The following is a 72089-nucleotide window of genomic DNA, read 5'->3' on the forward strand; positions in this document are numbered from 1 at the left end:
TCTCAATTAACTCAAAACTACATACTTGAGTTTCTCTTTCACAACAACCCTGTGAAGTAGGTTAGGCTGAGAGAGAAGTGACTGGCCCAGGGTCACCCAGCTAGTATCATGGCTGAATGGGGATTTGAACTCGGGTCTCCCCAGTCCTAGTCCAGCACTCTAACCACTACACCACATTTATACATATGCTACATGGAAGATGCTGAAAGGCATAATATCATACTGCACAGGAGATGGCAATGGTAAACCCCTCCTGTATTCTGCCTAAGACAACCACATGACTCTGTCCTCTGTGGTCACCAGGAGTAGACACCAACTCAATAGCACACTTTACCTTTACATGTCCAGAACTGAATGAGGAGTGTGTGTGTGTGTGTGTGTGTGAGAGAGAGATCCGTATGTATATTTTTTAAACTAAGGTGTAACATATAAGTAAGGTATTCATTTCACAGCAATTCACTGGCCAGTATGAACAACCACCTTCACAAAATCCTTTTTCCTCTCCCCTCTATCTCATCATTGAAACTTACACAAGATCACACACAGGCTTTTTTCTTTGTGCCAATTAATCTCAGTTTTGTGCATACACTGACTCATGATTAAGCAGGCAAGCAAAACACTCAAGTAGTCCTTGCTCCTTATTTTCACCCTTTAAAAAATAGTCCCTACCTATGCCTGTAAATTCTACTCAATTAACTCAAAATAATAATCATACTGAAAATTAAATTGAACATTATACTGCATTAAGCAACTAAAACATACTGCATTTTTGCATTTTTGCTCTGGATTCTACAGGCACTGCATGTTTTGCATTCAATACTCTGCCATCTCCAGAATCACAGACACAGAGTGATTTCATGCCTGGTATCTCCCCATTTCACAAAAGTAAACATTCCCCATTATATGCGCACCCCTCCATTTTTGCTTACTGTTTTTGAAATATGAATGATAAAGGATGCTTCCTCTTTGAAATGAGACTGTTCCTGTGCTCTTGCTCCCCATCATGTCTCCTTTCTCCTTACTCTGATCTGAAGAGCCTCCCTCACACATGAGGTGAGGAGTGAATATGTGCATGTACAGAGTGAGAGTCTAGAGCCCAGAGAGCAAACGAGGGGAGGAGAGCCTCTTTCTACATGGCTCTGGTCAAGTTTGTTTGAGAGTTCCTTTGCAAAACAAAGAGAGTCCCTTTGTTTTGACTTGATGACTTGTTGACTCAGACGAAGCAGAACAAAGGGAAGCCGAGTCCACCCCCCACCTCTGCTTAGTCTGTCTATCTTTGCAAACTGCAATCCACTTGTAGTATGCAGATTCCCTGAAAGAGACAGGCAGGTGCTGGGGACACAAAGGAGAGGGTCAGAGCTCCCACAGAGCGTGTTGTGTGAAGCGGGGGAGGGGGGGAAACAGTGGCACAGGACACTGAGACTGTTGTTGCTTTTCTTCAAGTTCCATTGGCAGCAGTACCTTCCCAGCCCAGTAGGTGGCGCCCCGATGCAATGCATCTGTTGCTTCCTAGAAAAAGCCGACCCTGCCCGTTTGTGAGAAGCTTCAGCCAACGCTGGGTTCCCTCCAGCCTGGCTGGGAACACATCTCTCTGCCTTTCAAAGCAGGGAAAAGCACTCCCAGCCAAGCTGGGAACCAAGGCCGTCAGGGCGACCGCCCCCAGCCCCGTGCTGGCAGAGGCCCCACTCTGGGCACACTGCAGCCAGCCCTGCTCTCTCTCCCAGTCCCAGTAGTTTATATTTCTTCATGCAGCGCAACTGACCGTGCGTGTGTGTGTGTGTGTGTGTGTGTGGGCAGAGCAGGCTGGCTCCTTCCATCATCAAAAAAGTCCTATAAGTGGCTTGTTTCATGGCAGAAAATTAAAAAAACATTTGGAATAAACTATTATATTATATTATATTATATTATATTATATTATATTATATTATAGGTATATGCACTATGCTGAAGTTGGTTTGCAACCCAGAAGGTCTGAGTGAGAACTGTGAAGTATGTGTTGTGCTTTTATTTTTATTTTTATTTCTTTAGCAATGCACTCTATGTCCAAGCTAGTTGGACATGTCCAAAAACCTCCCTCACACTATTTACATTGTACGTCATCAATCAATATGATCCTGCAATGATATGAAAAGTTAAGGAAGCCCTGCACATGCTGATTCGCCTCTAGCCCCACACCCCACTAGGGACGGCCCTGCCGAGCACTGGCTGAAGTGCCTTGCGGAGGGGGCCTGTTTTCGCATATAGCCATGCCTGCTTGGTGGCTAGAGGAGCACCCAGTGCTGGGGACAGGGAGGGCAGCTGGCGGTCCCTGGGCAGTGGTAGGGCAGTGGTGGCTCTGGTGCAGCTGCAGCATTTGTCTCTTGTCTCTACTCCACTGCATTTTGTGCAAAATAATATAGCATCACTAGCAATTTTGTTATATAAAATAATACTAGCTGAACCTGCACAGAGCATCCTGTCCGGACCAGAACCGAACCCTGGGACCAGTTCACGATAATTTTTTAAAAAAAGATTTAAAACAATTTTTAGTATCTCCTAGCCCCTTTGGGGGGCTTCCTAAAGGCTGCGTGTGTGTGTGTGTGTGTGTGTGTGTGTGTGTGTCTGCAAAGGTTCCCCCCCTCATTTATCACCGCCGCAGCCCGTAAAATCATCCTTTTGGGCCCATTCAGGCCTCTATTATTTGGTGTGGTGGCCATTTTGCCTGCTGCCACACATGCTCAAATGGCCTCTGCAAGGCCTGGCATGGCCCATCTTTTGAGCATGCACGGTGGCCATTTTTTAAAATTGGCCATGCCAAATAACAGAGGCCCCAAAAGGCCAAAAAGGATTAACTTATGGGCCATGGTGGTGATAAACGAGGCCAGTGGGGGGAGGGGGGACCTTTGTGGACCCCCCTGTGGCCTTTAGGGAGCCCCCCCAAAGGGCCTAGGAGGTACTATTTTTTTAAACCCATGAACCCCCCCCAGACTGAAACGGACCAGGCGGGGGGTTCGATGGGGGCTGGACCAAACTGGCCCGGTTAGGTTCGAGTACAATTTGCACTTGAACCAAACCAGGCTAGCCGGTTCCATGCACACTCCTACTGTGCGCTAGTACTTCTTTGCTCCCCTTGCTTTCCACCACAGCCCTCTCATCCCAGAGACCTCCTCCCCACCCTTCTTCTCTCTCTTCCCCTCTTCCGTCCTTCCTCTCCCTTCTCCCTGCCGCTGGTCTGCTATGCTCCATTGTCAGCAGCCCCACATGCAAAGAGGGGCTGCGTTTGCTTTCCTGTCCAGCTCCCAGCTCACCCTTTGCCGCACGCTAGTTGTTCTCCTCACCCCCTGCCACAGCCTCCTACCCCTCTCCCACAGACCTCCCCACCCTCTCTCTCAATCTCTTCCCCTCCCCCACAGCTCCCTCACCTCCGAGACATCCCCACTGCTGGCCTCCGATGCCCCACCGAGTCTCCTCATGAGGAGAACGGCTGACCTGGGGCTTCCCGTCCAACCTACATGGACGGCCCTCAGTGTGTTCTTCTGCTCAGGCCATCCTCCTCGTGAGGAGACCTAGCAGGGCAATGGAGACTGGTGGATGGAGCCAACCTGGGCTGCCACCATGATCCCTGCTCTTTCTTTGGCCCTCCATCCTTAGTGGATTCCCCATTGCAAGCACGAGAACTGGGTTAGAACTGGTTTGACCTGGTTCAACCCTGATTCTGGGCATGAACCGTACCACTGGTTGGTTTGTTAGAACCAGTACGTGGACCAGGTGGTTCAGTTCATGTTCATTTTGAATTCAGTCCAAACTGCCTGGAATGGTTCTGTGCACACCCCTAGACATAGCTGGTGTATCAGTCGAAACTAATAAAAAGCATTCCTGGCCACTGGCTCAACCTAAGCTATCAGGGAGAGATTTGGGTCCAGAAGTACTCCCAGGTTACGAACCTGATCTTTCAGGGGGAGTGTAACCCCATCCAGGTCAGACAGATCTAAACCACTTCCTAAGTTCTGGCCTCCCACAACAAATACCTCTGTCTTGTTTGGATTCAACTTCAGTTTGTTCTCCATCATCCAGCTCATTACCAATTCCAGGCAAGCATTTAGAGAGGTCAAGCCATCTCCTGATGAAGTTGATATGGAGAAATAGATCTGGGTGTCATCAGCATATCGATAACACCAGTAGTGACCACTGAGGGCAGTGCTGGGGTGGGGGTGGGGTGAGAGCTACTTTACTTGCCATTACCTTTGATTCCACTAGCACCTACAAGCCGCTGCAAGCGGTGGTGCCCCACCTGGCATCCCACGTGGCAGCTGCCGCATCTGCAGCACTCACCTGCCCTCTGTGCATGAGCAGAGGCCATTTGCATGGTCAGCAACCCTTTGCTGACCAGGCAAATGCTGACCCGGCATGCATGGAGGCCAGGTGAGTGCTGGAGCCAAGGCAGCTGCCATGTGGGATGCTGGGGTGGGGGTGCCACTACTTGCGGCAGCTTTCAGGTGCAGCCCTATCGCAGATTATGACTTTTTAAGCATACTTCTGGCTGCCCCACCCCCACCCCGCCACATCGCCCTTACCGGCCACCACTGGATAGCACAAAATCTCCTAATGATTAGGTTCCTTTGAACTTCATCATGCTGTGATTCTCTCTGCAGGTGCCATGGACTGTGAGAATGGCACAGACATTGTTGAGTTTGTCCTTCTGGGTCTCTCCACTCAGCCGGAGCACCAGCCTCTCTTCTTCCTCATCTTTCTTCTGATGTATTTGGCAGGACTTCTGGGCAACACCATGATGATCGTTCTCATCACACTGGATTCCCGACTCCAGACTCCTATGTACTTTCTGCTACGTAGCCTGTCTGTGGTGGACATGGGCTTCATCTCAGTCACAGTGCCCCAGATGCTGGCTCACCTCATTTCTTCTTCCAAAACCATCCCTTTCTATTCCTGTATGGCTCAGTTCTTCTTTTTCTATGTGTTTGGTGTCACCGACCTTCTCATGGTAAGCGTCATGGCCCTGGATCGCTATGTGGCCATTTGTAATCCACTCCACTATGTTGCAGTGATGAACCAGAAGGTTTGTGGAAACTTGGTGGCTGGCTGCTGGATCGTTTCCACTCTCCACTCCATGCTTCATTCTGGCCTCCTCTTACGTCTCAGTTACCAGGGGAACAACCACCTGTCCCACTTCTTCTGTGATCATGAGCCATTGCTACAGTTGTCCTGTTCAGACACTAGCATCAATGAAACAGCCATCTTCTTTGAGGGTGGACTCATCATTCTTGGGCCTTTTGTTTTCATCATTGTCACCTATGCCCGCATTGTGGCAGCTGTGATTAAGTTCTCTTCTTCAGGTCGTCGCAAAGCTTTCTCTACTTGTGGCTCCCATCTCACCATGGTGGTGCTCCTCTATGGGGCCATCATTGGTGTCTACTTCCAACCTGCATCCAGTTACTCAGCCCAGCGAGGGGCTGTTTTTGCTGTCATGTACACTGTCATTACCCCAATGTCCAACCCCTACATCTACAGCCTCAGGAATAAAGATGTAAAAGGAGCCCTTAGACATCTTTTGAGGAAAAGAGTCTTTTCTCAGTAGTAGAGATTGGTTGGTTAATGTGCACACCTCACCACCACTACCCCTACATTTCGAAAGGCACTGCCTCTCATTAGAAAGTGGATGGCTCAACAGAGCAAAGGAGAATGGTTTCTTTCTACCTTGTAAGTGTCAAATGGCTTTGGGATAGTTGAACAAAATGTCTCAGTCAGAGGAAGGGTCATTCTGGATCTTGAGTTAATCCATGGAGTGCACCTGATTCCACCCAGCTATATGGCAGCCATGTGCACCTTGCATGGATCCCATCTCGCATCTGTCCACAAGGCAGATGAGACAGGTTTCTTTATCTATTAATTTAAAAAAATTATATCTCAGCTTTAGATTAAAATTCCCAAAGCATCTATCTTAAAATCCACAGTATGCAGTAAAACTGTTCTCACAAAACCAGGCAGAAACATATTAAAACAGCTTTTTAAAAAAAGTATCCCCCATTAAGCTGAAGAAAACTAGCAGAAGCAGTAGAATTCTTGAACAGATGGTTATTTCAAAAACCCTCAAATGTTCATGAAAATAAAAGCACCTTTGCTTGGTGCTGAAATGTCAACAGGGAGGAAGCGGAGTTAAGCCCCTGAAAAGGAAGTTCCATATATTTGGTGCCACTGCTGAGAAAGCCCTTTGATTAACCCCCCAATGTATCATAGATGGTGCATGGATATGGAGCAAGACCTCTGAGGAAGATCTTAAGGTGTGGTAGTTTTCTATGGAAGAAGACAACCTTTAACGTATTCTGGACCTAGACCATTTAGGATAAGGGTGTCAAACTCAATTGGGTTGTGTGCCAGATTTGATCCTGATGCACCTCTGGGGGCCTGCAATAGTTTCGCACCAGCTTTGGTTGCCTCAAACCAGTCTCACACCATCTTCTGTCTCGCACCATCTTCCTTCTACTCCCTCCTCTTTCTCTCAATCTTTTCCTTTCTTTCTCCCGTCCTTGCCCTGCTACTTAAATTAGCGGAAAGCATTACTTTTACACTGGAATATGCTCAAAGAAAATTTAATTTTTTGTTAGTTTTTAAAAGAAATTCTACCACATCTTCTGATTAGAGCTGTGCAATTTGATTAGACACAAGTAAATTTGAGCTTGAATCGGGATGATTCAAGAGGTTCAAGTTCAAATCAAATCATCCCTAAAGTGAAGGAACTGATTTGAGGTCAAATCAAATCATCCCCAATTCACGTTTGAATCTATTTGAATGATTTGAGTAGTGGGCGCCATTTTGTCTCCGTGTTTTTCCCTTGCTGGTTGATTTTCTAGCACTGGCTTACAATTGGCTTGAGATCTCCTTACTTCTTGGTTGGCTTGTTGTCATTTAGATCAAGTGTTGGCATGGGCAACTGTGCCCTCATTGGCTGGAGGTGGGGAGGGAGCAGGAAGTGCGGAGGCCAAAGTAAGAATTTTCAAAATGTATTTAACGGGCTGCTTGGAGACAGAGAGACAGAGAGTCTTTTGTGCCTCAGGAGAGAAAGATCAAAGAGAGACTGCAGCAGCACTGAGTGGAGAGCAGAGACTGGTGGTGGTGGTGGTGGTCTGGGCCGGCCAGCCTGCCTGCCTGCCTGGCCTGGCCTGGCCCAGTGAGTGGAGAGAGAGAGAGAGAGAGAGAGAGAGACTAGGCATTTTTTACTCTCTCTGGTTTTGTTTTTTAAAAAATCCTTTTCATTTCAATTGCCAAAAACTGCTTTTATTTTCTTCTTCTTTTTTTAACAGCAGCCCCAGGGGCTTGAACTGGGTGCTGGCTGATTGGAATTTTCCCGCCTGTATGACTCTCTCTCTCTCTCTCTCTCTCTCTCTCTCATTGCTTGCAGCCAGCCCCCAGTGGCTTTAATAACTGGGGTGCTGTGTTGATTCCCCACACCCATTTTTTCCTTTAAAAATTGTATCAGCAGCCGCCAGTGGCTTTAACTGAGTGCTGCTTGGAATTGTATTCCTTGTGTGGTCCCCCACCCTTCATTGCTTGTAGCAAACCTCCAGTGGCTCTAATAACTGGGTGCTGTACTTTTTAAATTTTTAATTTATTTTGCAGCCCTGCTGCTGCTGTTTGTGTGCTGCCTGGTGAATGAATGATTGATTGATTGATTGATTGATTGATTGTTACATTTTTATGCCACCTTTCATTAAAATAATCTCAAGGCGGTGTTTGTAAATCTTTTTTTTTTTTTTTTTGGTAAGCTGTTGTGTAGTGCCCAGCCTGTCAGGCACCCTCTGTTTCCCTTTTTGGGTTTTTTTTGGGGGGGTGGTTGTTTATATTGTTTTTGCCCACCTGCTGTAACCCACCTCCCCTCCCTCCAGCTGTTGAGGCCCAGTGACTGCTTGGCCCACAGTGCCTTAGAGAACAACACCTGGCAGACTCCAGCCAAAGACGCCGGAGCGGAAGCTCCCAGCTGAAGACGCCTTTTACGTGTTGAGCAGGTCCATTCTTTGGCATTTTTAAAGGTGTCTATGAAAATCCTCCTTTTCCATGAAGCCTTTAATTGAACTATTTCACAATCTGATGACTATTAATAGCTACTATTGTCTGTCTTTGTTTGTTTTGTTTGGTAGTTTTGTGTGTTTCATAAAGTATTTTAGTTGTATTTTATTGTGTGATTGTCACTTTTGTAGGCTACCCTATGAGGCTGTTAGGCAGGGTAGAAATTTTTCAAACAAGCAAGCGAAACACGGCTCTCTACTTCACTCACTCAGTTATGCCCATCCTTTTCCTTAGGCAGGGACAGCCCCAAATAATATTGGTGACTGAGGCAGATTTATATTTATATTTATTTATTGTTGAATTTATATACCGCCTTTCATTAAAAACAATCTCAAGGCAGTTTACAAAAGTTAAAAAAATACAATAAAATGACAATAAAATATTAAGCTAAAAATATAAAAACAAACCAAATTAAAAACCTATAAAATACAAGGATAAAAACTATACACAAGTAAAAACACATAGAAGCAGCAATAAAAACAATCATGTAAAAGCCTGGATAAAAAGCCAAGATTTAACAAGCTTTCTAAAAACTGTGATGGAGCCTGAGGAGCAAATGGCCACTGGGAGAGCATTCCAGAGCCTGGGGGCATAGGAAACATAGGAAACTGCCATTTACTGAGTCAGACCATTGGTCTATCTAGCTCAGTATTGTCTTCACAGACTGGCAGTGGCTTCTCCAAGGTTGCAGGCAGGAATCTCTCTCAGCCCTGTCTTGGAGAAGCCAGGAAGGGAACTTGAAACCTTCTGCTCTTCCCAGAGCGGCTTCATCCCCTGAGGGGAATATCTTGCACTGCTCACACATCAGGTCTCCCATTCATATGCAACCAGGGCAGACCCTGCTTAGCTATGGGGACAAGTCATGCTTGCTACCACAAGACCAGCTCTCCTCTCCAGCAGCAACAGAGAAGGCCCTGTCTCGAGTGCACGACAGCCGATCCTCCCTCATTGTCGGCACCCGGGAGCAGAGGGAGCAGAGCCCCCTCAGATGACCTTGTCGAGCGGGCAGCAACCCTTGGGAGCAGGCAGTCCCTCAGATACCCCGGGCCCAAACTGTTAAGGGCTTTAAGGGTCAAAACCAGCACCTTGAATTGAACCCGGAAACGAACTGGCAGCCAGTGCAACTCTTTCAGAATGGGTGTGATGTGCTCCCATCGGGCAGCTCCAGATAATACCCTAGCTGCTGCATTTTGCACTAGCTGCAGTTTCTGGATATTCTTCAAGGCAGCCCCATGTAGAGCATGTTACAGTAATCCAGCCATGACGTGACTAAGGCATGGGTAATTGTGGCCAATTTCTTGTGCCTTCTCGAGAAAGGGATGCAGCTGGCGCACTAGCCAAAGCCGTGTAAAGGCACCCCTGGCCACCGCCTCCACCTGAGCTTCCAAAAGCAGAGTCGGGTCCAGTAGTACCCCCAAGCTGCGTACTTGCTCCTTCAAGGGGAGTGCAACCCCATCCAGAACCGGTAAAATCTCCTCATCTCAATGATCCAAATGCCTCACCCCTTGGTGGCAAAAACATAACATAAATAAATGACAATTTACTAAAGCACTTCACACGATTATTAAGAGGATAGGACAAGCATTCTACCCAGCCTTGTGCACGCCCGATTTTCAAATGTGTGCTAGCTTAAAAGGAGGGGAGAGTGATTGTCTGTGAGAGAGTTGCTGGGTAGGACAGCACCATCCTACCTAGCAATTGTACCTAGCATTTTAACAAGGTAGGAGAAAAGTCCCTCTTTTGCATATGATCTCTCCCCACTCTTCCTCCCTACTTTTTTTCTAGCACATGGTTGAAAACCGGGAGTGTGCACAACTCCCAAAGCTGAGTAGGACACTTGCTCTATCTAATTAGCAATCATGTTAACTGCCTTACTGCCTTTTAAGGGTATTTCCTGCTATTTTAAATGTGTCTCTTTGGTCTCCTTCCTGACAGTATTCTGTCCACTAGCCAGCAAGCAATTCCATCTATTTTACTGACACTTAAAAATAGTTTAGTGGAGGAACGAAGCCTAGACCTCTTAGTTTGTAAATAAGTCCTGATAAATGAATTGTATTACATTATATTCCTAAAACTTCCTTATTGTAAATAGGATTTCTGTGTACAGAATGCTGGCTTGTCTCTATGCAGGCTCAAAAGTTCATACTTGTTTTTCTGTAGTTTCACATTTGGGTTAGCAGTTTGACATTTGATTTTTGGAGCGGGGAATGATTTTGAAAAATGGAGGGAATTTTTACTTGTTCTGATTGGTTGGGTTGAAAAACTGTCGGACCAGAAAAGTGTATATATTGAAAGAGTCGGCAGTCGAGACTGAGCAGCAAGAGAGTCCTGGAGAAGAATCCTGGAGAAAGTCAGTGGGCAAAGATGGGCACATGCACAAAACTGGTTTGCCTGGTTCGGTTTGAGTCCAAACCAAACTAGAACAGAACTGGGCATGTTTGGTTTTGTGTGCCCCGCAATCCCCCCTCCCCCTGGCTTGGCTCAAATTTGAGACCGTTTGGGGGTCTGAAAGTTAAAAAACATTTTTTTAAGGACTCGCCATCTCTGGGGAGCACTGCCATGGCCACAGGAGGCCCTTCCCCCAGTTTTGAAACAGCCCGGTTTGAACCCTCGAACTGGCCCTGAGCCAGCTGGTGGGTGGGGGGTTCGGCTTGACTTTCGGCTGAACTGGGGCCAGGCCAGCATTGAACCAGCTCGAGGTTGAGCTGGTTCACACATCCCTAGGCAGAGAGAGAAAGAGAATCTCTCTGAAGATGCCATCAGTGGACCAGAGCTGAAGAATTGCCAGCAGAGGCTGAGAGATTCAGTGCTGTGGCTGCAATCAGAACTGAAACTGAAGAAGAGCCAGGCTGGATTGAGCCCCAGACCTGTGCTGTGACCAGGACAGGAGACTGCCCAGCAAGCCAGATGCTGAGAGAAAAGAAGGTACAGTGTAGAGCAAGGCAGTGGATGTGTTTTTCGAGCCTTTTATTTCCCCTGATATGCTCTGTTGGTAACTGTTTTGAGTTTGTATTTTTGCTGTAAATGTTTTAATTGAACTGATTTTTTAAAAAGTAAGCATTCTTGTTATATAAAGATCAGAAGCTTGTTGATTTGTCTTCACCCCATGCCTATATGCCTTTCCACTCTACTGAGAATTTTTTTGTAATTTTTGGTAAAGGTGAAGGGAGGAGCTGTTGTAGTGGACCCGGCCATACAAAAAGTCCACTTGGTGGCAGTGGTAAAAAGGTTAGGAGAAATAGGCAGCTGTCTCTCCACAAGTTTTATTTATATTTGTTGCCGCCAGTGACCTCATTCCCCCTGCAGGAGAGGAAATCGGCTTCCCAGGCAGACCCCAGGATGAAATCCTGTGTGCCTGTTTGTCTGCTCCTGTCCCCTGCTGTTTGATGTCTGCCCCAAGGGACTGGCTGTGGAGCTCTGAGGAGTCTGTGCAGGATTGGGGCCCAGGAATGAGTCTGTGCAGGACTCAACTGCCTTGACTCAGCAATTTTCCTGAATGCCATCAGCTCACAGCCAGCTGCCCTGGGCTATTTAGGGTTGCTGCCAGTGACAGCCCCACAGAAGCCCTGCAGGAAAGGAAGAGGAACATTGGCTTCCCAAGCAAATCCCAGGGTGATAGATGGTGTGCCTGTCTGTCTGCTCCTGCCCCCTGCCTTTTGTTGTCTGGCTGTGGGGAGTTTGTGCAGGACTGGGATCCAGGAGGTGACTCGGCAGTTTCCCTGAACTCCATCTGCCCCAAATCAGCTGCTCTGGGCTATTTAGGGTTGCTACCAGAGCAGCGGGTCCACCACTGGTGGGGTCACCACCAAAGGGGTGACACCAAAAGGGATCACCCCTTTGGGGAAACCACTTTGGGGGATGAGGGCGAGGAGGGCCAGGCTTCCTGGCCCAAGAATTTGCACATGGGTGGGCATTTAATAGTTTGGCATCTGTTTTAAGTCCTGGGTGAGAGTGTTTTATAATGTATCATGGTTTTCCTGGAGATGGGGATATAGTGGGTATATCCACTGACTATGAGGCAGCTATTCCAGTGGTTGTGGGGAACAGAAGAACTAGTTGGCAGGTCAGCACGCTGTGACAAGGGAAAGGAAATCAGAAATGTAATCGCTGTTTCCCTTCCAGCTGTCCTGCCAGCTCTTTGACCTTGGGGAGCAGTGCTCACCCACAGAGCCTCAACTTGCTCCTTTGTAATGCCAGGTCAGTCCAGAATAAATCAGAAACCATCCATGATTTGATTCAGGATGAAGGGGCCGACCTGGTATGTATCACAGAGACTTGGTTGGGGGAGACTGATGTCCCAGTCTGGTCCCAGTTTCTCCCTCCAGTATTCTCTGTTGAGGAACAGGTGAGGGGATGTGGGCAGGGTGGTAGAATGGCCCTTACTAAGATCCCTGTCAAAGTGTCTGACCATATCAAATGTGTGTACTTAAGTTTGGGGATGAGGGATAGACTGGGACCTGGCTGCCCAACAGAGTCCCTAACTGAGCTGATGGACTTGGTCTCTGGCTTTTTATTTATTTATTATTATTTATATACCACAGTTCCAAAAATGGCTTGGTGTTGGAGTCCCCCAGGCTTATGGTGGTGGGGGACTTCAATATCCACTTCGGGACCAATTTGTCCGGGGCGGCTCAGGAATTCATATCGGTCATGACAACTATGGGCCTATCCCAAGTAGTCTTGGGACCAATGCATGTTGCTGATGGCATACTCGATCTGGTCTTTCAGTCTGATCGGGGTGGTATTCCGTGGGTGGGGTTCAAACCCTGTGATTTCTCCATTGTCATGGACAGACAACCATCTGGTTAAGGTGGGACTCACAATCACGCCCCACCTTCAAAGGGTTGAGGGGCCTATTAGGATGGTCCACCTGAGAAGGTTATTGTATCCCTTAGGATTTCAAGGAGCTTTGGAGGGATTTAGTGTTGGCTCTGCCGGTGATCCTGTTGATGCCCTGGTGGAAAACTGGAACAGCACACTCACCAGAACAGTAGATGGGATCACTCCCAAGCGTCCTCTCCAGCCCACTTCAAAATTGGCCCCTTGGCATATGGAAGAACTACGGGGGCTGAAGCAGCGAGGTAGATGACGAGTGCAAATGGAGAAAGACTCAGTTCACATCCAACAGATTGCAACATAGAGCGCATTTGAAGATCTATGCTCAGGAAATAAGGGCGGCAAAGAAATTATTCTTTTCTGCCCGTATTGCGTCTCCAAGTTCACATCTGGTGGAGTTGTTCAGGGTTGTGAGAGGGCTAGTAAGTGCCCCTCCTCCCTTGAATCAGAATTTGGAACCATCTATTACCTGCTGTGACATATTTAATTTTATCTTTGTAGATACAATCTCTCGTATTGGAGCTGACTTGGATTCAAACCCCACAATTACAGCAGTGTATGATGAGGAGGTATCCAGTGACTCCTCTAATGTGGTCAGTCTGGATCAGTTCCAGTTTGTAACTCCTGAGGATGTATTACAAGCTGCTTGGAATGGTGCAGCCTACCACCTGTTCTCATGACCCTTGTCTGACATGGCTTATACTATCTGGCAGGGAGGTTGCTGTAGAAGGCCTGGTGGAAATCATAAATGTTTCTCTGAGGAAGGGCAGGATGCCTCCTTGCCTTAAGGAGGCAATTATTAGACCTCTTTTGAAGAAGCCTACATTGGACCCCTCAGAGTTAAGTAACTATAGGCCTGTCTCCAACCTTCCATGGTTGGGCAAGGTAATTGAGAGGGTGGTGGCCTCCCAGCTCCAGTCTGTCTTGGAGGAAACTGATTACCTAGACCAGGCCTGCTCAACTTAGCCCTCCCCCCAGCTGTTTTTGGACTACAGCTCCCACAATCCCCAACCATAGTGGCTAATAGCTGGGGATTATGGGAGTTGTAGGCCAACATCTGCAAGAGGGCCGAAATTGAGCAGGCCTGATCTAGACCCATATCAGAATGGCTTTCGGGTGGGCTATGGGGTAGAGACTGCCCTGGTTGGCCTAATGGATGATCTCCAATTAGGAATTGACAGTGGAAGTGTGACTCTGTTGGTCCTTTTGGATCTCTCGGTGGTCTTCCATACTATTGATCATAGTATACTTCTGAAGCATCTGAGGGGATAGGGGATGGGAGGCATTGCTTTGCAGTGGTTCTGCTCCTACCTCTTGGGCAGATTCCAGATGGTGTCCCTTGGAGACTGTTGTTCTTCAAAATCTGAACTTTTGTATGGTGTCCCTCAGTGAGCCATATTGTCTCCAGATGTTGTTTAACATCTGCATGAAAACGCTGGGAGAGATCATCAGGATATTTGGTGCAGGGTATTATCAGTATGCTGATGACACCCAAATCTATTTCGCAATTTCAACATCATCGGGAGAAGGCATAACCTCCCTAAATGCCTGCTTGGAGGCAGTAATGGGCTGGATGAGGGATAACAAACTGAGACTGAATCCAGATAAGATAGAGATACTTATTGTTCATGGTCGGAACTTGGAAGATTATTTTGATCTGCCTGTTCTGGATGGCGTCACACTTCCCCAGAAGGACCAGGGATGCAATCTGGGGGTGCTTCTGGATCCACACTTCTCCCAGGATGCAGCAGTGGCCAGAGGTGCTTTCTATCAGCTTTGGCTGATATGCCATCTGCGTCCATTTCTTGAGATAAATGACCTCAGAACAGTGCTACATATGCTGGTCACCTCCAGACTTGACTACTGTAATGTGCTCTATGTGGGTTGCCTTTGTATGTAACTGCAGTTGGTCCAGAATGCGGCAGCCAGGTTGGTCTCTGGGTCATCTCAGAGAGCCCATATTACTCCTATAGTAAAAGAACTACACTGGCTGCCAATATGTTTCCGGGCAAAATACAAGATGCTGGTTATAACCTATAAACTCCTAAACAGCTTAAGCCCTGGGTATTGTGAATGTCTTCTTCACTATGAACCCCACTACCCGTTGAGATCATCAGGGGAGGTTCATCTGCAGTTGCCACTGGCTCATCTGGTAGCTGCTCAAGGATGGGCTTTCTCTATTGCTGCCCGGAGGCTCTGGAATGTGCTCCCTGCTGAAAGAAGAGCCTCCTCATCTCTGATAACTTTTTAAAAGTCAGTCAATACACATTTGTTCACCTAGACCTTTAATTAGATACTGTTTTGATAGTTTTAAACATTGTTTAAATTTTAAATTATTGTGATTTTATCCTTTTTATTTTGTTGTAATTTGTATTTATTGTGAGCTGCCCAGAGACTCAAGTTACGGGCAGGATATAAATATGCTAAATATATATTCTTCCTTTCCCATCCCCTGTCTCCTTGTGACATGTGTAAATTATAAACTGTGGGCAAGGACTTGCTTTCTTGATTTGTAGAGTGCCTAGTCAACATTAGGTGCTTCTGAAACAGATAAAGTAAAATAATGAGGATAATAAAGTATTCTTCACATATTGGTTTTCTTTTTTTCTCATTACATTTTGGTTTATATTGCATTACATGTTCTTTTTAACTCCATTGCCTATTTGAACTTTGCATTGTCTTCTCACACATTTCTTTTCACAAAGACCAGTCTTCAGACTCAGATGTGTTGTGCTTTTTGAACTCATTTGTTTGTTTTTGAACTTTGAACCAATCTGCTCTTGCACTCGCTTATGTGTACTGAGCCCCTGGTGGTGCAGTGGTAAAAGCCCCTGGTGGCGCAGTGGTAAAAAACTGCCGCCCTGTAACCAGAAGGTTACAAGTTCGATCCTGACCAGGGGCTCAAGGTTGACTCAGCCTTCCATCCTTCCAAGGTCGGTAAAATGAGTACCCAGAATGTTGGGGGCAATATGCTAAATCATTGTAAACCGCTTAGAGAGCTTCGGCTATAAAGCGGTATATAAATGTAAGTGCTATTGCTATTGCTACTGCACCCATCTAGCTCTGGGTGCTGATGGGGCAACCCCCTCCCCGTCGCAGCCTACTCTGGCTTATAAATGGTCACAGAAAATTGAACTCCTGTCTCCTTTCACCCACCCATATATTATACTAACACAGTTGTGCCAGTATAGTTAAGACAGAGAGTAAGGGATCCAGCAGTCAAGAAATATGCCGCACAGTAGCACATAATAAAGTTGCCATAAGGTCTTGGAAAGGATATTTAGATGCCGTGATGTTTCTATACCTACAAAGATTGGAATCATTCAGACAGTGGTTTTTCCCGTGACCCTCTATGGATGTGAAAGCGGGACTTTGAAGAAGTAAGATAGAAAAGAGTATTGACGCTTTTGAACTTTGGTGCTGGAGAAGACTTTTGAGGATACCATGGACAGCCAGGAAAACAAACAAATTGATCATAGAACAAATCAATCCAGAATTTTCACTTGAGGCACAAATGACCAGGCTCAAACTATCATACTTCGGACACATTATGCGAAAACCAAACTCCCTTGAGAAGTCCATAACGCTGGGAAAATTTGTAGGAAAGAGAAGAAGAGGATGACCAGCAGCAAGGTGGATGGACTCAATTATGACAGCAATGAATGCACCACTGAGAGACTTTAAAGGCCTGATTGAAGACAGATCATCTTGGAGAGAATCTATCTATGTGTTTGCTAAGAGTTGACACTGACTTGACGGCACTTAGTCAATCAATCAGTTTCAACATTTCACCATTGTAAGCCCTGGATATTATATTGCTTATAAAATCAAAACTATTTGTCCAATATGTCTGGCCATTCAGTACACATTTAGTAGGAGACAAGAGACACATCCCCTGCAAATTTGGTGAAGATCCATTGAAAAATGGCTTAGATAGAACAGTTTACTCTTTTGAACAGGTTCTTAAAGGCATTCAAACAGGATGGGCAAAAGACTAACAGTGGAGGTACGGTGTGTAGGTGATCTACTGACAACTAGGTTGCAAATGGCTGGGGTGTACATGTGCAATATTAATTAACTTCTGCACCATATAACATCTTAACTTCCATGCCATATAAACTGTAAAGACTTCGTACAGTCTGGTATACGATGGCTTTAGAAATGAGGTTTCTTGCACTTTGCCTTGGTCTTTCAGTTGGATATTGGGCTGTGGAGGGATGCATCCAGGCAGACATTTAACAGGTGCAGTTTCCCTAATCACTTCCTTGAAGTTCTGCCTGATGCATCTCTGATCAAGGCAAAGTGTGGGTGTATGGAGCCTCATTTCTAAAGCCATCATCATATAGCAGCCTGTACAAAGTCTTTACAGCTTGTATGGTACGAAGGTTAAGATGGGTACCTTTATTTGCAATTTCCATTCTCTTTAGAGCATGAATGAAAATGTAAGGCATCTTAATTCTTCTCTTAAACCAAAGGTTTTTGGATTACGGAATACTCTTTTTGCTGAGTCTTACGTGAGGCCACAGATGGGATGCAGCTGGGGCATAACGGGAGGGGGCACAAGCAGGATGGGCAAAGAATAACAGTGGAGGTATGTGAGTAGGCGGCCCACTGGTGCTCTCCGTGACAACTATCTTGCGTTTGGCACACTGACAAGCTTATATACTGCAGTCCTAAGAGACAATATTGGAACTCTGAAGGAGAAACACCCTTTAGTATAATGTAAGCACAGCCTCCAATCCCATGAATCTCTGAAGACACAGTAGCAGTGGTGGGTGGTGGTGGGTGTTCTTTAGTGTAACAATTTTAGGGAAAGGCACTCATTGTGTCCCCACCTTCCTGCACAGAGCTCTGCGCAATGCACCTTTGACATCATCATTCCTCAGGCTGTATATAAAAGGATTGAGCATTGGAATGACAGTGGTATACATGACTGTGGCCACCCTTCCCTTCTCAGCGGAGTATCGAGCCGTGGGCTGGAAGTAGACACCGGTGACCGTGCCGTAAAAGAGGGTGACCACAGTCAGGTGAGCCCCACAGGTTGAGAAAGCCTTGCGCCACCCGGAACCTGAGGGCAGCCTCAGTACCATGGCCAGGATGAGGGCATAGGAGGTCACAATGAAGACAAAAGGACTCAGCACCACTAATGCCCCTTCAGTGAAGATCAGCATTTCGATGAAACTAGTGTCAGTGCAAGACAAGCCCAGCACAGGCTGGTGGTCACAGAAGAAGTGAGGGATCTCCTGGGAAGCACAGAAAGAGAGGCGGGTCATCAGGATAATGTGCAAGAGGGAGTGGAGGTGGGAGACAATCCAGGAACCGGCCACAAACCCCACACACAGGCTCCGGCTCATCATGATGGCATAGTGCAGGGGGTTACGGATGGCCATGTAGCGATCATAAGCCATGGAGGCCAGGAGGAAGCTGTCAGTGACCCCAAAGGCAAAGAAGAAGTACATCTGGGTCAGGCAACCAGCGTAAGAGATGGTCTTGGACTCTGACACCAGGTTGGCCAACATCTTAGGCACAGTGACTGAGGTGAAGAAGACATCCACCAGTGAAAGCTGACTCACAAAGAAATACATGGGAGTGTGGAGATGGGCATCCCAAAGAATCAGCAGGATGATCAAGAAGTTCCCTAGGAGACCCACAGTATACATGACTAGGAAGATAACAAAGAGGAGCTTCTGCTGTCCAGGCTGGGAGGACAAACCCAGGAGAATGAAGTCAGGGTGGATGGTATGGTTTTCGCTGCCCATATAACTGGGAAATGGGCCTGCAATGGAAATTAAATTAACATTCATAAAGCCTATGCAATAGCTCACGTAGGATGCATGTGCCATGTTTTCAGGGCCTAAGAAGTCACTTTCTCCACAAAAAGTGTCCCAAGTCAAACACATTTTTACAAATAGGAAAAAACAGGTTGAACATAGTAAAGAGAAAACCACATACTATATTTACCTGAATAGAAGGAGACTCTGAATTTAAGACGTCTTAAAAAATAGAGGGTAAATACAGGTTACATCTGTATTTACACAAAAGAAAGAATACTCAGATTCAAGATTAAACACCAACACTACCCCATGTTTAAGAGGAAAGAACTGGGGTTGGGGGGGAACTCATCTGAATTAAGGTAAATACAGTATATGAAATCAGGATAAAAGTAACACTTGTCAGCCTAAAAGCATATAGTATCCTAAAAACAGTATTGAATAAGGCAGTGAACAAACGAACAGTGAAAAAAACATAAGACCGTGACACTATTCAGTTGTCAGTGGAAAATATATCATAAATATATCTTAAGGCTTCCCTTGGGAGTAGGGTTGCCAACATTCTGTTGTCCAATACGGGCAGGACACAAGTAGGAGAGAGCATCTCAGGGGTGGAGCAAGCACCAGGTGCAGGTAATGGGGGATGAGGAAGGAGCTGAGTGAGGATCCTGCTGCAGGATGAGGAGGTGATGGTGCGGCTGGAGTTGCTAATGATGAAGGGAGCAGAGGAGAGCTGTTGGAGGGCGACCAGTTGCCCTCTCCCCTCCAATTTTGTTTTTTGTTTTTTTGCATTGGCTGCTGCTTGCACTGGACTGGAGGCTATGCAAGCAGCAGCAGGCAGTCCTCCCCTCTGCTGTTTCAGAGGTGAGGCTGGGCTGCGGGAACCTGTAGTGTGAGGGATGGACGAAGGAGCCCTCTAGGCTTGGAGGCATCGCTATGGCTCTTCTGTTTCTGAGACCTGCAAGCAGCTCACCACTTCTTCATTTCCCTCATGACTGGAGGTCTTTGGGGGGCGCCAGTCAAGGGGCACCCTCTCATTCTCACGCATCCACTCCAGTCATTCACAAAGCTAAAGTGCTGGTCTAGGCAAGGACTGGAAACAGGACAGGCCAACTCATGTGCCTGTACACATGGAGAGCTTAGTGATATAGGCCCCCTTCCTGTTGCTGTGCGGCCCCACTTGCCACTCCTGCCTCCCCTCAGCTCATCTCGTTGCCATGCTGCTGCTTTCCCAGGGCACCATCTCCAGGCAGGGGAGCCTAAATATTGTCCCGGATGCAATGACACACACACACACACGGAAATACAGGACATCCCTGTTAATCCGGGACCGTTGGCAACCCTACTTTGGAAAATAATTTAGAGTATGGATGCTACCTCTGTGTGGTTTCCAGATAGCGAGACTTACAATGCAAAAAGTGGTGTAAACTGCAGCGTTTTGTGTACCGCATTCAGAGCCAGCATGGTGTAGTGGTTAGAGTGCTGGACTGGGACCGGGGAGATCCCATTCAGCCATGATACTTGCTGGGTGACTCTGAGCCAGTCACTCCTCTCTCAGCCTAACCTACTTCACAGGGTTGTTGTGAGGAGAAACTTAAGTATATAGAACACCACTCTGGGCTCCTTGGAGGAAGAGTGGGATAGAAAATGTAATAGTAATAATAATAATAAAAACCGGAGTTGAAATCCATTGTAAGTTACATTTTTACATTTTTCTGCAATGCATATGCAACGTTATAGGGCTACAATGCAGCAACAAAATCCTAAAGGAGTCATTGGAAATGTGAACCGCATCTTGCTTACAGCGCAGGCAGTGCGCAAGCACACTTAAGGGATACGTTGTGAGACTGTGGTAGCGTGCAATCTGGAAAGCACCCTGGAAAGGCCCTGTTCTCCATCTGAAAACTTCACCTTTTGGTCCTTGCAGAACACCCCATAATAAAGCAATGGAGAAATTAAGGATTTTGAGGCAGTAGCCATGGGTGTTTGTGGTGGGGGAGGAGACAAGGGCGCAGTTGCCCCACCCAGTTAGAGTAAGTGTTACATTTAGATTTTTTTTACATGCAGACGCGCGCCCCCAACCCCCCCCCCCACATACACAACATAGAAGCAAAAGCAGAGGTTAATGTGTTTTCTCACTCAGGTCCAATTGTGTGTTTAAAAAATGTTGAGGGGGTGGAGTTTTAAACATTTAAAAGTACATCACATCTGCTTGCAGGTCAATGGAGTACAAGGCTTCTGCATGCAATGAGTGATGGATTTGTGCTGATGCCGGTGAGTAGACTGACTTTGGATACAACCTGAGGAGCTGTTTCGTATCTGCTTTGGCTGAAATCCATATCAGCCCCATTCCCCACTATAACCTGAAATATTAACAGTTGGCTCCATTGTGAGGATTGTTGTGAGCCAGCTTCTCTCAACCACAGCTGCCCACCCCCCCAGCAATAACAGGAACAATGGACTGTGTTCGCACTGTTCTCTGAAAATAGTTGCTTTTGACAAAAGTGAACCTTCTAGGTTTCCTGGAAGATGGAATAAAGGGGGAAACACAGTTACCTAGAGGCATTCAGAAATCTGGGAGGTCCACTTCCATAGACTCAAGAGTAACTGTGGGAAAAGTTGAAAGGTTTGTGTGAGCCTAAAAAGAGACAGAAAGAAAACAGTGAGAACACAGCTCATGCAAGATGTTGCAGCACAACCGAGTGATAAAGATACTGAAGGACAGTTGTCAACTGAGTGACAAAAATATATCTTTAGAATAGGGATGTGCACAAAACCAGTTTGCCCGGTTCGGTTCGAATTTGAACCAGGTTCGAACCAGGAGGGGGTGGTTCGCTTTTGGTTTTGCTCAAGCCTCCCCCTGGTTCGGTTCAAATTCAAACTGATTCAAACCGGTTCGGACACCCAAAAATTGGTAGGATGGTAGATGGCACCCAGGGGTACCTGCCACCCAAACCCCAAAGCAATCGGACACTCGTACGATTTTTTATGAATTTTTGAAAATTATTATTATTTTTTTCTCATAGGATATAATGGGACTCTGTGTTTGTCACAGCGTGTGTAGGGGGATGATGCTTAACTTGCAGTGGCGGGGGGGGGGGTGGGCTCTAGCAAGGGGGAGGGGGAGTCCAGGCTCTAAAAATTACCTAAGTGCAACTCTGAGGAGATGTATAAATCTCCTTATACAATAAGATGTTGAAATCATCTCCTCGTTTTCAAAAGTTCCCTAGGTTCTGCAAAAAATTCTAGGTTTGCTTAGTAATAGATGCCAGACCTTTGAACCAACCAACCACATTTCATAAGGTCACTTACCCAACTGAGTTGAACTGTGCAAATGATGATTTCACTAATGAGGGGGAGTATTTTGGGGCACTAGAAAATCCATAAGAAAGGCATGGTTGAAAAGCCAGATAACTACACCAAGTGGTAGGCAGAAGTTGTGTACTGTGCTACAATGTAGCAATAAGGGGTTATATTTACTGCTGCCATAAAGCCTTCCAAGAAATCTTCCCTGGAGCTGCAATTCTGCAGTAAACACTAATTCTTCCAGCATTGGTCTGGGACCAACCCATGTGGGAAAGGGAGACAGACCAAACATGTTTACTATCTATAATTAGTTTACTATCCAATTGAACAATAAAATAAAATCTATAGTTTTGGTTGACATTCCCTAAGGAAACACCAAATGAAGAAGGCCCAGCTGGATAGTTCAGAGCCGAAACGTCTTATCTTTTGGGAAACATGCAAGTGTTGGATTTACAATGGGTTACACAAGGGATAGGAGGAGGAATGAGGACTGGCTCCTGCTTTGGGATAGAAATTGGACTTGATAACCTTCTGGCCTTGCTAACCACCTGTTCTGTAGTTTTTGTGTGAGTGTGTTGTGTGTGTATGAGTGATTATATGCACATGATGCAGATTTACATCATGATGCAACCACCAAGAAGAAAAGTCCCCCTTTATTTCATGTGCATTTTGTGTATGCACAAAAAGGCTGGTTGCATTCTGCACATGCTTGTAGGATTGCTACCCTATCAAGGGTGGCTCCAGAGAGGGGTGAGAGGGGACAAGCACCCCCTCAGAAAAGTAGTTGCCCTCCCATCTGCCGCCATTTCTGTGTAAGAAAACTAACATGTGGGACACAGCCCACTTCCCCCAAACTGCACTTTGCCTCTTCTGTTCCTCCCTCAACTGTGTCCCCCCCCGGGGCTGCCCCGCTACTGTGCCCAATTTACAACATGCTCATAAACAAGTGTGATGTGCACACACTACGACGTGCACACACACAGGGGCAACTTCTGGTCCAAGGATGCACTGGGGCAACAAGGAGGTGTGCTGCCACTCCACCAGACCATTTTGAAAGCCAGCGCCAGTGTGGGAAATGCCATGGGAGGGGTAAGAGCCCCCTCCCCCATCACCAGCCAAACCACCAGTCTTTCAAACCAGTTTGGAGGCCCATAAAAGGCCTCCAAACTGGTTCCGTGCTCATCCCTAGATCAGGGGGCCTACCAGAGTCCTTGGAATACCTGGAAACTGTTGGAGGGTGTTAATTTTTACCCTCAATAGGAAAAACAGCAGAGGACTAAGGAATGAGCATACTCCAGTTACAGTGTAGGTAGCAAAGGATAATTTAGTTGTTGCAACTATTTAGAGAAAAACACATAGAGATCCTTGTAGAACTAAACACTAAATATTTATTGGTTAAATACACTTGGATAGGAAAGACCTAAACCTAATCTAAAGGACTACATAATGAATAGGTAAGAAGGGAGAGAGATGTTTCCATCTTCTCTCTAGGAAGGAAGGAAGGATTGTGACTCACAGGAAGTGCAGAAGAGTCAGATCAGGGGTCATAGAACAGAGACAGGTAGAACAGTCAGGGAGATCCTTACTCACTATCTACTCCCAATGCCCCTAGTGGTCATTAGGATAGTTGGTGCAAAAGGTTAATGCACTGGAAGTCCATCTCCAACAGAAGCACACAGGAGGCAGGCTGTGCCAGTCTAGAAACTACAGCAGGAGACCCACTTAAGCAGATCTGTGGCTTCAGGCAAGAGCGAAGAGTCAGAGATCAGGAACACTGAATACAGGGAACTGAGACTAACAAGCAGAGCAGCAGCTCAAGGAGCAGATACTCTAGAGAAGCTGTTGCTTCCAGCCAAGACTTTGAGGACCGAGAAAGCTTAAGTAGGCCTGGAAATGGCGACACCATTTCCTGCCTGAATGTGGTGCTGGAAATCCTCCTCACAAGTAGACCTTTCTGGATCTTACTCCTCCTCTAGCGGAAACCCATCTTGTGGCAACGGCCATGCTGCCGAATGTGCACTCCTCCGCCTCGCCTGCAGAGCTTCCTGATTGCCCTGGTGCCTGCAGGTTGGAGGACTGGGTGATGCCTCCTTCAAGGAGTGCGGAGTGGTTGGTGGAGGCTGGGAAGCCCCAGCATTGGGGGTCTGAGTCTCTTTCCTCCTCTGGAGCAGAGCCAGGGTCCTCAAGGGTTCTGGAAAGAGCTGAAGTGTCCATGAGTGACAATGCCTCTGGATCTGGTTCTGATTCTACAAATTCCCCAGAGTTGACACTGGGTCCCTGAGACTTGCTGGGGCTATCTGGCCATGCGGGAGTGAGATGATCCTTCATAGGGCTGCTGGGGAACAGATCATCATCAGATGAGGAGTCCTCTTCCTCTGGTGGGATGTTCAAGGGGTCAGGACTGATTCCAGAGGGGGTCCTGACACCCTGCAATCTAATTCTGGAATGTGAGACCCGGCACCCAGCTGATTGGCTGGGTGGTGGAGGCGCCTGGTTGGAAAATTGGCGGGCCTGGCTGGGGTGGTTGCGGCGGGCCTGGCCACAGAGGCGAGGCGGCAGCGGGCCACGGAGGCGATGCGGCAGCAGCAGGCCCGGCTGCTGAGGCAAGGCCAGGTGGGCCCAGCTGCAGCAGCGGCACCTCGGCCACCACAGTGGCACTCAGCCGGGCAGCCTGGGCCTGGCCGGAGACTGGGGCAGGTATGGGGGGGAGAGGTAGCTGGCCCCAAAGAGCGCACAGATGCTCTGTGTGGAGGTCGGCTAGTATTTCATAGTTCACATAGTTCCCCCCTCCCCATGAGCCAAGCTCAGGATATAAGGACAACAGTCAACAAAAAACAACAACAAAACAGAAGCCAGGGAAGACAAAAACAATGTGAGAGAGATTGGGAGGGCAGAAATGATGAGTGGGGAAAAGGGTTGGAGAACCAGTATCATCATGTTGCTTTTCAGCTCCAAATCAAACATAAATATGCATACACATGCACACGCACACGCACACACACACTTTTATACAGATGTGAGAAAAAAGGGGGACTATCACCCAAAACAGTTGCAGAAAAAATGGGGAGACAAACTCAAGAGGTTGCAGACAATATAATATTTATTGTGCTTAAGCATTTTGGTATAGATTGGCTGACATCCTCCCTGACTGTGTGGCAGTGTGAAGAAGCATCTCTGCAGCAGAGCATTTTCTTAACTCTTCAAAACTAATCATGTGTGGTGGGATTTTTGTAGATTTCTTTTTACTCTGGAAGTACCCTCTGCCACCTGGAAATATGTCCCCGAGGGTTGCACAGCCCTCAGGGACATATTTTCAGGTGGCTCGGGTCACTTCAGTGGGCAGGAGGAATCCGTTAAAATCCTCCCCTTGTGTGATCAACTTTGCAAAGGTAAGGAAATGCTCTGTTGCAAGGATGCTTCTTTGTGCTCTGACGGTGCACAGTTAGAAAGGATGTCAACCATCACCTTCTTCAGGGGCACAACAAAAATATTAACAATGGCATAGACTCAATTAGCTATGATGGTCTAGTAAAACTTTAGGAGTATACAATCTACTAGAACCAGCACAGCTGTTTGTGTCTCTGAAGAAAGTAATTTGGCCCAGGTGTCTACGATGCAGCCAGACTAATTTACATCAGCTAGAAAACTGCACCCAAGACAACTAGATACTTTCCCCCCACCATGCTCATTTGTCTTTCCATACATTTTAAGGCTCAGTTCCCCAAGGGCTTCTGTTGTCTTTAAGAAAAGCACTATGCAATTAATAATGGAAACCAATTTAGCTCATTAGAAGATTTTTTAGCAACCAATTTAGTTAGTGACTGTTTCAACTCATCTGTGACCATGTTGCCTGAGACAATTGTCTCCATCTCAGCAGCCCTGTTGTCATTATCTTTACTGAGAATTTCAACGAAATCCCTATGTGTCCCTAAAACTATACCAAACTTGGTCAAAATCAGTTAGACAATGGTCATGTATGTGTCCACCACCTTGAATTGGGGTAGATGACATCATCATAAACTACACCATTGAGTTGTCCCTATGTGTCACTACAGCTATACTAAATTTGGTCCACATCAGTTCTCACTTCCTCCTCAAACATTCACCCACCTGCTATCTTGAATCAAGGTGGAGGACATCATCACAAAGTATGCTGTTGAGGTGTCCCTGTGTATCCCTACAACTGTACCAAATTTGGTTCAAATTGGTTAGGCAGTTCACAAGTTAGCCCACTTGCACCTCAAACATTCACACATCTGCCATCTTGAATAGGGGTGGATGACACAAACTACACCGGTGAAGTGTCCCTCATCACAAACTGCACCGTTGAAGTGTCTCCATGTGTCACTACAACTGTACCAAATTTGGTCCAAATTTGGCATTGCGAAATTAATAGGAAGATGAGATGAGATGAAAGAGAGGAGAGAGAGAGAGCACACTGGGTGATCTCATTAGCTTACTTTCCTTAAGGAAAGGCTACAGATTAACCCACTCATGATAGAGTCTGTTAACCGTCATCTCCTCCCTCCAACATTCCATACAGGGTTTCCTGGGCAACTCAGGGCCTGCTCTACCAAAAAGCTCTGACTGCACACCTTACACTCTATTAATTTTTAAATGACCAAACCATACTTACCAGATCTTTATACATAAACAAACCAGAACTTAATATACATATAAACAATACAAGCCTTACACAAAGTAAAATACTCATTTCTCCCCGGAGACCTGAAACTCGTGTTTGGAGGTTGGGAGCAGCCGTGATAGCGGATGGGGCAAGAGCGCAGGTGATGCTTTCAGGCGCATGGAGAGACAGGGGCAGAAAGATGAGGTGGACCCAGAGCAGACTTGGGGTGTAAGGCTCCAGGGTATAAGAGGGAAAGGCCCAAGAGGGAGACAGCAGAGGAAGGGCTGGCACTGCAGCATGGGACTACCTGGCATGTGAGAGAGTGGGGCTAACAAGCCCATTGGAGAGTGTGTGGCCAGCAAGTCTTGCTGTGAGGCACATGGCTAAAGAGGAGGACACTGGACTCGGTAAGTGAATGGGTGCCAAGGAGGCCAAGAGATGCCCAAACAGGGGCATAGCTACAATTGGACAAGGTGTGTGGGGGAGGAAGACCAAATGTCCCTGGGCCCCGAAGCAGGAGGGGACCTTTCAGCTAAACAGCAGCTTGCTCTTTGCTCCCCCCCTCTCTGAAGAAGAAGGTGGGGAGGTGGGATGGCAGGGGTCCATCTTCTCTTTTTATCCCAGAATCCATTCCAACCCTGCTACGCCTCTGTGCCAAGGGCTGAAGCCTGGGAGGAAGTTCAGTCCATGTTTGGGGACAGAAGGGACCTGATGGAACAGGGTGCTACAAATACACTTGCCTGAATTTTGTAGAATGCCCCAAACTCCCATCTCTGGGTCATTTACAAATGCTGATGTTTTGTATAAAATGGATTTTCTTGGGCTCTACAACACTGAGTTGCCCACTGGAGAGACAAGGCAATGACAGTCCCTTAAAGAATAGCACGTTCTGTGTTTAAAGTACCAGAATAATACTATCTTTTAATTTTTCTTCAACAAACTAACACAGGTACCCCTCTTAAAGTTGTAAGAAGTCCAAAGGAAGATGGAAAAATGGGAGAAGCTATGAAGAAACCAGAGAACTGCCCTTCCTTATGCTGGCAAGGAATAACATATTACTACCACCACCACTACAACAACAACTATTTTTAGTATTATTTTATTTTATTTTTATTTTTATTTATTTCTTACATTTCCATACCACCCCATGCAAAAGAACCCTGGGTGGTTCACAGTCTAAAAACCATTAAAACATTAACACAATTAAAACAATTTTTAAAAATACAAATAAAAATTCTAAACTGGAAGCTTTAAAACTATAAACTAAAACCCTGGCTAAACAGGTATGTTTCCCAGTCCTTCTTAAAAACATTCAGAGAAGGGGAAACTCTAATTTCATTAGGAAGCGCATTCCAGAGTCACGGTGCAACTCTAGAAAAGGCCCAGTTTCGAGTCATCACCAACCGAGCTGGTGGTAACCACAACCAGACCTCCTCAGATGATCTTAATAGGTGGCGGTGTTGATGAAGAAGAAGGTGTTCTCTTAAATATCTTACCCAAGCTGTTTAGGGCTTTATGGGTGATGACCAACACTTTGTATTTCTCCCGGAAACTTATTGGCAACCAGTGTAGTTCTTTTTTAAATGGGTGTAATATGATCTCTTCGGGCAACCCCAGAGACCAACCTGGCTGGTGCATTCTGTGCTAACTGCAGTTTCCAGACTACGTACTAAGGCAGCCCAACGTAGAGCGCATTGCAGTAGTCAAGTCTGGATGTTACTAGCATATGTACCACAGTTTTAAGGTCGTTTATCTCCAGAAATGGAAGTAGCTGGCAAATCAGCTGAAGCTGATAGAAAACACTCCTGGCCACTGCTTCAGCCTGAGAAATCAGGGAGTGGTTTGGGTCCAGAAGTACTCCCGGACTACACACCTCCTCTTTCCAGGGAAGTGCAACCCCATCCAGAACAGGCAGATTTAACCTACTTCCTAAGTCTCAACCTCTCACAATGAGTATCTCCATCTTGCTTGGATTCAATCTCAGTTTGTTCTCCCTCATCCAGCCCATTACCACCTCCAAGCAGGAAATTAGGGTAGTTAGGCCATTTCCTGATGAAATTGACATGCAGAAATAGATTTGGGTATTATCGGCATATTGATAACACCCTGCACCAAATCCTCTGATGATCTCTCCCAGCGGTTTCATGTAGATGTTAAAAAACATTGGAAACAGTATGCAGCCTTGTGGCTCATGTTTTGAAAAGCAACAGTGTCCAAGCCATACCATCTGGAACCTACCCAAGAGGTAGGAGCGGAACCACTGCAAAGTTTTGCCTCCCACTCCCAACCCCTTCAGGGTACCATGTTACCAAGGTACCAACCCCAGTAGGATACCATGGTTGATGGTTTCAAAAGCTGCCAAGAGATCCAAAAGGATCAACAGAGTCACACTCCCCCGGTCGCTTCTTAATCGGAAATCATCTAACAGGCCAGCCAGGCTGACATATAACAATTTCTTTTGCATGCATTTCATAAGTCAGCATCAGCCATTTCCAAAGCTATGTAACACCAGTGTGTGAACCTTCCACATGTATAAACATAAGGACTTGGAGGCAGGCCTGACCTAAGGTATGAGGTACCCTCCTGTTGCAGCTCATCCTGACAAGCCAGTGGGGTTCCAAACAAGGCGCAGCTGCCTCTGGTTCCTGGCAGCTATTTCTCCCAGCCCACCCCAGCGTTAGTGAAAGCTGTGCTCTCTGCACGTAGCCATTCATCAGGTAGAGCGATGTGGGCTAGTTAATCATCGGCCATGTGGAATGGAATGTAACTTTAAATCAAACAACCTCCAGAAACTCCAGGGAGACTCTAATTGCCCATTCTATAGCCAATATATGCATTGATGTCAATTGCTACCTTCGCAGTGCAAATGATCATTAATTTAGTTTGCTAAAAAGAAGAAGTAGTAAATAGAAGTTTATTTCTGTTGTCTTGTGCTCAAGGGGAATCATGCTCAGAGAGATGCTCGTCAAGGGGCGCTCTCTCCATTGGATTTCTGGAGAAAGTCCAGAAAATCTGGAGAAAATCCAGAAAATCTGGAGAAAATCCAGAAAGGCAATTAAAGCCTAGTTCCACGCCAAGCAGTTTGCTATTGTCTTTTCTCTAGCAACTGAAGGGAACCAGCTTTTCCTTCCATTTGATCAAGACACCTGACTTTCCTTTGAAACTGTTGATCCCAATAATGCAACAAGCTCAAATACAAAAGATCTGGACAAGCTGTGTTCCTGAACAGTTGTCTCTTCCTTACAGCAAAGACATGGAGTGAGTGATTCACCTAGAATCCACGCCTGAATTTTTTCTAGACTGAGCAAGGGCTATCCAGGTAAGCAATCAAGTGGGTCTGAAATCTAGATGGGGTTCCACTCACCATGCAGAAGTTAGAAGTCTGATTCTGATGGGGTTTTTTGTTTTAACATTTATATCCCGCTCTTCCTCCAAGGGGCCCAGAGTGGTGTACTACATACTTTGAGTTCCTCCTCACAACAGCCCTGTGAAGTAGGTTAGGCTGAGAGAAAAGTGACTGGCCCAAAGTCACCCAGCTAGTATCATGGCTGAATGGGGATTTGAACTCGGGTCTCCCTGGTCCTAGTCCAGCACTCTAACCACTACACCACGCTGGCTCTGTTATGTTAACATTTTTTGTTATTGTTAACAAATATCTGCAAAGGAGTAACTCTGGTATCATGCCAAAATGCAAACTCCAGGTGTTTTTTTGCGGAAGAGAGATGTGAACATAATATTGGGTCTCTATGTTCCTTCCCATTAATCTTGTTTACACAATCTCACAAATGTCTCCCACAAATGTTCCTCCAAGGAAGAGAATCATTACATTAGAATGTCCCCAGTGTTTGTGTGAGCTTGCTTGCTTCTTTTTTTTAGCTACAGTGACTCTTTGTCTCCAGGTTGATTGACACACACACAGGCAATGGCTGCATTCACACATAACGGGAAACCGCAAGTTCAGTGTTCCTGCGGTTTCCCTCCCCTGCACCTGCACGCTTCGTAGATGTTCAAAATTGCAGTCTCAGAGACTGCAGAGAGGAGGGGATACTTGCTGCATGGGTGGGGGAACTGGCTGCATCAGCTTCCTTCTGGCATGAAGGACAGCCCTGACAGCCAATCACAGCTGGAGTGAGGGAAGAGCTTCCTCTCTCAACTCCCGTTACAGCTCTCTGTGACTCCAATTCTGCCTTTGGACATTATGCTGCTGAATGCATTATGCTGCCAAATGTATCTCAGGTAGGAGCACTCACTACAACCTGAGGGTTCAAACCATGGGTTACTTTTCTGATGGAACCAGAGTTGCAGGCATTCAGTTGTACAAGAAATTCAACCTCAGGCTCCTTCACCTCTGGTTTCCCATTATGTGTGCATGTGGCCGTGGCTTGACTTCTTAAAACTTGATGGCTAGCAACTGAATGTGTGAACCATGAGCATTTCTAGATTGCGGTTTATTCCCATATGAACACAAATTGCCGTGAGGGATTTTCTACACCATCTAGTTTGTAAAATCCAGAGAATGAAGAATTGTTACAAACACAGATCAGGCAGTGGGTTGCAATTTATGGGGGTATGCAGTTTTATACAAGTGGAGAGGGCTTTTGGAGGGAGGCTTCCTGTGGACCCACAGTTCTCCGTAGCCTACCTTCCATCACCAGAGAACTGTAGATCACATCAGCCAACACTTTTATTGCTGTTGTAAACTGCCTTGGGTTCTAAAGACAAAAAGTGGTGTGTGTGTGTGTGTGTGTATGTATATGTATGTGTGTGTGTGTGTGTGTGTATATGCCACAAACTGGTGTTGCAAAATAATTTTGAGTTAGCAAGGAGAGTCAGTGACATCTCTTACGAATTGGGATCAGCTTTGTATATCTAATAATTCTTAGGGAAAACCAAAGCTGAAGACGAGCTGGAAAGCTTTTAGTTGTGGATGCAATCTATATAGTAGCCCGAATCTCACAGTAACCATTGGCTATGCACATTGCTAAAAACTCAGTCCAGGGGTGCAGACAGAGGGAGGTACAGACTTGAGGAGCATCTCCTCACTTAAATTTTTTGGGGTGAAGAGGAAAGATCCTTGCTGTGGGGGGATATGTGTTGGGGACAGAATATATGGGTTGTTAGGTTTTTTGGGGGGGCGGCAGTTCAATAAAATGGACTCTTTAAATGCTTAGGGGTGATGTGCAGCCCTGATTCAGACAAAGACGCGGAATAAGATACAAAGGTCCAAACTTTGTATATGACATGAACATGACCAAACTTACTGGTAGGGTGGAGGGCTGGTGGGCTGTTTCCCCACACTTTATCACCCTCCCCAGTTTGCTCTGCCACTCGCTGTAGCACACAAGTGGCACTATGCCACGCAGCAGAGCAGAGAGCCAGAGGAGGAAGTCCTCTGGCATCCCTCAAAGCATCCCTCTCGCCGCCCAGCTCATGAATCACATGACTCTGGTGCTGGGTTTGGTGGCACACTGGCACTTGCACTAGGCTGGGCTGCCCTAGCCTTGGTTGGGCTGCTCATGAGAATAGCCTCAAATGCTTTTTGTCTAAATTGGGTACAGAAAATACAAAGCACTTTAGCCTGGGCCATCCTTGAGGCACATTTAATCCCAGTTTTGAACCTGATATTGTAAAAACAATAGACTAACAAATCTCTTTTAGCATAAGTTAAGAAATACAGTCCACTTCATCAGATGCATGAAGTGTCACTCTCATGCATCCGATGATGTGGACTGTAGTCCACAAAAGCGTTTGATAAAATAATTTGTTTGGTCTTTAAGGTGCTACAAAACTCTTAATTGTTTTGCTACAACAATGTGACTACCCCTCTTGAAGCTGATACCAGTCTGTCATTCTCTCCTTCTCACCCAACAGGGAAATGACATCATGAGAAATCAGACTGGCTTCTCTGGATTCATCCTCTTGGGTCTCTCTGTCCGTCCAGAGTATCGAGGAATCCTCTTCCCCATTTTCTTGTCCATGTATCTGCTGACTCTACTTGGCAATGTCCTTATTATCCTACTGATCTGCACTGATGCTTGCCTCCTTCATGCTCCCATGTACTTCTTCCTAAGCCATCTCTCACTAGTGGATGCATCTATGGCCTCAGCCATTGCCCCCAAGATTCTGGAGACGCTTGGAGAATCTGGGAGTGCATGCATCTCCTACTGGAGATGTCTAACGCAGATGTATTTCTTCATTGCCTTTGGCAACATAGATAGTTTTCTTCTGGTCTCCAGGGCATATGACCACTATGTGGCCATCTGCCACCCACTGCACTATGCCACCATAATGAGTCACAAGCGCTGTCTCGTGTTGGTTGCAGGTTCCTGGGGACTCCCCAATGTTTATTGCTTCATCCACACACTTTTGACTGACCAGCTCTCTTTCTGTAGCTCCCGGGAGATCTCCAATTTCTTCTGTGATACCTACCCACTGCTGCATCTCTCTTGCTCTGACACACACCTTGTCCAAATGTTGATCTACACTTTTGGCATGATGTTGGTGATTACTCCATTTTTCTGCATCCTTCTGTCCTACATCCATATCACAGCTACAGTACTCAAAGTACCATCAGCTGCTGGGAAAAGGAAGGCTTTTTTGACTTGTGGCACTGTGGTGACCCTCTTCTATGGGAGCATCATTGGAGTCTACTTCCAGCACTCTTCCTCCACATCAGTTGGGAAGGGGCGGGTTGTTACCATTGTGTATACTGTGGTCACTCCCATGCTGAACCCCTTCATTTACAGCCTGAGAAATAGTGAGATAAAAGCAGCCACGAAAAGGTTGCTCACCACTGTCACTTCAGTCTGAAAATAAGACGCTAAATGGAAAAAGATAAGAATTGTGAATATGAGATATCTTTCACTAATTTATTTACACAAAGATCAGCACAGGCAGTGATCAAGAATAGAAAAACAGATTCTGTCTAATTTCTATCATGGTGTTTTCTCTCTTACATTGCTGCCTACAGTGGCATAGCCATCATTGGACCATAGGGAACAAAAGTCCCTGGGCTGCCAGGGCACCCCCTCGACCTCTTCCTGCACCCAGCTGGTGAATGAAGGATTCTCTGGCTGAGAGAACAAGGCACAGCGCCAATCCCACTCCTTCCTAGTTGGTACTTCATTTACCAGCTGGCTGTTTGTTTTCTCTCCCTTGCCCCAAGTGAGGGAGGGAAAGGAAGCACTCAGGTGCACCCAGAGAGCACCCAGGTAGCACTTCTTTCTCAAGTGTTGAAGGTGCGGGAGAAGGGCCATACAGCTCCCCCTTCCTGGTGCTGGCCACACCCCATGTAACAGTATCAGCATGCCATCACATGCTTGCATGCTTTTTCTCCCTTGGTACAAGAAAACAAGCAGCTGGCGAACCAAGTGCTAGACGTTTTTCACACATGGCTTTTAGTTTGCATCTCCTCTGGAATGGAGGTTGTGCATTCACATATTGGCCAAATTTACTCCCAAGTCCATCTGAACTATTGGGGAGCACATCACACACAAATCTGTGTTTTTCATTGCATATTAGACTGTAGGCCGCTTTATTTCTGGGGTAAAAAAAATCCACTTTTGTGTCAGTTTGGGGGGGGCGACTTTGAACTTGCAGTAAAACCTTGCAGTAAACCCACAGTAAAGCCTGCTGTCTGAGAAAGCTCCTGGCTAGGAAAGAGCAGGAGAGGTGTGGGTGCCATGCAGACTCCTTCTGGGCACTGGCCCTGCCCCCTGCACCTGACATTGATGTCAGGGGCATGGCTGGTACATGTGTGGGCAGCAATGGGGGTGGGGGTGGGGGCTGTTGACAAGCTCCCTAAGCCCTGGCTGCCTAGCCAAGATGCATTTCTTCATCGTCTTTGGCAACATGGAAAGCTGACCTACATGGCATAGACCAATATGTGGCCATCTACCATCCATTCGACCATGAATGGTGATTCTTGGAATTTAATATTAGAAATTTTATTCCATATTATCCCACTTTCCCTCCAGGGCAGCATACAACTCCTTTATTCCGATTCCAGGCTCACAACAACCCTGTGAAATAAGTTAGACTGAGAAACAGTGACTGGCCCAAGGTCACCTTCATGGTTGACTTCAGTAAGGGTCTCCACACCACAAGTGCAACATTGTGTTCATTACATTACACTGCCTCTTTTTCTGAGTGCTTTAGATTTGTTAGTGATGTCTTTAATATATTTTTATTAAGTGCCTTACACCAGTAATATTGTCGGGAGTTCACCATGTGCATTATTGCCAGAGCATGCCCTGCAACTTTGGCTCCATTTCATCCTGGCAAACTGCAGCAAGAACCAGAGCTTGTGGCCCCACTTCAGGCAAGTGAGTTGGTCACATAGGGAGGGGTGTTGTGCTTTGAGCCTGGGAAAATAGGGATGTGCAAACAGGTTAGATGTTGAACATGTTCAACATCGAACATGTTCGGTCTGATGGTCTGATATTGAATTGATATCGGGGGGGTGGGTGGTTCATGAGTTTAAAAAAATAATAATAATTTTTTGTTTGTTAAATAAATTTCACTCACCACCACCTGGTCTGGGGGCTTAGATTTGGCTGCGGGGTGTGTGTCTCCAGAAGTTTCCCCTTCCCCCACTGGCCTCCATTATGTGCCAAATCTTCCGGTTCAGGCAGTCTTGGGCACATTCCAGGCCGGTGGCCATTTTGGAGGCTGCTACACATGCCCAATGGGTGGCAGTGAGTGAACAGGTGGCATTGAGTGTGATTTTATTAACTAGGTTTTTAAAAATCATGAACCACCTCCCCCAGACCAGACCAGGGGGGTTCGGGGGTGGCGGCAAAATCAAACATGCCTGGTCCAGTTTGAGTCTGGTATGGACTCGATCCGAACCAGGCTACCCAGTTTTGTGCACACCCCTATGGGAAAGGCAGGAAATTCATTAGGCTCTTGCGTCTGATGAAGCTAAACTGCCAGCCCAGCATTAAGTAAGGGTCCTGGGACAATGGAGACATTCCAGCAGGCTGACCAATCACACCATAATGTAACCAGAGCAACTGCTAGGAACGGACTGAATTAGCAAGCCTAGAGCTCTACCACCTTTGTGTTACTATTGGATAGTGCTGACTCATCCAGGTGTCTCCCCTGACTCTCAACAAGGAGTTATTCACATACATGCCTTGGGAACCCTTGGAATTTTCCCCTTTGAGAGACCTCATGACCTTTTATCCTCTTTTGTTTTCCTTGGTCCCCAAAATCCTATAATTGGCCCAGGTAACTAGAACCCAACTTTGTCGAGACATAGCACTGCTGGTGGACATGCTGTCCAATTCTGCTCTCCAGATGACGGCCTTCCTTTGCACTCATCCCTGCTTCTAGGCCTTGGCTTGTGACTTTGCACAAGGCCAGAGTGGAGCCCAGTGTCAGCCCAGTAGCCCGATGCTTTGGACCCTTGGATGAAGGTGCCAGCCCAGCTGCCTAGAAGCCTCTTTGCCCCAGCAGTGAAGGCTTTGCTGTAGCATGAAACTCCAGATCTCAGATCGACCCCATTTTCTTTGCCTCAACTACAGTAGATCAGAGAGGTATAAACTGCTCTTCTCCCCTCCTCCCTCGTTGCCTTTTCATTTCCCCCACAAGCAGCTTGATTATGTCATTCCCTTCCCCCCCTGCTGCCCACTTTCTCTTGGAACAGTCCTCCATTCTACAACTCCAAGCAATACTTAGTAGTTATTGTGTGGTGCTCCTTCAATAAAGCATATTTCTTTCTTCTGAAAAGTCTTTGCCTTCTGTTTGCCCCTCTGGGGTACTTTATAATGCTGCTTCACTGTCCAGACATGATCCAAAGTTATTCAGCTTTGCAGGTCTGGTGCTAGTTAATCTGAATCCACACTGCTGAACAACAGCTGCCTGCTTCTACATCTGGCAGAGTTGTCTGCAATAGGGAAAGAGTTCCCCTAGCACTAAAGTAATCCCCCAAAGTAGATGTTCCCCCCAACAGGCAGATATTCAGCCACAGACTTACAACTAAGGTGCACAGATGTATGAAGACACAGGTCTGAGCAAGTGTAATAACAGTATCAACTACTAAAGGTAAAGTGTGCCGTTGAGTCAATGTCGACTCCTGGCAACCACAGTGCCCTGTGGTTGAAGCTATTCCCACGACCAAGAGAAATTGGGCTAAGGGAGGCTAGCCCAATTTCACCTGGTCATCTGCTGCCATGGTTGCCGCACAGCTCCCGGCAGCAAACTACCGAAACTACCCCTCCCCTTAAACGAGGTTAGCAGAGCGAGCACTCCGCTAATCCCACTTAGTTGCTTGTGTGCTGCTGCAGCATGGTTCTGTGCCACGGCAACACAGAGGAGACCACTGCTAGGAGGCTAAAACAAGCCTCCCGGCCTCGGGGGTCTCTCCAGAATTGGCCGCCCACTCCTGGAACTTCCAGGGGCCAGGCAGCCCCTGATTTCTGCACCCCAGCCCTGGAACTTCCAGGGGCCAGGCAGCCCCCAATCCCCATAGCCCTCACCGGCTTTGTGATGGAGCCGGTAGTCATGTGGGTGGCCAATTTGGCCACCCAAGGCTCCGCCGCCAATAGACTGTGAGGAGAGTGAGCTAAGCCTGCTCTCCCCACAGACCTCATTGAGGCTCTTCACAGCAATCGTGTGAAGCACCTCATTGTCTTTGGTAGAATAAAGGAGGGGTTTACCATTGTCATCTCCCGTGCAGTATGATGCCTTTCTGCATCTTCCTATATTGCTGCTGCTCAATATGGGTACCAGTGAGGATTCGAACTGGCAACCTCTGGCTTGCTAATCAATTCATTTCCCCACTGTGCCATTAGGTGGCTAACTTCTGTTACATACCAAATGCCCTAGTGTATCAATTATAGAAAGTATTGTCAATTATCAAACACTGAAATCAGTATCAAAGTGAAACATCATCACCATTTATACAATGCCATCAGTGTACATGGGATTCTACTGGGTTCCCTATGCAAAAAAGAAAGGTACCTGCCCCAAGCAGGTTGCAAACATTGAAATAAATAATCACATATCTGTGGAAATAAAATTGCACTCAGCTGTACTAGTCAATTCTTTATCCAACCATTTAAAAATCTTCCAAGAGTTGTAAATTGTTGAATAAAGAACTGACAATCAACTTTATGGCATCTTTATAGACTCCCCACTTGTTTTTATCACCTAGGCAACAACCATCTGCTAGATGTTCCAGGGGAGGTGCAAAATGGCATTGCTTGACAGGAATGCCCTGGCCATGCCAGAGAGTGTTAAAGATGACACTAGTGCATCCATTATGGCTTAAGAGGAGGGGCGGTTTATCACAGAGTTCCATGAGAACACTTCTGTGCCCTCTTCTTCATGCATGCAGTAGGTTGGTGGCCTAGGAGTTTTTAAAAAGGCAATTAATCTGATTTAAAGCAAGAAAACTGAGTAGGTTGATGGAAAGTAACAAAATATGCATTTTTATTGATTTACTGTTGATTTTGATTACCCAGATTTCCATTTGGATACAAGAAATGATGCCTATGATATTAATTCCTCTCAAGGCATCTTCTAGAATAACTCTTAATATGACTGCCCATTACTTTCCCAGAGGCAAAAGAAGGACCTCTTTTTATCTTTGTATTAATGAACAGTAGTGAGAAAGATGTTAGCTCCACTCTGTGTCAGGTCTCAGATACTCTCAACTAAGACAGTTACCTCACTAGTGGGTATTCAGTAATAAAACCCTGAAAACAGTTTGTCCATCTCACCCAAAGGAAAAGAGGTGGGCTTGGTAGCTCCTGAATAGAACACATTTTATTTATTTATTTATTTATTTATTTATTTATTTACTACATTTATAAACCACCCCATCCAAAGGCTCTGGGAAGAATACAACAAATTTTAAAAGACACAACAACAAACACCATTTAAAACACAATGCTCAAAACAATAAAAAAACAATTTAAAAAGAATTCAAAACCATTTAAAACAAATTAAAATAATTTAAAAAACAATTTGAAAACCCTGGAAGGCCAGGCCAAACAAGGAAGTCTTTAGGGCTCTCTTAAAGGCTGACAGCAAGCCTAAACTGCAGATATCTGCCAGGAGTGCATTCCATAGGCCAGGAGCAGCTACAGAAAAGGCCCTGTTCCGAGTTACCGCTAGACGTACTGGTATGATATGTTTAATCCAGGCCTACAAATAAGTTTATAAAAGTTTGGATCAGGCTTCTAAACAGAATGTAGGGCCAGTAGGCCTGGACAAACTTGTTCAAGGATGTGAGGCCCCTCAGCCAAGAGGTAACAAATACCAGAGCCTGACAAGAGATACTGTATGTAGCCAAAGTCATGAGACAAATTCCCCACTCGGCAGAAAAAGAAACATAGCTAGCACCAAAAGATACCAATAAGGAGTAGGAAGGGCAGAAAGGCCAAGTAGTAACTCATGTCCAAGGCTAATTGGCACCACATGAAAACATCTTTTTACAAAGACATGTATTGAAGGATTTACTGATTTGCTTGCTTTGTAAAATCTACTGTATATAAACTGGCAACTGCGTATGTTGGGCACGCAGTGCTTGTCAGACTTTGTGGCTTGTACTCTGCCTTCATGATCATGAATAAAAGCTAATTTGAGCACACACCCTCGTTGAATTTGACTCAATTCCATCAGGCAACGAGCTCTATTGTGGGAATCTTGTCTAATCTGCTTTGGTTCAGTAAGACGCCCCATTCTCTGTAAAATCTGATGGAAAGATTAACACAAGGGGCTGAATTAAACAGGAGGGCAAGGTTTCAGAGGATTTTCCCGCAACAATTTCCTGGCACCCCACATGGGACTGTCCAACGCGTTTGCCTGAGCCCAGGAGGATCCAGCAACAACCAGCTGGCGCCAAACGGTGAGTTCACTGACTGTTGGGACTCGGTGGGACCCCCTGGGTTGGGCAAGGCAACAAGGGCAGCTTCCAAGATTCCACTTTTGAGAATCAGGTGCGTGCTGGATTCAAGGTACCTTGGGAAAGGATGGGGATGGGACAGAGTAAAGGGTCAGTCCCAGGAATTCCCCTGGCATACATGTATGAAAACTGGAAGGATTTGACCGGGACTGTGGGTCTGTCTCGGACATGGATGGTCACTCTTTGTACCTCTGTATGGCCAGGATTTACCTTGGGATTCCTGGAAGACAGTGGCCAGTGACAGGGTCATTTGAGCATGAGCATCTCAGTTATTTGTGAGGTTTCCTGGAAGACCACCCCCTGCCTGGGCAAATGGGTTACTGGTACGTCTGGGCAGTTTTCCAGCCCTACCAGCAAGCAAATTGTAGCAAATGCACCCTGCTTCAGGACAAAATGTCCTGCCCCAGGTAGATTTAGGATCACCCTCTCATACCCGGTCAGGACTCTCCTTTGGAGTATCAGGAGTGTCTGGAATAGGGGCGGATCTCATGGAAACTCCCTGCTAAAGATGACCAATGCCTGAACAACAATCTCCTTCTCTTCTGGAAGCTGCAACTAAGGCTTCTCTCAGACCCCACTGTCCTTCAACTGGCATTGGGACAGTGGAACTGCCCAGAATGTCCTGGGGGCAAGAAACCTGCTCCTGCCGCTGGCTCCTGAGATGCATCGGGGAAGAGCACTCACTGTGTAATTTTACACTTTCTTTTAACCGATTGCAAGAAAGAGCTTGGGCGACAGGAAGTGGGGCTCAGCCACAGGATACTCTTATATTAAGAGGAGTTTTGAAATGTTTGGGTGTAAAGATCACCCAGGATGAAATGCAACAATGTTATAAGTGGTAGGATGAGAGTTTTAAATGGCAGAAGGAAAGTTTAGTTAAAAGTTGGGAACAGAATGTTAATGACATTGAAAGGAAACTTGCAAGTTGTAGACTGGGAATAGGAATTTATCCTGTGCTGTTACTGTAGATAAAGGGAAAGATGAAGAAAAAAGAAGACAAAGGGAGAAAAAAAATTCTAGCGAAAGAAGGGGGGAGAAGAGGAATTATTCGTACCTACAGTATGCATCATGTGCCCAATCCAAGAACAGATGTGCAGATTTACAGGATGTTGTTTGTGTGTGTGTTTTGTTTGTTTGTTTGTTTTTGTTTTGTTTTGTTTTGTTTTGTTTTGTTTTGTTTTGACAAAATCCAGACTTGGAACTATACATGGATGGCTCTTGCCTCAGGGACTCATCAGGTCACCTGCAGGCTGGATATGCTATTTGTAATACTTTTGGAGTATTAGAGCAGGGAAAGTTGGTAGTAGAGTTAAATTGTCTCAGGTAGCAGAGCTAAAAGCAGTTGAAAAAAGTTTGTAAATTGGCTAAGGGGGAAAGGGTGACTATATAATGATTCTAGACATGTGTTTGGAGTTGTACTTGGTTTTGGAAAATTGGAAAGAAAGGAGGTTTCTGAACCTTTGCAGGAGATTTAATTGGAAATGCTGTTAGTAGCCTTTTAGAGGCTGTACGAATGCCTGCAGAATTAGCAGTTATTACTTGTGCATCACACACCCAAAAGATGATGAGGTAAGTAAAGGGTAATGCTTTAGCCGTTACAGCAGATAGATAGATAGATAGATAGATAGATAGATAGATAGATAGATAGATAGATAGATAGATAGATAGATAGATAGATATGCTGCCGCCTTGTTAAAGGAACAGACATAGTAATTGTATGCACTAAACAAGGGGTGCCCACTCCTCCTGAACTGCGACTTGCAGATTTAGGTAAAATACAAGATCAGGCCCCAGAAGATGAGAAGTGATTATGGAGTGAGGCAGGGTGCCTGTTGCACCAAAACCCAGTCTGGAGGGACAGTAATGGCTACCCTGTACTTCCAGCTAGCCTCCTTCCTAGCATGCTACACACCTATCATGGATGGGGACATGTGGGGAAAGATGCTATGCACACATTGCTTTCTAAAGATGGATTTCATCCCAAATAATACCACCATATCTCTTCTTACTGCAGCCAAATGTGAAATGTGTAATTCATAATAATTTATTTTAGTTATAGTCTGTAATTTTTTTTAGGAAAGACTGAGGCCTACCCCTGTGGGAAAGCTGATGCGGCTACAGTTTTAAAGAAATTGGTCAATGAACTGGTGCCCAGATATGAGGTACCCTATTGTAAAGAACAGATTGGCACCACCGGACTTACATGGATGCAGGTCCTTCCAGCAATCTTAATGACTATGAGAGAGATTCCTCGCTAACATGGCATCTCAAAGAGAGGCTCCGGACTAGCTGTCCAGGGTCCTCTGTCTCTATCTGGCCCAAATTATCTCTCATCACATGATGGAGATCAGATTGCAAATGCAGGGCTTGGTCCTTTTCCTGGGGGGGGGGAGTCTGGGAAAATTTTCTTGGATGAGCCCCCAGAATGAACCTTTCTGCTTAAGCAACTGGCTGAATAGAAGAGGCAATAACATCAAAGCCGATGAAGAGACGACCTCGCAATCAATCTATCCACTTTTTCTTTCCTAACTAATCTCTGAGAGGACTGTAGTTGGGAGTGTGCAAGATGCAAGATCCTTGATATTTTTTCACTTCGTTTTCTTTGAACCTCCTACTGCCTTTCTTAGAACCAATTATAGAATGATTTACAGTGTTAAGAAGGGGGCTGGTGAAAGATGGTGTTTGACTGATGGAGATGCCGTATGGATGTTTTTTCTACTTTTTTGTTGCAGAGACTAAAGCCTACATTTTTATCAGCTCAGCTTTCAGCTAGAAGATTATAATTTATCCTTTGAGCTCTGACTTATTCACTGTCTTGGCATTCCGGTGTTAACAAGATGCTGTGATGTTTGAATCCTGCTTGGATGGTTCCCCCCCCCCCCCGACCGCCCGCCTCTTCTTCTACTTTTCTGCTGTAGAGACTACAGTTTATTTTTTCTCTCTCTTATCAGCACAAGAAGATTGTATTTTTTAAAAAAACTTTGAATTCCGACTTATTTACTGCACTGGGCTTTTTGATGCTGACAAGATATTTTATGGCTGGTAACTAAACTTTCTGCTTTTTGCTTTACACTTTAGAACCTTTAAGAGAAGTCTTCCTATATGGGAGGGGGGGTACTCTTTTATTTTATTTATCTTTTGGATTTTCAGAACTATTACTTAACAATGTAAGCCTTTGAAATTTAACACCATAAAATGGAAAGAACAAATTGGATTGAAACGGAGACTCTTCACCCTTTCTCACACGTAGAATTTTGCATGGAGTAAGTTCCGGTTTATTATGTCTTCAGCAGAACACCTTGTCTTTGGACCAGGAACTCTCTCAAAATTTCTCAAAGCTCTTATGTTAACCCATTGTTGGACCTGGATTTTCTCACTGTTTTGTTTTTGATGCAGTATAAGAAATACTTTGGAATCAATTAAATATGTCTTCCTCCCTTCCCCCACTTCTTCAAAAATAATGAGACTCTTGGTTTCCTTTGATTTGTTTCAAGAAAAAAAAATGTATTAAAAACAAAAAAGTATTGAAGTAACCAGGATGAAACTATTAGGATTTCTTTTTTAATTCCACCCCCACTGTATTCCCTGTGATGTTAGTTCCAAAAATATAATAGAGGTTAGGGAAACTTGTTTAAACATTTTTACCTGTAAACATTCATATATATCATGAATGCGGCGGTACTGTTGATCTGAATATGCAACTAGTCCCTGCTATATGAAAAATTTGCTTTTACACTCATATATGGCATGATTGTTGCTGCTGTATTACCAATTTGAATATGTAATTAGTTTCTGCTAATTGAAGAATTGCTCTTACACTCCATGTTACTTAACTGCCTCTATCCAAAATCTTGTAAGAGGGAATTCTTTATTTTATTTGACCAGTTATTTTACCCCTTTTTTTCTGTTTATTTTCCACTTTCTTTTTTCTGTCTTTTTACAATAGGCTTTGAATACCAGTCATGAATACATGTTAAACTGTTATGTAAGAAGATTGTAACTTTCACTTTGAACTCTGATTTATTCACTGCACTGGCATTTTAGCGTCGACAAGACATTTTATGGCTGGTACTCTAAATTTTTTCTTTTGTGTTTTACACCTCAGAATTTTTACGAGACGCCTTCTTTCATGGAAGGGGATATTTCTTTCTCCCCTGCAATCTTTATGTTTTCAGCACATACCTTATTGCCGGATCTAGAACTTGTTTAGAACTTCCTTGGAATTAAATAATATGTTTTCTCCCTCCTTTCTGTTTCTTTTTAAAATAATGAGATTCTTGACATCTTTTGATTTGTTGCAGGGTAAAAATGTATTTAAAAGAAAGAAAGAAAGAAGGTACTGAAGTAACCAGGTTGAAATCATAAGGTTTCTTCGTTATTTTCTCTCAAGGTATTCCCTGTGGTGTTATCCCCCCAAATATAATAGAGGTTAGGGAAATCTGTTTAGACATTTTTTTTCTTGTAAGCATTCATATATGTCATAATTGCCGTTGTGTTGTTGTTTTGAATATGTAATTGGTTCCTGCTAATTGAAGAAATGCTTTTATATTCCCTGTTATTTAATTGCATTTACTACAAATCTTGTAAGAGGGAAATCATTAAACTAAAAGCTCAATTTCTCTTATATTATGGGTAAAATTTGAAACATGATTTGATGGTATTGTATAAGATTGTGGTTAAGGAAACCCTAGCTGGGTCTTAAAATGATGAGAGAGTTTCCAGCCAGTTATTTTACCGTAATTTTACCCCTTGTTATTGTCTACTTTTTACTTTTATATCTTTGTATATTAGGTTTTGGATACCAGTCATGGATATACGATAAACTGTAATCTTACTGGCATGTTAGGGCTCAGAATTTTAATATGGCTCTGCGCTATCAAGAAAAATTCACTTCAAATTTCATGTTTTTTGGGTGGTCAGCATCCTCTTTCATCATGAGCAACTCCTTTATATATCATTTCAACATATTGATACTTGGGGGAGCCAGAAGAGAGGTTCAAAAACTGTTCATTCTTTATGTGTTTGTTTTCTATACATATATTCCGTCACATACCAGATTTCAGTTTTATTCTGTCTTTTTTGGTTTTCAAAGCTGCAAGCTGAAAGATCTTCACAGCTGAAAGCTGAAATGTTTTTCTTTCTGCATTTTTTGCATTTTTATTATGTCATTATAGATTTTCTTGCTGTGTTTTAGTAGAGAGGAGAAATGATAATAAATAACATGAAATGATAATAAATAAGCGTGAAGATTTTGCTGCATGATTTGGTGCTGAGCTCTACATTTTGGTGGGCTGTTGTTCTGTTTTGAGGGACCCCTCTAAGTACTTTGAGATTCATTAATCATATTTTTATACTATTATAAAAACAATACTATTTATTGTTTTTATATTATTACTTTGGAGTTGAGAACTCATGCTCTTTCTGTTTACGTACGAAACCAACATAAGTTTTTAATGGATATAATATATTAATAATATTAATTATTAATATGTTTAATGATACTTTTGAGTCAGCAGGTACAGGATGGGACTTTCGTTATGGAAACGCTCCGTGCCTGAGCATTAATCTTAATCTTCATGTATATAGCTTCCTCCTTTTCTGCTGTTACTTTTTGTCGGTTTTGGCTCTCCCCTCTATATCTTGGTTCACTGTTAGGTCTGTAATTTTATTGATGGTAGACTGATATGCTAACATTTATATATATATATATATATATATATATATATATATATATATATATATATATATATACACACACACACACACACATACACACACACACACACACACACACTTATTGTTATCTTGGTATCTTGCATGTAGAGGAGGCTCTTATGATGGACCTATTCTTCTGTGTAATCATGTATACTCTCAGAGATGTAACCTTTTCTGTTTTTACTTATATCACTAACAAAAGCACCATAATTTTTTAAAAAAAAAATTACTATGAGAGCCACACCCAACCCACAGACTGGATTTTCCCCACACAAAATCTGAATGGATTGCCCTTCACACATGGCTAGTCCTCCAAAGTCTTTATCGTTCACAGAAAAAGAAATAAAATATGGTCTTGCTCTAACCAATTTTTTTAGATCTTATCATCTACAGGTTAAAGAAGCCTTACCCACACCTCCACAGGAGAAGTGTCATTCCTTGGAGGAAGGAGACTTGATATACATGAAAGTGCATCAGAGGAAGACATCCCTGGAACCATGGTGGAAAGTTCCCGGGGATGAGGGTGAAAATACCCTCCAACAGGAGCAACGCAGGGTGCCTTCCCCAGAAGCAGACAATGCCACCTGGTGGTCGGGTTTCAATGCTGAAACTTCGGAGAATTGCAGAGGATGAGTGGGAAATCGATCCAGACACCATGGGAGCAACGCAGGACTAAGCTGCCTGGAAAGAGCTAGTCCCAGAAGCAGATTAAACCAAATTGTTGATTTTATGTACTGTATAACACTGGTGTAATATTGGCTCTCTTGCTAGTGAAATTGACAGGCCTCTAGAAATGAAACCTGTAACCCAGGAACTCACACTGGAAGATCCACTTCAACCAGTACAGGAGATCCCTTCACTACAGCTTTTCTGAAGATACAATATTATTCAAATCCCACATCGCTCTCATGTTGGGTTTATGGGCACCGTGCATATGCTACCCTGCCTGCTGTTGCTATTTGGGTTGGGTGGTCCTGGGGAGCAAGGTCCTCTAGCAATGATTACACCACTTCTTAAGAAGCCTTCCCGAGATCCCTCAGTGATGGATAGTTATAGGCCAGTCTCCAAACTCCCATTGTTGAGCAAGGTGATTGCGAGAGTGGTGGCTAATCAGCTCCAGGCAGTTTTGGAGGAAACTGATTTTCTAGATCCATTTCAAACTGGCTTTAGGGCGGGCTATGGGGTTGAGTCCACTTTGGTCGACCTGATGGATGACCTTTACCAGGGAATCGACAGAGAGAGTGTGACTCTGTTGCTTCTTTTGGATCTCTTGGCGGCGTTCGATATCATCGACCATGGCATCCTTCTGGATCGCCTGAGGTAATTGGGGACAGGAGCCATTGCTTTGCTGTGGTTCCACTCATATCTCTCAGGCAGATTCCAGATGGTGGAGCTTGGTGATGGTTCCTCTTCAAAACAGAAGTTATTTTATGGAGTCCCTCGGGGCTCCATTCTGTTACCAATGCTTTTTAACATTAACATTTACATGAAATCACTGGGTGAGGTCATCAGGAGATTTGGTGCAGGTTGTTATCAGTATGCTGATGACACCAAAAACTATTTCTCCTTAGCATCATCAGGAAATGGCATTCACTCTCTAAATGCGTGCCTACGGGCAGTAAAGGGCTGGATGAGAGATAACAAATTGAAGCTGAATCTAAGCAAGACAGAGGTGCTCACTGTGTGGGATCGGAATTTGAGGTATGAGTTAGATCTTCCTGTGCTGGATGGGGTTATACTCTCCCAGGAGGAACAGGTACGCAGCTTGGGAGTGCTCTTAGATCCAGGCCTCACCCTGGTATCTCAGGTGGAGGCTATGGCCAGGAGTGCTTTCTATCAACTTCGGCTGATTCTACAGCTACGTCCATTCCTTGAAGAGAATTATCTCAAAACAGTGGTGCATCAGCTGGTAACATCTAGGCTTGACTATTGTAATGCGTGTTCCCACATAAGAGCCAAAGTGATGGGGTTTGAAAACATGAAATATTTAGAGTATTTCCCAACATCATTTCCATCCATACGTAGCACTTCTAAAACTTTTACTTTTCTTTTAAAAAATGAGCAGCAGGAGAACTCCCTGCCGTCCCCTTCCCCGGCTGGGCTGCAAATGGCTTCTAAGAAGCCTTTTGCGCATGCGCACAAAAGGCTTCTTAGAAGCCATTTGCCGCCCAGCCGGGGAAGGGGAAGGGAGGGACGGCAGGGAGCTCTCCTGCCGAGTGCTTATCTTTTGGAAGGGGAAGGGACGGCAGGGGTCTTCTTGGGGGCTGCAGGGGACTTGAAGGGGGCGGCCACCAGCCGAGCAGGGCTTTGAAGGGGGCGGCAGGGACTGGGAGCTGTCCTGCCGCCCAATTCTTAATTCAAAACGAGGAGCCGCGGCGCCGAGCAGGGAAGGAAGCGGGCGGCAGGGAGATATCCTGCCATCCGAGTGCTCAGTGAAATATGTCATGGTTGTCTCCGGGGTGAGTAACGCCCCCCCATTTCTTATTGGAACCCCCCACCCCATCCTCCCGAACCAAAACCACCTCGTGTCCGGACCGGTCTGGAGGCCTTTAGAATGGCCTCTGAACCGGTCCGTGCACATGACTAACCCCTAGTGACAAGTTCTGTGGTACAACTTACTTACACACAAAGACTTCCTTACAGTAACTGTTATCCAGAAAAAGAAGCACATGCATTTCCTCAATGAATAGAAAAGAAAGAAAGGAGACCAAGAGAAATGTGGATCATTTCAGTTACCTCTTGTTATCCTGAGGTAAGCAATCCTGTAAATAACAATGTTGCCATTATGTGAGATATATTGAGGTGGGTAGAGTTCAACAGAAAGATGAAAGGACAGCGATGGAACTAGTAAATACCAGAGAGCAGCCATGTTTGTCTGCTGCACAATCAAAGGTTTTGTGGCATGAAAGACTAGTAGAGTTATTATTGCAGAATTTTCAAACTACAGTCAGTTTGGCCGCATTCAGACATAGTGCCAAATCAGAGTTAAACATGGCCAAGGTTGCAACTCCAATACACCTGAACACACAAAATCGTGGTTATGGGCTGAAAGCGACCCCTGGTTTGCTTCACCAAACTCCAATTTGAACCTTTGATTATCTCTAAGGTTAGCCACCAAGACCTGAGGTTGGGCCGCTGAACCATTACATCAAACTCCTGGTACAGCTATAACTGCGGTTTCCCGCCCATTTCCATACTGCAATCATAGAGGCAGAGGCACAGACCCGCCCGAGGACATGGCTGCTCCAAACCCTCAGCACTTCTCATTGGCAGCCTCTCGGAGAATCAGCCCTGTCCCTCCTGTTAACTTTGCAGCCATTGAGTTGCCAGCCTATAGGGACACTGCCACACCCCATCCCGGACTTGTCAGCCTGTCAAGCTTCACAGTAGCTTGGGGGCATCTAACTATGATGATCATGCACTTTGTAAAAACTCTCAGGGCCGAGGAGAGTCTGAAGGGCATAGCCGTGAATTGGAATGCATTCTCACTCACCTGGAATCAAAGGTACTTTTGGTGTTGCAGGCATATCGAGATGTGGTAGTACGCATCTTCCAAGTCTATGGAGACGAACCACATCCCCTGCGAAAGGAGCGAGAGACTCTCTTTGACTGTCAGCATTCTGAAGTGGTGGTACCTCACATAAGCATTGTGGAGACGTAGATCTAGGATCAGTCTCAGGCCCCCATCTCTCTTTGGGATGGTGAAATAGCAGGAGAAAGGGCCATCATACAGATGCGAGGGAACACATTCTATCTCCCCTTTCCGTAGGAGGGTGTCTATTTCCTCTTCTAGGATAGGATTTGTTGGTGTAGGTTTTCTGCCAGAATCTGGTGGTCTTTCCAAAAACTCTATGGCATAGCCGATCCGAACAATGGTAAGGACCCAGGCATCTGACATAATACTCTCCCAGCGGTCCAGGTATGATCTCAATCTTGACCCAGCCCAGGGGTAGTCATGCTCTCTTTTGGTAGGCCGTGGACTTAGGCTTCTGCTGACCGTGCTTGACGTTCTGATACTGGTGCTTCTTATAGTGTGTATTGAACTGGGCGTATCAGGACTGACGAAAGGAGTGGTAGTAGGATTGAGACGCCAACTGACGGGGCTGATAAGATCTCTGTGAACGAAACGGCCTAGAGGCGGAAGATGCAGACACAAAGCTCATGGATTTGGCAGTCTTCCGCAGTTTCTGCACTCTTTCCGAAGTTTCATCAATTTGAGTCCCAAACTAGGCTAATCCATCAAAGGACAAGTCTTCAATGAGTGTTCTTGCTTCTGTGTTCAAGCCAGTCAATCGGAGCCAGGCATGTCTGCGTAATGAGACCGAAGCGGTGAGAGACCTAGCCGCACAGTCCATCAAGTGCTTAGAGGTATGTTATAGTTGTTTGCTTAGATCAAATCCTTCCTTCTGTAAGAGCGGATAGCCTCTTGTTTGGAACGGGGGGGTGACTCCAGATGATCCGATAATTTCTCCCATATTAAGTGGTTGTATCATGACATAAAAGCCGAGTAGTTCACTATTTTGATCTGCATAGACAGGCCAGAGTATAAATGCTTACCAATGGAGTCCAGTCTGCGCCCCTCGCCCGATCCATGGGAGTTGACAGCAGCTTATTCTTGGACTTGGTCTGCACCGCTTCCACAACTATTGAATTCAAGGCAGGATGCTTCAGCAGAAACATGGAGTTTTCTGACTGAATTCTGTATAGATTCTCAACCTTCCTAGAAGTAGGTGGAACCGAAGAAGGCTTCTCCCAGAAGCTCTGGGCGATGTCCAGTAAAGCTAGATGGTAGATGAATCTGACAGATTACAGCACAGAGTCCATTTGAAGTCCTATGCTCAGGCAATATGTGCAATAAAGAAGCTATCCTTTTCAGCCCATATTGTACCCACAAGTTCATGTCCAGTGGAGGTTTTTTTTAGGGTTGTGAGAGGGCTAATACATCCCCGTTAGGGATGTGCAAAAAATTTCGGGCACAGAACGATCTGTGCCCGAAATGAACAATTTCGGGTGATTCGGGGCCGAACCGAAACACCCCCGATGTCCCCCGATATTTTTCGGGCACGAGCCGAATCACCCGAATTTCGGGCACGAAAAATTCGGGTGATTCGGTTCACAGTTGATTTTTGGTGAATTTTTAAAGTTTTAGTGACTTTGGGGCAGTTTGGGGGCATAGCATGGGATCTGGGCAAAAGGAGTGGGGTGGGGTGGTAGTGCCTAATGGGTGCAGGCTACCACCCCAATTTCAGGGGGATTGGGCCAAGGGCTGATTTTTGGTAAATTTCTGAAATTTTCATGTCTTTGGGGCAGATTGGGGCATATTGGGGCAGAAAGCGGGGCCTGGGGCAGAATAGTGGGGTGGGGTGGTAGTGCCTAATGGGTGGAGGCTACCACCCCAATTTCAGGGGGTTTGGACAAAGGGCTGATTTTTTGAGAATTTTTGAAGTTTCAGTGACTTTGGGGCAGTTTGGGGGCAGAAAGTGGATCTGCCCCAAAATATTGGGGTGGGGTGGTAGTGCCTAATGGGTGGAGGCTACCACCCCCATTTCAGGGGGATTGGGCAGAGGGCTGATTTTTTGAGAATTTTTGAAGTTTGGGTGTCTCAGAAAAGGTGTGAATTCTCATTCTATCATAGCAAATCAGATATTTTTCAATTAAACAACTCTCATGACCCCACTTTCACTTTTTCACACTTTCCTTTACTATGAATAATATGAGGAAGTAATCAGTTTAGCACACTTCACCTTATGAAGACAAACCTCATACAAATAAATTCACCATAGTTCACCCCTCTGCCCAATCACTCTTAAATTGGGGATGGGTGGTAGCCTCCAGCCATTAGGCACTATCTACCAGCCCACCCCACTCCTTTGGGGCAGATCCACTTTCTGCCCCCAATCTGCCCCAAAGACACCCAAACTTCAAAAATTCTCAAAAAATCAGCCCTCTGCCCAATCCCCCTGAAATGGGGGTGGTAGCCTCCACCCATTAGGCACTACCACCCCACCCCAATATTTTGGGGCAGATCCACTTTCTGCCCCCAAACTGCCCCAAAGTCACTGAAACTTCAAAAATTCTCAAAAAATCAGCCCTTTGTCCAAACCCCCTGAAATTGGGGTGGTAGCCTCCACCCATTAGGCACTACCACCCCACCCCACTATTCTGCCCCAGGCCCCACTTTCTGCCCCAATATGCCCCAATCTGCCCCAAAGACATGAAAATTTCAGAAATTTACCAAAAATCAGCCCTTGGCCCAATCCCCCTGAAATTGGGGTGGTAGCCTGCACCCATTAGGCACTACCACCCCACCCCACTCCTTTTGCCCAGATCCCATGCTATGCCCCCAAACTGCCCCAAAGTCACTAAAACTTTAAAAATTCACCAAAAATCAGGATTTTGCCCAATCCCCCTGAAATTGGGGTGGTAGACTCTACCCATTGGGAACTACTACCCCACCCCAAAATTTTGCCCCTGGGCCCCTTTTTACCCCCCGAATCGATTCAGATTCAGATTCAGATTAAATCCGAATCTGAACCGAATCAAGGGTGATTCGGGTGACCCAGATTCGGGCACAAAACAGAACAGGGGTGATTCGGTTCGGGTCCGAGCCAAATCACCCGAAATCCCAAATTGCACACCCCTAATCCCCGTCCACCCTTGAATCAGAATTTGGAACCATCAGTTACCCATTGTGGTGTTTTTAATGAGTTCTTTGTGGATAAAATCTCACTTATTCCGGCCAACTTAAATTGAGATCCCATAGTTATTGCAGAGTCTAATGCAGAGGTGTCCATCAACACCTCTTATGTGGTTAGGCTGGATCAGTTTCAGTTTGTGACTCCCGATGATATGCATAAGCTGCTTGGAATGGTGTGACCTACCACCTGTTCTCCTGACCCTTGTCCGACATGGCTTATTCTATCTGGTTGCTGTAGAAGGCCTGGTAGATATTATAAATGCTTCTCTGAGGAAAGGCAGGATGCCTTCCTGTCTTAGGGGCAATCATTCAACCTCTTCTGAAGAATTGGATCCCTTAGAGTTAAGCAACTTCTTCTGTGTTGGATCCCTCTGAATTAAGCAACTACAGGCCTGTCTCCAACCTTCTGTGGTTGGGCAAGGTAATTGAGAGGATGGTGGCCTCCCAGCTCTAGGCAGTCTTGGAGGAAACTAATCATCTAGACCCATTTCAAACTGGTTTACAGGCAGGCTATGGTGTGGAGACTGCCTTGGTCAGCCTGATGGATGATCTCCAATGGGAAATTGACAGAAGGAGTGTGACTCTGTTAATCCTTTTGGATCTCTCAGTGGCTTTTGATACTATCAACCACAGTATCCTTCTGGAGAGTCTGAAGAGGTTGGGAGTGGGAGGCACAGCTTTGCAGTGGTTCCACTCCTACCTCTTGGGCAAATTCCAGAGGGTGTCACTTGGAGACTGTTGTTCTTCAAAATGTGAACTTTTACATGGCATCCCCCAGGACTCCACACTGTCTCCAATATTTTTTAACATCTACAGGAAATTGCTGAGAGATTATCAAGAGATTTGGTGATGGTGTTATTAGTGTGCTGATGACACACAAATCTATTTATCCATGTCAACATCATCAGGAAAAGGAATAGCCTCCCTAAATGCCTGCCTGGAGGCAGTTATGGGCTGGATGAGGGATACCAAACTGAGACTGAATTTGAATAAGATGGAGGTACTTATTGTGCAGGGTCAGAACTCAGAAGACAAATTTGATCTGCCCGTTCTGGATGGGGTCACACTTCCCCAGAAAGAACAGGTATGCAGTGAGTCTAGGAACACTTCTGGATCCAAACCTCCCTCTGGTGTCTCAGGTTGAGGCAGTGGCCAGAGGTGCTTTCTACCAGCTTCGGCTGATATGCCAGCTGTGTCTGTTTCTTGAGATAAATGACCTCAGAACAGTGGTACATATGCTGGTAACCTCCAGACTTGACTGCTGCAACGTGCTCTATGTGGGGATACTTTTGTGCATAGTCCGGAAACTGCAATTGGTACAGAATGTGGCGGCCAGGTTGGTCTCTGGATCATCTCGGAGAGACCATATTACTCCTATTTTAGAAGAACTACGCTGTCTCCCAATAAATTTCTGGGCAAAATACAAGGGGCTGGTAAAGGGGCTATAAAGCCCTCAGCAGCTTAGGCCAGTGGTTCCCAAACTGAGAGCCTCCAGATGTTGCTGAACTACAGCTCCCATCATCCCCAGCTACAATTTATTGGGTATTTAAGAGAACGTCTTCTTCTCCTTGAGCCCCACCACCCACTGAGATCATCCAGAGAGGTTTATCTGCAGTTGCCACCAGCTCATCTGTTGGCTACACAGGGACAGGCCTTCTCTGTGGCCACCCCGCGACTCTGGAATGCACTCCCTGCTGAAATAAGACCCTCGCCAACTCTGACAACTTTTTAAAAGGCAGTTAAGACACATTTATTCACTCAAGCTTTTAAACTAGACTTCTGGTTTTAAATTGTTTTAATTTCTGCTTTAATTTGTTTATGTTGTTGTAAACCAACCAGAGACTGAAGTTTGGGGTGGTGTACAAATATACATACATAAATAATTATATACATACATATTGTTTCTGTGAATAGAAAGAGAGGAAATAAGCTGTTGGAAAATTTTGAGCTTCTTGCTGGCTTCAGTTTCTCCTCAAAGTGATACAATCATGTAAACAACCCCATTGTTGTCAGGGTCTCGACCGGACTTGGCTGCACGCTGTCGACATATAGTGACGAATGTTGTTTTTCAGCAGGGAGTAGCCGACTGACGACGTGATATATAGTGCAAGCCACGAGAGCTCCCAGCTGGCAGGGATTTAAGGCTCATCAGCCCTCTGCAAGAGGCGTTTGCTTTTCCTAATAGTCTCCAATTGATCCCTGCGTCTCGTGACACGCCGCTGTTGGGGGGTCAGCAGGGGTTGGTTGCATAGCTCTTCTTCCAATTGGTCTTTCACGATTTCTGCTGCCTCAGGTTGTTGTGCCTGCTCAGAGTCCTTATCCACAGCTGTTTCATGAACACTGACAGCCGGGCTCTGCCCCTCAGACACTCCTGCATCGCCTGGAAAGTTGACAGCTTCCCCTTCCTCCTCGCTGTCGGAGATCGAGGGCGTGACAATTGTATTGTATGAGGTAAAAAGGGGAGAGAGGGTCTAAATCAATATAAAGACAAGAAGAGAGCTGGTGAACCTGAAGTTAAATACCAGAAGAGCAGCCATGTTAGTCTGTGGCAGCAACCCCCCCAAAAAGTCTGGTGGGACCCTCAAGAATAAGAGCTTTATTATTTTGGAATGACGTTTTGTGCAGCAGAGTCTACTGCACCTATTGATGCAGGCTGTAAAGTGATGCAGTTTGGAATAAACAAAAAATATGTTAGTTTTTTAAGTTACCACAATAATCGTGTGTGTGTGTGTGTGTGTGTGTGTGTGTGTGTGTGTGTGTGTGTGTGTAATTAAAACTGTTACTAAATATCCAGAGATAGCACTCACCAATAGCATGTAAGTATACTCTAGGTCTAACAAAATCCAAACATTGTAATAATTGATCATGTATATATTACTGTCAGTCCAGAATCTAGGGGATTATTTTAGTCTATGTGTTGTGCTATAATCAACAAATCATGAGCATGTCTGGAAACTGTATGTATATCTCTTCTTGTTTTGCATATACCAGGGAATCCTGACAATCACATTTAGGTGGCCATTGTTATTCATTGGTATTATTTCTGAGTTTCAAAAATTCACCAAATTCATCTCAGAGTTTCTGGAACTAGTAATGAAGCAACAGGAGCATCGCCACACACCTATTCCCTTGGAGTTAATTCCAGAATGGCTTGATTTATTTGAATAGCACTACAAGTTAATATTGGAGACTGGTAAGTGGAAACGAAGTGATTCCTGCCATAGAAGGGAAAGATCTCCTTGTTCAACTTCCCCACACATTTAAGGTAAGTTTCTCTACATATTTCTCTCACTTGACATGTGAGGAAAGAAGAAAATGTCCACAATTGCTAGGAGAGTGCAAGCTCCAACATATCTCACTCTCTCCCCTCTGTGTGTGTGTGTGTGTGTGTGTGTGAGAGAGAGAGAGAGAGAGAGAGAGAGAGAGAGAGAGAGAGAGAGCCATCCTGCTTTCTAAATCAAGTAGAGGAGCAGCTGACCTTTTGAAAATTCACAGTGCAAATACAGGTGATTCCAAGACTCATCCCTGGATCTCAGCAGTCTCTCTGTTAGTGCATTTAGTGAGAGCTTGGAGGAGCAGCTAATGTGAAGACATGTTTCATGGGATCTCTTGTCCCAGTAAATTGAAGATCATTTATCCCAATCTATTTCAATATTTAAAACATGTCAAGATGAGTCAAAATAATTCTGGGATTTTACCTTCTTTTGTCTACTGGTACCCATATCTGTGAAAGTGCATGCAGCCTGTTACAGAAGTGGTTTTCCAATTTTTTTCTTCACATTAAAAACTCTCTTCAAAATGCTTGCAGAATTAACAAACTAGTCCAGCCCACGCTGTCATCTGAAGAGGATTGTAGATTTCATTAAGGATACCTATCTTTTCAAGATGAAAAAATCTCAGCACTGGCAAGTAAGAAGAAGGGAACTGCCGTGTTCCAGCAAGTGCACACTCACAACACAAGATGGCCCTCCTGGCCCTCCCATGCTGTCCATATCTATATCAGGTGGACAGTGTTGGGTCTCCTCTGCCATCCAACATTCACCCAGCATTTGTAACCTACATTTGAAATTGGGCATAGAATGTGGGGCGGTGGAGGAGACATAATATTATCCACCCAACATTGGTTTGGACAACGTGGATTTGGATGATATAGAACAGGAGCAAGTACTGTGTGCTCACCAGGAACTGGCAGCTGCCTCCTACTTATTTGCCACCTTGATGTATGAACCCACATTGTTTCAAATGTTCAGAGGTCAGACCTGTCCCAACCCAATCTCATGCAAAGTTCTAAATTTACACCAAACTGCTCCTCTTGTACAACTCATTGTCCAATATTTCCAAAGTATGAACAGCCAATATCACATACATGAGGAAAAACTGTGGTTGATCAAATTCATGTCATATAAGAATCTTGATACTCCTTGTATTTGTTAGAATGGGCTATTGGTGTCTAGATGTTCCATGTTCTTGCTTGAGCATTTAAAGGGGGTTGCATATAAAGAACAAACAGATCTGGGTAAGGAAAATACAGTCCACTAATGATGACCCCTTTCATTGCAGGAGCATAGAGACCAGTGGTTAAAATGTTGTAGTCCCTCTGCTTTAAGATTCTGCCTTAACTCTGCCAATGGACGTGCAGAACCAAAGCTTTGCCTCTGAATTCATCCTGCTGGGCCTCTCTGACAGGGTAGAGCTACGGACACCCCTTTTTTTCTTGTTCCTGGCCATGTATGTTCTGACAGTGACAGGGAACATCCTCACTGTAGTGGCAATACAGTCCAATGCCCACCTCAGCTCTACCCCTATGTATTTCTTCCTCCGCTGTTTGTCCTTGGTGGATGTTGCTTTTACCTCGAACATTATTCCCACCATGCTGCTGAGCTTGCATATTGGGCATGGAAAAGCAGGAGCCATCTCCTACACTGGTTGCCTCATCCAGATGTACATCTTCTTGGTCTTAGGGAATATGGACAGCTACGTATTGGCGGCCATGGCCATTGACCGTTATGTGGCCATCTGCAACCCTCTCCAGTACACCAAAATTATGAGTCACCGACTGTGCCTGCTGCTGTTGGCTGGGTCTTGCTTGGTCTCTCATCTCCACTCCCTTGTCCAGACCGTACTTCTCTCCCGCCTCACCTTCTGTGCTTCTGCCAACATGGTGCCCCATTTCTTCTGTGACATCCAGCCCTTGCTGAAGCTCTCATGCTCTGACAACAGCATCAATGAGCTGGTGGGCATTACTGCAGACTTTATTGTCATTATGACCCCCTTCCTGTGCGTGGTAATTTCCTATATACACATCCTGGTGACTATACTAAAGATTCCTTCAACCAGGGGAAAGTGGAAGGCATTCTCCACCTGTGGATCTCACCTGACAGTGGTCACTCTATTCTACGGGAGTGTTGCTTGGGTTTACTTCCGTCCCCTGTCCAGCTATGCAGCTGTCAAGGACCAAGTGGCTTCTATCGTGTACACAGTTCTCATTCCGATGTTCAATCCCTTCATCTATAGCCTGAGAAATACAAAGATGCAGGTTGCCCTCAAGAGGATGGTATGGAGAAGGAAAATGTAGGATGGGGAGCAGTGGTCCCTCTAATTTTGTTCACCTCTGTGCCGAATGAGTTTTGTTCTGGGCAGCAGTATGTAGGCAGTGTGTCCACACATACATGCTGAGTGGGGCCTTCCTGAGCGGGATCTAAAATTAACTGGGCAGACATCCAAAAACTTGTGAGCGGGCACACATGCACACACCTTAGAGGGAACAGTGATAAGGAGAGGAACATAGACTAGGAATGTAAAAGGATAAAGGAGAAATGGGGGAAATTTACACAGAGCTTCGGCTGGGCTTCTCATAAAACTAATCTATATTTCTGGCAGAATTAAAATGCTGCCACTGCCACCTCTTATCAACAGAGCTTGAACCTCCCTGGGCTTGGGGTGGTATCCCAGGGAAAACTCTCTTCATTTTGGTATTGGATAAGTACAAAAACCTTCCATGTGTAGGCCTACACATGATGAGAAAACTGATAGCTGCTGAGCGCTCGAGGCTCCTTTTGCACCAGAAAAATCTCCTTTCCACCCTCCCTTTTTCTTGAGTTAAAAACTAACTCTGAGAGGCTTGTAAAAATAAATGAACAAAAAAACTGGTTTTATTGAGTTACTACTGACTGCTTCCGTCTGAGGCTTTTAGGTTTTAAATACACTCAAAAATACTTAGTAGGTTTCAAAAATAGGTTGTCTTAGGCTTCAGTTTCAAGTGGCATTTAGGCATGCTTAAAAGTTTACAGAGTCTTTTGCAGCGCCTTAGGTAGGTTGAGCATAGGCTACTGTATCATTTTAATTATGTTGCAGGTAAACAATAATAAAACAGTATCCTCCTATCAGGCTGCCCTAACACCACCCAGGTCAGTCCACCTTACCTACCCAAAGCAAGATGACACAAACCACCAACTGATGACAATAATCTGAAAAGCCTCTGCCTGGCATGCCAACACAGCACACACAGAGAAGCAGACCTGCTCTGCTGCTCCTGCAGGATACACACACACACAAAACCACCGCCCCAGTGCCTGCTCACTGAGGCCACCACAGACAGAAGCAGACCTGCTCTGCTGCTCTCCTCCTGCATCATGCATGCACACTACAGCTGAAAAAGCCAAGAAGGGGTCCAGGCAGGGGATCAATCCCAACAAAACCAAACTCAGACTAGACTAGCTGCTACACCAACATCACACCACAGCATAGCACACAGCCAGCAGCTGCTGCCCACAGGGGGGGAAACATGCAGACACAGACAGACACCACACTACACTACAGCAAGCATCCATCCACACAGACAGTAGTAGCATCCACCCACAGACACGCACACACAACAGAACAATAGAAACAGCCTACACACACATACACACCCCTTTCTCTCAAGACAAGTACAAGCACAGTGACACTGAATTACACAGACCCAATTCCCTCCCCTTCCCCCAAAGAACCCATTTAAGATGACAACCAATCAATACGTTGTGTTGACAAGTTCTGTTCTTATAGTTTGGGGTTTGTTTTTTTCATCAGTCAACATCAACAGTAATCCATAATCACCATGAGAATTCATCCAGCTTTTAAAAGTTATTAAACATTTAATGCAATCAACTCCACATGATTTCTTTGTTTACATATTTTTCAAAATCAATACTTTTGTGACTCATCATTTTCAAATATGATTTTTGATATTTTCAGAGGGTTGATTAACATTTAAAAAAAAAATTTACATATTTACAAAATGTGTAGGCCACCGCCGCTAGTGCCTAGGAGGCTAGTCTAGTATTATTATCAGGCTGTGTTACTGGTTTTTGTGTGTGCCGTGTGCACACCAGGCCCCTGAATGCTGACAGGTGGGAAGAAATAGGGGCTTGTGGTCAGCATTGGGTTTCTTAAGTGGGTGCGGGCAGGCTATATCATCCTTTGGCCAGTCGCAGCACTAGTAGTGGGCACTCTGCGACTTGGCTGGCATGGCTCAGTCATCTGTCACGTCAGCCCTCCTAGAGGTAGAAGGGGGGAGGGGAGGGATGAGCAGAAGATGAGCCAGGCAGGTGAACAACCATGGGCCAACCACAGTAATCACTCACCCAGCTCAACCTGCAGCTTGGGATAGCCAAGCAAGGGGAGGCTGACCTTCAGGAAGACCAACTGCTCTACCAGACCAGCGTCCAAATGGGACTGAGCGGGTGTTACCATGCCCCCGGCACATGAGAACACCGGCTTGCGCTGGACACTGGTTGGTGGGCAGGAGAGGAGGTGCACAGCAACCACAGCCAGGTCCGGCCAGACTTGGCGGCGGGTCACCAAGAACTGTGCGCATTCCATCGAGGTCTCTTCCTCCACAAACTCCTCCAAGTACTGGGCAACGCATTGCTCAGCACTGGAGGGCCTGGCCGGTCGAACCTCCTGCACACCAGGCAAGGCGCCAAGGCACACCTGCTGAAACCACTGGGTGGATTTCACGGCAGAAGGAAGTGCCTGCTGCATTGGCACTGCTGCCTGGGATGCCACGCTACTGGACTGGGAAGAGGAAGGGGTAGCTGACGCTGCCTGGCTGCCCACACTGCCACTGGATGCAGGTTGCTCGAGGGGAGTCACACCTGCACCACCACCACCCTCCTGGTCTCTCCAGGTCCTAATGACCTCCTCCTCCCTAACCTTCTGGACCAGGAGGCCCCTCCACCCAGGCAAGTTGCTGGTACTCACAACATTGCCCTTGATGGTTGGGTTGCAGAGACAAGCGAGGACATACTCCTCCCTGCTACCCAACTCACCAACAAGCCACTTGGCCACCCCAGACTTCAGACTTCCAGCCAGAGCACGACCCTCTGGCATGGTCAGAGAAGTCTGGCGTTCGCCCATCAGCTTCTCAAGACCCAGAGCTGTGGGCAGTGCCTGGTTCAAGGGACTGGTGTCGGCACACAAGCCCTTCATGGCAAGCTGGAAGGGCTCGAGCATCGACACTGCCTCAGACATCTGCTTCCACTCTGCATTCAAGAAGTCACAGACAGCCAAGGACCCGTCCCTCGCCAGGGCACCAAGGGCTCTCTCCTGCTCCAGCAGGCACTGTAAAAGGAGGAAGGTGGAGTTCCACTGCATCTCTACATCCATTGGGATGAGATGACGAGGAAGCCCGAAGTCATCCTGCTTCTCACGAAGCAGGCGCCTGGACTTCTCACTGCAGTGGAAGTGGCCGGCCAGCCTGCGAGCCTTCTCAACAAGCGTGGCCGTGGCAGCAGCAGAACTTTGGGTGGGGGGGGGGGATGACCGGCTTGGACACCTTCAGCTCCCTAAGGCCGAGGGCATCCCTGACAGCCAGATGGAGCGTGTGTGCCATACACCATATGTTCACACAGCCCATGACTATCTCGACAGCGGCGGTCACATTGGAGCCATTGTCTGTGACAATGAAGCCCTGGAAGTGGTGTGGACACTTGCCAATCTACTCCTCTATCTGGCAGCCAAGTATGGCCGCCACCTCCTCCATGGTGTGCCTCGTGTCCATGGTCTCCACATGCAGAACGGCCCACCTGTGCCATAGTGCAGTGGGAGACACTCTGGAGCCAGAGGGAGCGCCCACAGAGGTCCCCTCTCTCTCTGGACCCCACCAGTGGGCAGTGAGGGCCAGGATAGCAGTGTGCATCCCACTGACTCTGGTCCAGAGGTCAGTTGTGAAATGCATGCTGTTGCCAGCCGGTGCCGCATGCAGACTAGCTGACACAAGCTCCCTGCACTGGTGGTACAGGGAGCAGACCATGTTCTGGCTGAACGTGGTCCTTGAGGGGATTATGTAGCCGGGAGCAAGGTACTGGAGAATCCAGTGGAAGCCAGAGTTCTCTACCACCTGGAAGGGCTGGTCATCAGTGGAAATTATCTCCCTTACGAGGCGGGTGAGGTGATGATGGTCCACATGAACAGCACACTTGCTACCCGACACCTGTTTCCACCACTGGACTGGCAGTGTAGCCTGCTTTTTGGCTGGCACACTGCCCTTGTCTGCCCTACTGGCAGGAACATGAGGTGCACTAGTGCTGCCAGCGGGGCCAAGCAGATCTGGGTGATGATGCTCCATGTGTCGCCACATGGGCATCGTCCCTAGGTGTTTGAGTTCCTTGCCCTGGGTGACTTGTTCCCTGAAGTGGACACAGCGGGCATAGGTCAGGGCATTTTCAGGCACCTCAAAATGGCACCAGACACTGCTGCCCTGAGAGGCCTCCTTCTTTTGCCTCTTCCTGGGTGACTGCAGTCCTATGGGGGGAGGGGTGGCTGCCGCTGCCTGCCCACTGCTATCACCTGCCCCTCTTCCACCCTGCGTGGAGGAGGAAGGACCCGGATGCACTGGCAGAGAGGAGAGGCAGGCTGAGGCCTCTTCTCCACCACCACCTCAGCAGACTCTTCCTCGCCGGAGCCAGAGTGGGAAGACCCACCACTGGACCCCGCCCTGACTACCTGGGCTTCATCGGGGGGCACTAAGTGGCAAAATGATAAGGGGAAAGGCCTCAAGAGGGAGGGAGAATCTGGCTGTGCTGCCGGCAGCCGTCACATCCTCTCTGTCCTCTGCCTGCTCCCCCGCACCACCAGTCTCCTCCACCACCACTGGTGGTGCACCAGCACCTGGAGCCAAGCGACCCGCCACCAAAGGTCTCCTAGTGTCTCGGCTTTGGCCAGTGCCAGCAGCAGGCTGGAGGATGTAGTCCAGCCTGTGCACCAACTCGGCTGGAGCCAAAAATTCATGGATGGGGAGGACTGGAGTATCTTCAGGCTCTTGCTGTCCTGAGTCAATTGGGGGAAGGTGTTCTAGTGGGGAAATTTTTAAAAAAGAGGCAACCCCTGGCTGGCTGGCAGTTACTCTAACCAGGTGGAGGAGTGGGGGGAGGGCAAGCTTTGCTTTTGAGGGAAAAGAGAATGGGGGGGGGGATAATGAGGAGCACCTACTGGGGATGGAGTCAAAGCTTGGGGAACCTAAAAATCAAACAAAACCCTCCTTTGGTGAGAACTGAAGTTTTGAATTTGGGAGGGGGGGATTTATTTGCTAAGCCTAGCCTATTTAAAACGACCCCTTTAACAAAAGCCTACCTACCCACCCACTCCACCCACAGCAAGCAATACAATAATGCAAGCAATCAACAATAATAACAATAGCCGGGGGGGGACCTGCAAAAAAGAAAGAAAGAAAGAAAGAAAGAAAGAATCAATCTGCAATAGAAAAAACAATTTCTGCAAGCAAACAACAATACACAAAATATCCCTCCCTGCACCCAAATGCATTGCAAAATAAAGGAGGCCCTATTTAAAACCACCAACTAGGGATGGGGACAACAAAAGGTACACACATTCACCCCTCTTCTTCTGGCCCTTCTCCTGCCACACACTGCTGGTCAAAGATGGAAAGCAGCGACCAACCACTGGGCTGGCACACAGACAGGGCAGCACAGGCAGCCGGGGTAGTTAAGGGTGAGGGCAGAATGAACCACTACTTGAGGTGACTCACCCACCCCCAAGCAGTGACAAATTGAATCAAAATACTTTAAAAATAAATAAGGATGGCAGATGCTGGCTGCAGCTGTGTGAGAGAAGGGAATGGAAGGAAAGGAGGTAGAGAGAAAAGACAGGAAGAGAGACTAGAGAAGGTAAGAGTGAGGGAGGAGAGCAGGAGACCAGGAGCCCTGTCTGGTTCGAGTTTGAATCTTTGAACCAAGCTGGTTCAAACTCAAACTGGTTAGAATTCAAACTGTTCTGCACATCCCTATTTGGTATAAGATGCTCCTTGCAAAAGGAGTAATTAAGACTGGCTGGAATTCTTTCTCTTCCAAGCATTTACACCCTCGCACATTGCACCTTATGAGATGGCATTTTCCAAACCAGATACTGCCCAGCTCCTGCTGTCAATTTAAAAGCTGTTCTGCGACCTTTTTTATTTTAAGCACCCGCAGCCTAGTTCCATCTTGGTTCAAGTGGAGCCTGTCCCTTTTGTACAGGCTTGTCTTGTCCCAAATGTATCCCATTGCCTAACAAATCTAAACCCCTCTTCTCAACAACACCATCTCATCCGTGCATTGAGACCTCTCAGCTCTTCCTGTCTCGCTGACCCTGCGAGTGGAACAGGTAGCATTTCTGAGAATGCTACCTGGGGGACCCTGGACTTCAATATGCTACCTATCAGCCTAAATTTGGCTTCCAGGACCTCCCAATTACATTTCCCAACATTGTTGGTGCTGATGTGCATCACGACAGCTGTCTCCTCCTCAGCACTGCCAAACAACCTAACTATACACCCCGTGACGTCCACAACTTTCACACCAGGCAGGCAAGTCACCATGTGGTCTACACACAGCTCACAGACCCATCTCTCTGTACCTCTACTGATTGAATCGCCCACTACTAGGAGGCCCCCAACCCATCCCCAAGAAGATTATCCCCTGTCCAAGAGGATATGGGCTCAACATCCATGGAAGGGGTCCCTTCTAAGGAACAAATAAAGGGAGATTTATTGAGGGTGAAGGAAGGAGGATCAAGTTGGTTTGGGCAACCAGGAAAGGCAGTTTCTCAGCACACCTTACAAAATGCGTGGGGCTGGCCAGGTCTCGGGCACCTTATGTACCTCTACTTTGCTGTTTCCAGATCTTTCTAACACACTGCCCCATCACACATGGAAGGGGTTCCTTCTAAGGGAGCATTTCCCTCTTCCTCAGATTGATATCCTCCTTCCCCAAGACCTTCATTCTCCCTGACCTTAGAGGAGCCATCAGCCTAGGAGTGGGATGCCTCTATCACGTCCCTGAAGGTCTCATCCACATATCTATCAGTCTCTCTGAGCTTCTCCAGATCCACCACCTTGGCTTGGGGGGGAACAAACTTGTTCCCTGAGAACCAGGAGCTCTTTGCACCGAGCACACACCGTTGACTTCTGCCTATTGAGCATATAGTTGTACATGAAACACTCTGTGCAACACACTGGGAAGTGCCCCCTCCCCTGCACTACCATTCCACCGCATTCTTTTGGCCCTGGAACCCAAAATTCAAGTAAACATCAGATCGGACCTTTTTGCATTCAAGTCAATGGGAGGCAAAAAGGCGGGAAATTCAAGTAGACGTCAGAACTCAAAATGCAGGAGGAAGAAGAAGCACTTTATCTTTTTTTTTTTTTTTTTTTTTGCAAATTAAATTTTTATTGATTTTGACAATATTCTTATTAACATTCACAACAAATAAACAAATATGGACTTACCGCTCAGACCTCTTCGTGAATCATCAACTATCAAATTAACCTTTGCTATAATAATAATTCAAAACATAAATTTAAACCTTACAAACACGATTTTAATCTACCCAACCTGTTATTATTACTAAATTTCAAACCCTTCTGTAAAATCCATAGTAGGAAAATAGTTCTTTAGATACAACGAATGGTTTCCAATCTTCTTTAAAGCATTCTAAATTTTGATCTCTTATCAATACTGTAAGTTTTGCCATCTCCACATATTCCAAAATTTTTATTAGCCAGTCTTCTTTTGAAGGGAGTTCATTGCTCTTCCATTTCTGTGCATATATTATTCTGGCAGCCATAGAATCGTACATAAAAAATGTTAAATCAGTTGTGGAAAATACTCCTTGTGTTATTCCCAGCAGGAAGGATTCTGGCTTCTTAGGAAATGTCATTTTAAATATTTTCTTTAACTCATTATATAGCATATCCCAATAGGCCTTAGCCTTCCTACAAGTCCACCACATATGGAAAAAGGTACCTTCAGAGTGTCCACATTTCCAACATTTGTTTGAAACATTTTTATACATTAATGCCAATTTTTGTTGTATCAAATACCATCTATACATCATTTTATAATAATTTTCTTTTAAAGCATAACATGCTGTGAATTTTAAATCAGTTTTCCATAATTTTTCCCAGGCTGCCATTTCTATATTACACCCCACATCCTGAGCCCACTTTACCATGGTCGTTTTAACCACTTCATCTCTTGTCTCCTCCAAAAGCAAAAGCTTGTACATTTTAGAAACTAACTTTTCATCATTTTCACATAGCTCCTTCTCAAATTTCGACATCTGATCTTCAAATCCAACTTTAAGATCCTCCTTATACATTTCATTTAGCTGGTGATACTGAAACCAATCTCTAACCAAATTTTGATTTCAGTTAAACTCTTTAACTTACAGTCCTTTTCTTGAAAATATAACAAATCCCTATAAGTACCCCATTGCAATTGCATATTTACTTCTTTACGTGTTAAAGCTTCCATCAGAGATACCCATAACGGAGTTTTAGGTTCCAGCCAATTTTTATATTTTAGCCATACCCTCATTAAACTCCTTCTTAGATAATGATTCAGAAAGTCTTTATGTATTTTACTTTTTTCATACCACAAATATGAATGCCATCCAAACCTTCTATCAAATCCCTCCAAATCAAGTATTCTAGGATTTCTTAATGTTATCCATTCTTTTAACCACGTCAAACAAACAGCATCAAAATACAACCTTAAGTCTGGTAGGGTAAGACCACCTCTTTCCTTTGCATCTGTTAAATTCTTAAAATTAATTCTTGGTCTTTTCTCTTGCCAAACAAACTTAGTTATGTCCTTCTGCCATTGCTTAAAACAAGTTAAAGTGTTGATTATAGGAATAGTCTGAAAAAGAAATAACATTTTAGGAAAGACATTTATTTTCACCACTGAAATTCTTCCCATTAAAGACAAATTCATATTAGACCATCTTTGTAGATCAATTTTCACTGTATTCCATATTTTGACATAATTATTTGAGAACAACAAGGAATTATTTGTCAGCCAGACCCCCAGATATTTAATTTTCTTCTCCACTTTCAACTCACTTACAGTATTTCAGAAAACATGTCCTTAGATTTCTGATCCATATTTTTAGTCAAAACCTTCGTTTTAGCCTTATTTATGTAAAATCCAGCCAATTGGCAAAATTGTTGTATTTTTTCCAAGAGTCTTCCAATTTTATCCATTGGATTTTCTAAAACGAACACATCATCATCTGCAAAAGCTCTTAATTTATAGTCTTGCTTCCCAATTTTAGGGCCTTGTAGTTGATCATCTTCTCTAATACTTCTACAAAGCACTTCTAGGACTAATATAAAAAGCAATGGGGAAAGTGGACATCCTTGTCTAGTCCCTTTTTGTATTTTACAATTATCTGATAGTTCCCCATTTACAATAATCTTAGCATATTGCTCCAAATAAATTGTCTTAATTGCCCTAATAAAATTGTTGCCAACGCCCATTGCATCTAATAGTCTCCACATAAATTGCCAAGAAACATTATCAAAAGCTTTCTCTGCATCCAAAAAAATCATCGCCATCTGTTTATCATTATGTTTTTCATAATACTCCAATACATTCAAAACTGTTCTCACATTATCTCTCAGTTGTCTCTTTGGCAAGAAGCCAGCTTGATCCTCATGAATAAAAAGTCTTAATATAACCTTCATTCTTCTTGCCAAAATGGCGGCAAAAAGTTTGTAATCATTATTTAAGAGTGAGATTGGTCTGTAATTTTTAACCTGCGTTAAATCTTGATCCGGTTTTGGGATTACTGCAATATTTGCATACTTCCAGGAGTCCAGCATAATCCCTTTTTGCAAAATGTCATTCATAGTCCATTGCAAAGGCTGTGAAATTTGATCTTCAAATGATTTGTAGTACAAAGTTGACAATCCATCAGGTCCTGGGGCCTTATTGGCCTTGCTTTGATTTATTGCTTCTGTTATTTCCATTATTGTTATCGGAGCATTCATAATTTCTATATGTTCCTTAGCGAGTTTTGGAATATTTTTGGTCCTAAGAAATTGCTCAATTTTTGTATCTTCTACTATTTTGCCTTTATATAATTCTGAGTAATATTTAAAAAATTCTCCTCTTATTTCCTTACCATCATAAGAAAGCCCATTTTTTTGTAAATATTTTAGATATGTAGTTATTTTTTTTCTCAGATCTAATTTTCCAAGCCAACAACTTGCCTGGTTTATTTGCGAACTCAAATGACCTTTGCTTAGCATATTTTAAATTCCTTTCAACCTCATTTGCTACTAACATAGAGAGTTGTTGTAACATTTTGATAGGTTGAGTGATTGTCTTCTTATCTTTAGCCCATAATAATTCTCTTTCCTTTTTGGAAATCTGCATCAGTAATGTCTCTTTTTTCAATCCTCTTTGCTTTTTAAAATATGCATTTTGCTGTATAAAGAAACCTCTCATAACTGCTTTACCTGCATCCCAGATTATTTTATTGTCCATTCCTTGATTTAAATTCAATTCAAAGTAATCCTTTAACTTCTTTTTAGCTTTTTCCACAACATCTGATTTTTTCAATGAGTACTCATTCAATCTCCAATGAAATGAAGCCATTCCTTTCTTCTTCCATGTAAAACAAATTGGATTGTGATCTGAAAAGGTCCTAGGTAAAATATCCATTCTTTTCATACATGGCGTGATAGATTTAGATGTCCAAACCATATCTATCCTTGAGTGAGATTGATATCTTTCAGAGAAGTAGGTATATTCTTTTGCATTCAAATTTTTAATTCTCCACAAATCGTAAAGATCCATGTGTTCTGCTAAATCAAAAAATGCTTTAGGGAGTTTACCTGGTAGATTCCTTTCAGATATATCAGATTTTCTATCCAAAGATGTAGAGGCAACACCATTAAAGTCTCCCAATATAATCAAATTAACATTTGATAACTCAGCCATCTTCTGGTCCAAATAATTATAAAATTCAACTTTATTTTTGTTAGGAGCATAAATTCCAATTATCACCGTTTTAATTCCAGAAATTAAAATCTCCAAGGCTAGTAGCCTACCTTCTTCATCTTTAAAAATCAACTTGGGTTCGAATTGTTGTTTAACATAAAATACTACCCCTCTTTTTTTTTTCCTTATCTGAGGAAACAAATTCTTGTCCTAGAGCCTTATTTACCAAAAATTTTCTATCTTGCGTTCTAATGTGTGTCTCCTGTAAACACACAATATCCAAATTTTGTTTTTTAAGAAAATGAAAAACTCTGTTCCTTTTTGCTTTGATATTTAACCCATTAACGTTCCAAGAAAAAAATCCTGTGATCTTGTGTTTTATAATCCATCTGGTCTAATTAGAATTATGTGTTGAGGGAACTGGTTGCTCAGAGGATAATTTTTTTTTGTATTTTCGCCAAAATTCTTGCGCTTTGAGGAGCTCAGTGAATCTATTCTTCTTGCCCTTGTAAAAAAAAAAGAAACTCCCTCAGGTATTTCCCACCTGAAACGTATTCCATTAGCATTCAAAACATCTGTCAAAAATTTGTAATCCTTACGTTTCCTTAGAATTCTGGATGGTATTTCTTTCAAGATTTTTATCTGTTGAGTTTCAATAGAGAGAGCTGTGACAAAATGGGCTTGAATAATCCTCTCAGTGACTGATTTTGAACTGAATAGCACCAAACAATCCTTAACTAGTTTATTCCTTGTAACAAAGTCCGAATTTATACGAAAAGCTACCTCAATCTGCGCCTCGATCTCTTGACCTGGGATTCCCAAAAGTGATGCAAGCTTCTCTCCAAGTACTTTTTTGATGTCTTGACCAGCTTTTTCTGGAATACCTCTAAATCTTAGAAATCTCTCTTTTTGTCTGAGTTCCAGCAGTGCCATTTGATCTAATAATTTTTCCTTGTCCTCTCTTAAGGACCCCACATCATGCTCCAAGGTATCAACCCTTGTTTTAAATTCTTTATTGTCTTGTGCTAATTTCTTAACTGTTTCTTCAATGTTTGATGTTCTATCATTTAATGTTTGTGTATCTTGTCTGATTTGTTGTATATTTTGTTTCACTTGTAACATATCACAGCTAACTTGTTGAAGGGTGGTTGTATTTGTTTCCAGTAGCTGTTTCATGACTAATAGTGTCTGATCCAAATCTGTAGACATTTTTGCTTCCCCCAAACCTGGACTTGGAAGGGAAAGTTTCCTAGGCTGTAAATGAGTTTGTATCTGACTTTGCTGAGGTTTTTTGTTTTTGTTTGTTTGTTTGTTTTTGCATTGTCCTTTTAAAACACTTTCCAATAGCCTCACAACAGGGTTTTGTGTCCTTGATGTCAAGAGAGAAAGTAAAAGCCTGTGGTTATTTTCCAAATAGAATCAGTTCCGCACCACAGCTCATAAATCTTATCGCTAGCAATTGTATTTTCTCACGGTAGTTTGAAACGCCTCCTCGCTTTAATTGGCCAATTTGGTGATAGACATGTTCAATGACAAACAGCAAAATAGCAAAACACCTCTTCCATAAACTTTCTAAAACAGCAGTGAAAAGAGAAAAAATAGTAGTTCCCACAAATTTTTTTTTAAAGCCTTAAAGCTTTTAAACATCAGTTCAGTTCTTGAATCCAAACATTTAGCAAGAAGATTGAGTTTCCCTCCTTAATTTATAGTCAGAAAAACTTACAGCCGCGGTTTAAGTTCTGAGATATCTTTCCAGCAAAAGCAGGCGAAAATCCAGCAAGTTGCCTTTAATCACGTTGAAGGTGAGCTTCTTGAACTTTAAGTAATTAATTAAATCCAAACCGTAGAGATTAGATGCCAACCAGCTTCAGTCAGAAAGATTTCCAATGAAGGAGTTAGCTTGATTGGACCCAGCCCCCACTGCTCAACTTAAAACAGAACTGCGTTCTTCAACACAATTCTAAATTAAGGAGCCGGCTCGGGGGCAAACTGTGGGCTATCTTAATCCAAACCCTTTAATCCAGGGTGGCATGGGGGGGGGCGGTTTGAAGCCTCAAAACCCCCTTAAATTACTCCTCCTCGGTCTCCCCTATCGGGAAGCATGCAGCCGCGTTAGCAATCCAACCGGAAGTCAAGAAGAAGAAGCACTTTATCGGCCACAAAATGGAGGGCCAAAACTACAAATTATTCAGAGCCGAAAGCGGAGTGATTTGTTTCGGCTCCAAAACATTTCGGGAGGGCAAGAGGGTGATTTGTTTAGGCAACGAATCACCTGAAACAGGCAGTTTTGGGTACAGATCGTTCTGTACCTGAAATGTTTCACACATCCCTACCTCTTCCTCCCCCCTCCCCACGCTTTATGGCTTGCGGGCTAGCCGGAAAGCTGGCCCACCACCTCCAGCGGCTGGGCCAGAGCCAGGTTATCCCACCACCGCTGCTTCCGGCATCCTCCTCCTCCCAGAGGTTGGGCCAGGCCAGCCTGCTGCCACCTCCTCTGGCCAAGCCAGGGCCAGGCCGGCCAACCGCTGCCACCTCCAGCCGAGCCAGGGCCAGGCCAGCCTGCCTCCACCTCCTCTGGCTGACTGGCCGGGCCTGCTGCCACCATTGTCTCCCATCCCCTTCGCTATCTCCCAGGCGGCTGCTCTTGCGAGAGCTGCCATATATGGGATTAGCGATGAGTACGTTTAGGAGAATTAAATATATAGATAGTGCCTTTGAGCATGTTCAGAGTCTCTCTTTCTTGCCATTAAGGAATGATGACCACTGTATCTCTCAGTGCTGAGTTTTCAGGTTGGGGTGGGGGCACTTTTAGGAGGTAAGGGTTAAGCCACAGCACCAGGGATCCATCCTTGTCCAAGGGTCCACTCCAACCTTGCTAAACCCCTGGTAACTTGCCCAATCTTTCCTCAAAAGCCACTATTTGCTCAACACTTCCCCAGTCCCCATTTTCAAGTGACACAAACAGGCCAGTCCAACTGCCCAAGCAAGCCCAAGTAGTTGCTTAGAGTGGCAAACTCCAATGCCAGTGCAGCAGATGTATCGGAGCATCTTCTGTGACATGTCAAGAAGTCAAGTGGTACTTGTGGACTGTACAATGCAGCTATTTGGGCTGCTGTGGTCCTTTCATGAGGCCTGAGGTTGCCTCAGGCAGTGAATTACTGGGATGCCAACAGGATGGTAAGATGCCCACGACTTCCTCACCTGCCTCCTTCTGTTATCCCGCTCCAAGCACATCTTTGCCGAGTGGTGGCAAAGCTACCACTCCACAAAATGTAATATCTCACTACCTTCTCCTCCTCTTTGTTGCCACTGCCTCCTCCCTCATTTGCTACTGGCCTGATAATGAGAAGGGGGAGGAAGGAGAAAAGGAAATGAGGAAAGGGCATTAGAGTAGTGGATTCACATATAACGCAGCGTGCCACCTACAGAAGGGCTGCGCACATGTGATACCTCTGTTTATCCCCAGATCGCATCCTCATTTCTCCCATGCTTGGAGAGGCTACTAAGAATTGTGTAATTGTGGAGTGACATGCCTTCCATTGAGAATTATGGGAGGCTTGTTGCTGCAGCAATTGAGCCATTCTAAGGAGCAACAGAAACCCTCCAAGCTCAGGAGACGCGAGGATGTGATTTCGGGATAAAACAAGACAGCACACATACCCAGCCCTTCTATGGATGGTGCACCACATTGTGAGTCAACCGACAGAAGGAGGGGGGTGTATGCGCTGTGCATAAAATGGAATTGTCATTATTGTTTTCATAAAGCAGGAGGTAGAAGAGGTGACTGTGTGCATATGTGCAGGCATGCAGATGAAATCAACTGATGGCTATTGACACCATTGCTTGAAATAAGGGAGGAGGGTTGCATTGGGTACCCTGCCTTGGGTAGAAGAAGATCTTG

At 45.2% G+C, this 72089-nt stretch overlaps 3 protein-coding genes across 7 annotated transcripts; 2 read left to right on the forward strand and 1 right to left on the reverse strand.

The window, feature by feature from the left end:
• The first annotated feature begins 4636 nt into the window (after positions 1–4636).
• LOC128347364 (olfactory receptor 1B1-like) lies at positions 4637–34244 on the forward strand. Of its 5 annotated transcripts, none has more exons than XM_053301872.1 (4): positions 26528–27005; positions 27548–27638; positions 29845–29917; positions 32470–34244. In XM_053301872.1, exon 4 carries the CDS (start codon positions 32482–32484, stop codon positions 33406–33408), a length of 927 nt encoding a protein of 308 aa, XP_053157847.1. In that variant the 5' UTR covers positions 26528–27005; positions 27548–27638; positions 29845–29917; positions 32470–32481; the 3' UTR covers positions 33409–34244. The 5 variants fall into 5 exon arrangements, with proteins under 5 accessions (XP_053157845.1, XP_053157846.1, XP_053157847.1 ...); XM_053301873.1 differs by having other exon boundaries at positions 26528–26758; XM_053301870.1 differs by lacking the exons at positions 26528–27005; positions 27548–27638; positions 29845–29917 and adding exons at positions 4637–5135; positions 7394–7403 and having other exon boundaries at positions 32487–34244.
• Positions 17715–18653, reverse strand: LOC128347365 (olfactory receptor 1K1-like). Its single transcript, XM_053301875.1, has one exon. It carries the CDS (start codon positions 18651–18653, stop codon positions 17715–17717), a length of 939 nt encoding a protein of 312 aa, XP_053157850.1.
• A 22306-nt stretch (positions 34245–56550) lies between the features above and the next one.
• Positions 56551–57498, forward strand: LOC128348016 (olfactory receptor 1L4-like). The gene has a single exon (XM_053303489.1). The coding sequence runs from the start codon at positions 56551–56553 to the stop codon at positions 57496–57498; it is 948 nt and encodes a 315-aa protein (XP_053159464.1).
• The last annotated feature ends 14591 nt before the right edge of the window (positions 57499–72089 follow it).

This window comes from Hemicordylus capensis, chromosome 2 (genome assembly GCF_027244095.1).
Source record: "Hemicordylus capensis ecotype Gifberg chromosome 2, rHemCap1.1.pri, whole genome shotgun sequence".
Taxonomy (NCBI): domain Eukaryota; kingdom Metazoa; phylum Chordata; class Lepidosauria; order Squamata; family Cordylidae; genus Hemicordylus; species Hemicordylus capensis.

Bases quoted from the DNA above. Each gene is read 5' to 3' on its own strand.
- LOC128347364 (XM_053301870.1), top strand. From the start codon at position 4,637: ATGGACTGTGAGAATGGCACAGACATTGTTGAGTTTGTCCTTCTGGGT.
- LOC128347365 (XM_053301875.1), bottom strand. From the start codon at position 18,653: ATGGGCAGCGAAAACCATACCATCCACCCTGACTTCATTCTCCTGGGT.
- LOC128348016 (XM_053303489.1), top strand. From the start codon at position 56,551: ATGGACGTGCAGAACCAAAGCTTTGCCTCTGAATTCATCCTGCTGGGC.